Source organism: Salvelinus fontinalis, chromosome 4 (assembly GCF_029448725.1).
Source record: "Salvelinus fontinalis isolate EN_2023a chromosome 4, ASM2944872v1, whole genome shotgun sequence".
NCBI classification, from domain to species: domain Eukaryota; kingdom Metazoa; phylum Chordata; class Actinopteri; order Salmoniformes; family Salmonidae; genus Salvelinus; species Salvelinus fontinalis.
Window position 1 is genome coordinate 17751827 of NC_074668.1, and position 71758 is coordinate 17823584.

Below are 71758 nucleotides of genomic sequence, written 5' to 3' on the forward strand. Positions count from 1 at the left end.
TTTTTTTGCAGTTTTACTTTTGTGCCTTATTGCAAATAGGTTGTTTTGGAATATTTTTAGTCTGTACAGGCTTCCTTCTTTGCACTCTGTCATTTAGTAACTACAATGTTGTTGAGTTTTCTCCTATCACATCTATTAAACTGTTTTAAAGTCACCATTGGCCTCATGTTGAAAGCCCTGAGCGGTTTCCTGCCTCTCCGGCAACTGAGTTAGGAAGGACGCCTGCATCTTTGTAGTGACTGGGTGTATTGATACACCATCCAAAGTGTAATTAATAACTTTACCATGCTCAAAGGGATATTCCAATGTCTGTTTGTTTTATTTTTACCCATCTACCAATTGGTGCCCTACTTTGCGAGTAACACAACAAAATGTGGAAAAAGTCAAGGGGTGTGAATACTTTCTAAAGTCACTGTAAATGGGTTTCCGTTGCATTTTAAACTCTACTGATAAATGTTCTAAATATGGCATTATGTAGTGAATGTGCCAACTGGTATTGGCATGTGCGCTCTAGCCAACAGCTTGCAGAAACAGTGTCGGTATGGCCTACATGATGAGATTAGGTCAGGGTTTCCCAAACTCGGTCACGGGGACCCCAATGGGTGCACGTTTTGTTTTTTTCCATAGCACTACACAAATAATCAACGCTTGATGATGAGTTCCTTATGTTCCCACCATGTAGAGCATATTTAGTTTTGTCGACATTTGGAAAGTTTACCAACAAATTAGCTGTTTCAATCAGGCCTGTCTTGACATGTTTTATCCAACATGTAAACATGTAGACTACTTTACACACATAAATATGGAAACCTAGTTATAGTTTCACAAATAGGGAAAACAACATTTTACGCACTGGGCTGGGCTTATTTTAGCTTAAAAGGCTACATGAAAATCCCTTGTGATTGCTGGGTTTTTGTTTTCGTAGCAGTTGCCCGGAGTAACTCCATAGCAAGCCAGGGACAGCGCCAGAGAGGAAGAAGCGAATCGAGAGGTTTCACTCTCGCCAGAATCTGTCCAAAATAAGCCCAAAGTATTTCTACAGTCTTATTTTGGATCTAAGCTTGTCGCTTGCCTTCCCGCCTTTGGGACAACGACTCACATTGTTAGTGCGGAGACATGAGTATCCAATCATTATATACGCTACATATCCCAGACTGCACACACAGCAAAAACTCTATTCCGCCTCGAACACAAGTAGCGAATCAGCATAATTTCTTTAATTGCGTCCAATTTCTCAGTGAATGGACACCACTGTCAAATCTAACAACAAGCAGGGGACAATAATATCTCACGGTCCTCCAAAATGAGATGAAAGAAACCAAAACACCCTGTGACTGCAAGCATTCAGCACAAGGACAGGCTTGTAATTTAAAGCATTGAGAGGAGGAAAAACAGGCAATGATTTGAGAATGAAATCAACTACCCAGCTTATGAGCAAGCGAGCCCTCCATTCACTGTGCGACCTCACTGCTGGGGGGCTAAATCCCGTGTGACAGCCCCCATATTTGGGAGTGAACCAAGTGAACCCCCACAAAACGTCTTTGTCGAAAGCATCTGAAAGAGCAGTAACGAGTGGCAACAAACATCAGCATTCCTGCGTACATTCCTGCTCGAGTTCATTGAAATATTAGAGATCGAGCTTAGACATCCGCCGCCACTATTAGCCTATTTTGAGCCATTGTGTAACACGAGCTGGATAGAAACATCAAGTATGAGGCAACAGACTTATAACAGCCTATAACATAAATATATTATCTGCACATTAGGGGGGCTTTAGTGGGGCCCTATTATGGGGTTTTCCCTGTAGTGAAAAGGCCTCAGTTTTATCCACCTGTATGTGGAAAATATTGACGATATGGTGGAAGATAAAAGTGCCCCCTCAAAAATAAATAGGTGGGTGACGCCTCTGGCGAGGGCCAATCATATAAAGTAGCTAGCTATACAGGGACTATCTATGGCATAACACATAACACACTAGTCCTCCTACTACAGCAGCATACAGGGCCAGATAGATTCATTCCTGAGAAGCAGTAGCCTGCTATGACCATCCTGATCTTGCGAGCTTCGATTCTATTTTGCTCCACAGATTCAGTGACTGATTGATATGTTTAAAAAAAGAGTGCAGTAGTAAGGATGGTCTTGGACAGTGTTTGTGGAGTAGTGAACTACATGTAGTTCAACTAGTAATTCAATTACATTTGGTAGTTGAACTGAATTCAAATCTAGGTAGTGTTTTCAGTAGTTAACACCTTTTTTTGCCATGTAGTGGTGTAGCTAACTATGGGAACTACACAAATTCTTTCGCAAAATATATATTTTTTAAATATGGGGGGAAATAGGCAATTTCATTTTTTTTTTTATAATCAGACCTGCCTAATTCTCATTTGAAACCTTGTTTTTGTGTTTAGTAGGCTAAATTACAGTTAACACCTGACTCCAGAGTGATCTGTTCTTACAATATGTAGTCTGTGACATTTCAGATATGATCATTTTTCCAGAAGTACAGTAGCTCGGATGTGCAGTAGTGAACAAATTTTTCAAAGTAGCTTTAGTTAAATAAACAATATTACTCTTAAGGGTAGCTTTAGTGTAGCTTAACTTCTTCCAGTGTAAAGTAATGGGTAAACCAAGATTTCAGAGTAGCTTCCACAACACTGGTTGTGGATCAGGCTAGAGAAGGAGAACCCTGCTGGAAACCAAAAGCATGAGTTAATTTACAAGTGGCCAAGGTTATACTAATTCATAATGATCGAGACAAATCAGGGATGGCGATAACCAGTCGTGGATTTTTAAGGACTATTCAAACTGTCCTTCTCACGTTAAAACTCTCTCTAGCCAGACCTTTGTTTTTCATTTCCTATGGCTTTCACCCCCTTCCCCACTCTCTCCCTGGGTGGCCTTTCCAGAGAGGGAGATTTGACCTGATCAACTTCACTTTGACCTTTGACCCAAGTGCTGTGTAGACTTCTGCAGTTGAGCACAATGGACCAAGCCACTCACCCTCCTTGTCCAGTCTCATTTGGTTGGAATACAGAGCTCTATTCTGTGGGCCACAATATTTTTTTATGTAGGCGTCACAAAAAAAAAAAAAATTGGGGTATACGGTAAGACAGTTATATACATTTAATAAGGCATTATTAAGTTATATTCAATGGATATATCCAACAGCCGCCAATCTTACATGGCTTGAATGTTACCTCCAAAGGTGTAATGATATCATATAAAAGCTCCGCTTTTCCCTTTGAATCATTAAAAAAAGATTAGCAGTAGCATTAGAATTTAGAATAAGCAATTTTAAGTTGAGTATAGTGCATATCAGGTGTAAACTCCCTCTAGTCTTACCAATCTAAATGCTTAATGACTAGTGTTCAAGAGCATATTTTATAGAACGCAAGCCTAGGACAGGAAGTCCTAACTCCAGGACTGCTTACGCCCTCCAGTGGTGAATAACATAACGGCGAGGGTATATGTTGCTGTGAGTTTTGGGTAGGATTCTGCTGTTAAAGCCTATGCAGTGCACCACCTGTGTATTCCCATCATGAGTGGTGCTCAATAGCCTTGTGTGCGTTGCTCTCATGCTGAGTTGCTCTCATGCTGAGTTGCCATATGTCATGGGAACAAACCACTAGGCAGAAACTAGTGAGTCTGCAACAGCAGGAGAATATATAGGCATATGCTTACACAATTTATAACAGCCTACAATCCAATGTATTATGAATGTTCTACAATGTTACTGGCTTTGTGTATTATATACATACTGAACAAAAATATAAGACACAACATGCAACAATTTCTAAGATTTTACTGGGTCACAGTTCATATAAGGAAATCAATCAATTTAAATGAATTCATTAGACCCTAATCTATGGAAGTCACATGAGGGCAGGGGTACAGCCATGGGTGGGCCTTGGAGGGCATAGGCCCAGCCAATCAGAATGACTTTATCCCCACAAGAGGGCTTTATTAGACATACTCAACATCCCAACGATCCTGCAAGTGAAGCCAGATATGGTTATGGATGGTCTGCAGTTTGAGGCCGGTTGGGACGCAGCTTATGGTAGAGAAATTAATATTAAATTCTCTGGCAATAGCTTTGGTGGACATTCCTGCAGTCAGCATGCCAATTGTACGCTCCCTCAACTTGAGACATCCATGGCATTCTGTTGTGACAAAACTGCACATTTCAAGTGGCCTTTTGTCCCAAGCACAAAGTGCACCTGAGTAATGATCATGCTGTTTAATCATCTTCTTGATATGCCACACCTGTCAGGTGAATGAATTGTCTTGGCAAAGGAGAAACGCTCACTAACATGGATGTAAACAAATTTGTGCACAATTTTAGAAATAAGCTTTAAGTGAACAATTTCTGGGACTCCCCCCCCCAGCTCATTTAACATGGGACCAACACTTCACATGATGCATTTATATTTTTGTTCAGTTACATTCGTTAAGATTAAGGCTGCTTATAGTTTTGGCCAATCTTTCAATAGGAATTTGAGATATAGCTGAAACTGGTACAACTTTAGCATTTCCAGAGATTTTGCTAGGGTTTCTGATGAGTATTGTGAATGAATAACCAATGGCAAATTAAAATTGCTGGCCAAGTTAGCCATTGTGCAATAGAAAGAAAGCCTCTCACTCTAGGAGCTCAGATGGAATAATTTAATAATCAACGATTCGACAGACATGCCGTCTTAATCTGTCGAAGCGTTTATTCAATTATTGCATCTGAGCTCCTAGAGTTTGAGGATATCCTTTTATTTTTCAAGTGTTCTACTCCGCTAGCCAGAACCTAACCTAAACAAGTGGCCGTTTCTTTCGCCTCCAGATTAGCCATTGTGGATGGCGCTCAAGTACGAAGGAGTTGTTGTGCGGTAGCCCTGGTCAGTTCAGGGTCAACAACAAATTTAATAATAATAATAATTTTTATAATAATTTAACATTCAATCACAACATTAAGTCCAGTCTGCCCTCACAATCAGTACCTCACAAACTAAATGACGAGAAAGAACTTGGGCAAGATGATTACTGCTCAGAACTTTTATTCAGATGGAAACGGTTAAAATGAAATTAAAATATACAATTTTAATGGGCAGGTCTTTGAGGCGTATCGATGCGGCGGAAGGCACAGAGGCAGCCCCCCCTGCCAGAGCCACCCACGGCTGAAGTTTTTAAAAGGTGAAAATGAAGGGGATAAGCAGGATAACTCAAGAGTTGTGTATAAAAAAAAGGAGACAAATGTAGTTTGTTAATGTGGAAACCCCCCATCTGAGATGTCCTCATTTTGCTCAGTGCTAAAGCTCTCTCCTTTTCCATTTTCCTCTATAGGAGTTCTCAGATGTATTTTTGTGATGTCTTCCTGCAGTTTTGAAAAAGTAAACAAAAACGTCTTTCAAAAATAAAATGCAGCAACCACATTTCATGTTCTACTATTACATATACAGTATATATATATATAAATACATACATAAATATCTTACATGTACAAACAATTTTGAAAAAGGAAAAGAGAAAGAAAAATGAATGGGGGAGTTGGAGAAGGGACACACAGCCTTTAGGATGGGGGGCCAGGACAGACTCCCCAGGTGTACCCTTCAGTTGGCCCAGTAAGGGCTTCCATAACTGGACTTGTTGCCCTGGCTCTTCTGCTGCATGCTGCTGGACTGGTTGCGCTGACCCGGACCACCCTACAGGGGGAGACAGAATGCACACACACCCCACAGTCAATTATTGGCTATTGGGTCAAACTAGGGAGAGGGGTATTTACTAGAGGCTAGAAAAGTTATTTGAGCAAGATGGGAATACACAGAATCGGCACTTCCACGTCAAAACTCATTGGAACCCATCCCAGAACCCCATCTCCACTTTTTATTTATATACTCAGGGGCTCCTGAGTGGCGCAACGGTCTAAGGCACTGCATCTCAGTGCAAGAGGCGTCACTACAGTCCCAGGTTCGAATGACTGTAGTGTTTATCAGCTGAATCACATCCGGCCGTGATTGGAAGTCCCATAAGGCGGCGCACAATTGGCCCTGCATCGTCCGGGTTTGGCCGGGGTAGGCCGCCATTGCAAATAAGAATTCGTTCTTAACTGACTTGCCTAGTTGAAGGTGAAAAAAAATATATATATATCTTCATGATATGTTAACCGTAACAGTCTTACGCCCTATCTTGACAGACCATTAAAACCTTTGCGATCTGTCGGAAGTTCAGCAGTTCAGCTCCGACACCAAGTCCATGTATGCCTATGGTGTTGATCAACAACAGGAGGAGAATGTTAAGTGTATGGTGTTTATCAACAACAGGTTGAAGGGATGTTACCTGTCCGTCTTGGGTGAGGTGGTGGTGTAGCAGCTGGGAGTGTGGCTGCTGGTGGGCAGGCAGAATGTGGAGGAAGGGTGGCGGGGCGTAACCGGGGGCACCGCCGGGGTTCAGAGGGCCCGTGCCCCCCAGCGCAGACGGCAGGCTGAAAGGAGGGGGCGTTCCCGTGTGGAAACCCTGCTTATCAAAAGACTGGGGTTGGGGGCAGTGAACAGAGTGTGGAGAAGCCTATTATATTATGTAATATCTGAGCATAAGAGGTATGATCCTGAATTTATCCTCATTCATATTTCAATCCTGTGGAACTGAGGAGGTCTGCTCCTTAAGATCAATTAATCCAACCAGCCGTATCAATTAAAGCCGCTTATTCTCAGACATGTCTCAAACCAATGATTTGTATACACATCATTGGCTGAAACTCTAAAACTATACAGCAACTAGTGATGTCACGACACACCGATTCCATTTTGTGTGGCAAAAAATAATACATGAAACAGACTAAACTATGTTCTCTTAAAACCTACTTTTATAAAATATTGTGTGCTATAGCTTGGAAATGAAACGTGACTCTGGGTGACAACATATGGCAGTTTTTCCCCCAAAATTAGGATCGTTTTCCCTCAAGAAATGAAATCTGATACATGTTTTGTTTCCCTTGCTTCCTGGTATCGCGACAAAACTAACAGCAACAACTATAAACCAGGTGTTGACTGACTTCAGCATAGGTCACAGTACACAGAATGTTACTGAGCTCACCTGTGTCTTGCTGTACATTGAAGCGCCAATATCGGGCACCCCTCCACTGCTGCCTGAGCTGGACAAACCTGGAGCTGTGAGCGAGAGGCCACAAACATGTCAGTTTGCCCTCGCGAGGCGGCACGGTGTCAATAGGCAATTTTCAACATTTCAAGAGTTAGTAGTGACTGAGGGAGTATTTCTTAGTAGTGAGGGGGGTGTTTCAGAACAGTAGTGTGTATATATATCACAGCTGATAACAAGTGAAGGGGGCGGGGAGGAGAAAGGGGCGGGGAAGGGGGGGGGGGGTGCGTCCTGGGGCAGCTGAGTTCAGTGAGTGTACCTTTCCCTGGGCCGCTGCCAGCTGATTTGGCCTGAGACTGGGCAGAGCCTCCGTACCCTCCCTTACTGTACTCCCCCGCGTGGCCCTGAGACAGGTCGTCAAAAGCTGAGAGGAGGAATGGAAGAGGACCAGGAGGAACGAGTAAAGTGGATGGGGAGAGTAAAAAGGACAGCAGAGGAAGGGGATGGGTAAGGGGGAGAAGAAGAACCGAGAGAGAAGCAATAAGGCAAATGGCTAGAATAGCATGTGAACAGCGACTATATCCGGCAGGTGGGTGGGGCCATGCTCGCTAAGCAAGAACTCTCCTTCTCAGCCACACACAGTCTGATTTCAGTTCGCTCTCTCTCTCTCTCTCTCTCTCTCACTCACTGACTGACTGACACACACACCTGTTCCATACGCGTGATGGCCGTAGCTAGGCTGATGCTGTTGGTGGTACTGGCTGGAGGGGTTCCCCAAGCCCATGTTTGGCTGCTTGGCCGAGGCCGGAGGCACAAAAACGGTGGGGCCGTACTGGAAGGCGCTGGGCACCCCGGGCATGCCGGCGTAGTAAGGAAGGCCGGTGTAGCCGTAGCCTGGGGGCAGAGGTGGATTGAGGAAGGCCTGATTCTGCTGGCCCTGGCTCTGTCCCAGACCTTGGCTCTGAGCCTGGGGGGGCTGCTGGGGCTGAGCGGAGGGGCCTTGCGACAGGCTGGTGGGGGGAGCTGGGGAAGACGAGTCCCCTCTGCCAAACTTGGTCGCTTCACCTAAAAGAGAGGGGAGATAGTGATCAATATGGGCCTGATTCATACTTTATTAATGTTTTTCCTACCCACTTCAGTAGTTGCTATTCAGACTTGCCTTATGAAGGTGCGTAACGGGCTTTGCAGGTGTGGTTCCCCTGCACTGCTGAATACATATAATTCAATTGCTGAAAACCTGTTAGCCAGCAAGTGAGAGTTTTCTTGTCGAGTTCACTCAATAGGGTTTTGTACATTTATCTAAATCCATCCCTTTAAATTAGGTGTACCTTTAATTAGAATTCAGACTCTATAGAATATATGGAGTTCAGAATATTAGGCAAAAAATATTAAGGATCAATAACAGAAGGCCATGTACATACAGCCATGTTACTTTCTGCACCAATTTGTAAATAAAAACTGATATTGTATATTATTTATGGTTAGGAAAGTATTTATGAATAATAAAACAGGTTTGGAGATCCTTTATGCACCAAATACATTGGTAAATCAAAAATAGTAGTTTAATTCATCCTGAAAGTTGCCATAGTCAATTGTTCAATCCATGAAATGTTGGGAAGGGGAGGAGTGTACAAAAGGCGTTGAACAATAGTCCTAAAAATCTTCACAAATAATTATTAATGGAACTGATGACAACGGTCCAGTAGTCATGTGCCATGTTTAAACTGCTACGCAGTCTGGGGGTCCATAATAATTCAAAATAGGCTACATGTCCCAAATTATTGCATAACTTGTAATACGTTTGACTAATATGATCTACTATTGCTAGCAATCCTCAGGAACAACCAAACGAACGTGAGAGGAAAGAAAAGGTAAACTAACACTAACGTCAGTAACAGTTAAATGTGGGTATAACTGACGGTGGCTACTAATAGTGGTTCATATTTAAAACAAAACAAATTATTTAAAAAAGTGAGAAGTCTGGGCATGTATAGTGAACAAAAACAAATGCAACATGTTGGTTCCATGTTTCATGAGCGGAAATAAAAGACGCACAAAAAGCGTATCTCTAAAATTGTGACCAATTTATTTACATCCCTGTTAGTGAGCATTTCTCTTTTGCCAAGATAATACATCCACCTGACAAGTGTGGCATATCAAGAAGCTGATTAAACAGTATGATCATTACACAGGTGCACTTTGTGCTGGGGACAATAAAAGGCCACTAAAAATTTGCAATTGTCACAACATAATGCCACAGACGTCTCAAGTTGGGGGAAGCTCATCTGCATGCTCATCGTCCTCACCAGGGTCTTGACCTGACTGCAGTTTGCAGACCTGCCAACCCTGTCCAACTTTTTAAGAATACCAGAAGCGCACAGCAAATTGGAGATAACTAATGTTTTTCTTAGCACATGCCCCCAAGTTTAGTCTCTATGGTAGAGGAACGCTTGTCACCTCTCAAACAGGGCCAATCACTAGGGCCAGCTCAATCATTAGGGACAGCTCACAAGTATTGGCTTTTAGACATGGTTCCTAATCAACACTAAAAGCTAAATAATTTGGAAAACATAAAAACAAAACAAATGATCGCGTCGACACAGACCGCAAACTGGCTACACAAAGCTTAAGTAGGCTAATGCAAAGAGAATCTGCCAGCTGTTCGCTAGAAGAGTCAGGTGTTTAAAGCCGATGTAAAGGTGCCTATTGGATTTCTTTGCAGCGCATACATCATTTCAGATTTTCAAAATTGATAGAATCTCAAATCTAGTGCCAAGGCATTTTAGAAGCATTACCTCTATAGCTAACACCGGACACCCATTCATTCTTCATCAGTCTTCTAAACTCCATTTAATCCCAAGATGTTTATTGTTTCAATATGCTTTGTGTTGTAGTCACGACAGACAAAGATATATAGTAAAGCAAACTTTACTAGGCATGTTGTCAACCAGCACATTAATAAAAGTAACAACTGGTTTCCGTTTCCTGTGTAACATCAATATTGCTACATGTCCTCTTTAATTTTTTTAAACAACAAAAGGCAGACTCCACCTAACTTTGGCTTGTAGTCCATGTCTGCAATAAACTGGAATGTGAACTGAATGTTTGTTTACTGTCTGACTGTGCTTTATTTATTATTATTTTTTACCTTCACACAAATTCTTTCAGGTGAATAGGTCTTCGGATGGCCCTACCAGACCTTGTGTGGAGTGTGTTGATTACATCAGGAGGTGCTTAACCTGAGATGTTTGGATCTTCGTGTTGAGGTGCATCGTTCACCTCTAGGTTGTGTTCTGCACTCTGCTGGGCGTCAGCTGGTGCTCTGTTCACTGGCTCTGTGCCAGGCTCCTCAACAGTGGGGAAATCCTCTATTTCTCAGCTCTTCCTCAGGTGTCACCTGTTCCTCCTGAAGACTTGTCCCTGTTTTGTCTTCACCTCGTAGGACCTTTGCTCCACAGGTCTGACTACTGTGGCCCTCTGCCACCACCGTTTCTGTTCTGTGAGTGGCTGAACTCACCCGGTCATCTCGTTGCAGCACTGTGAGATCCTTAGCAGAGGTGTCGTAGTACTTTGCCTGTTTCTGTTGTCTCATTGTACTTCTCCAGCTGACAGTTTGCCATCCCCGGTCTCAGAAGATTTTCACTCATTATAAGTAGTGTCTTTGTACGTCTTCCCATGAGCACCATTGCAGGGCTGCTGTCTGTTCCTTGTGACGGGGTATTTCTGTGATCCAACATGGCCAGGTATGGGTCAGCACCTGCTCCCTTTGCTTTTGCCATCAGTCTTTTGGCTGTTTTCACTGCCGATTCCACTTTCCCATTACTTTGCAGGTATCCTGGAGACGATGTTTTGTGTGTAAAGTCCCAAGCCTTGCTGAAACTTCAGAACTCGTCTGAAGAGTACTGGGGACCATTGTCTGAGTAAAGGATGTCAGGTATGCCATAGCGTGAAAAGTGTGTCTTCAGTTTTCAAATTACTGTTTTCAACTGTGTGTTCTCCAAATGGTCCACTTCCCAGAAGTTGGAGAGAATCAACTGTGACCATGCAGTCTGTCAATGAACTGGAACAGGTCAGTCCCTATATTTTCCCAGGGACGCTTTGGTGCTTCGTGTGGCCTCAACGTTTCTTTCTGCTGCTTCATACCTCATGCAGTGCAGGTGCTATATTGTGCCATGTATGTTCTCAGCTGTGCATTCATGCCTGACCAGTAGACACTCGCAAGCTCTTCTCAGACATCCCTCTTTTCCTATGTTTGAGGAATGGATTCTCTGCATTATCTCTGACCTGAGGGTAGTAGGCACAACGACTTGCTCACCTCTGAAGATAATTCCATTTTGCACACTCAGCTCATCTCTGTTGTGAAAATACATGGCTACTTCCAAGGGTACATGTCCTTTCACTTCAGGCCACCCCTGCAGGATCACATTTTTCAGTGTCTGGAGCTCCCGGTCCAGCTCAATGGCTCTCTGGATGTGCTTTAGTCTCTCGCTTGACACAGGGAGGTAGTGTATCATATTGATTGATTCCACTTTGACCTCCACAGGGCCTCTGTTGTCTTGTTCTGTGAGGTATGCCCTGCTCAGGGTGTCGGCCAGCACCACATGTTTTCCCGGAATGTATCGGAGACTGACCTCGTAGTTTTGGAGTCTCATGAGCATGCGTTGTAGTCTTTTTGGTGCACTGAGGAGAGGCTTTGTCATGATGCTCTCTAGAGGCTTGTGATCTGACTGCACACACAACCTCTCCATGCCAAACACCACTGCAAGCAGCTCCTTCTCCATCTGTGCATATCCTTTTTCAGTCTGTCAGGGATCTGCTGGCGTATGCTATTGGTATGCTCCCTGCATCAAGGCTGCTCCTAACCCACTCTCTGAAGCATCACACTGTAGTACAAGCTGCTCTGTTGAGTTGTAGTATTTCAGCACAGGGGTCTGTGGTATCCCTGATTTTATTGAAAGCCTGCTCATGTCTCTCTGACCACTCCCAAAGTGAGTCCTTGTGTGTTAGCTGTCGCAGTGGCTCGCAGAGCTCCGTGGTGTGGCTGCAGAACTTGGCTAGGTAGTTGACCATGCCCAGGAAGCGCTGCATCCCCTGCACATCTGCAGGCCTAGGCATCTGTTTGATGGCTGTCACTTTTCCTGGGTCCACTTTCAACCCCTCTGATGTTAGCAGGCGGCCAATGTAGGGCACTTCAGCCGGAGCTGCAGCTTCTCCGGATTCAGCTTGATATTGAGCTTCCTGCATCTGTCCAGGCGCATTTTCAGGTTTTTGTCATGGTCCAGAGTCACCGCTTCATCATTGTCTCCTCCTCCCACAATCAGGATGTCATCTGCAATGATTTTGGCTCATGGAAGTCCTTCCATTGCCTGGTTCAACTTCCTCTGAAAGATCTCTGGGGCTGGACTGATTCCCATTGGCATGCGCAGCCACCTGTAGCGTCCCATGGGTGTAGAGAACGCGATAGCTGGATTCCTCCTCCAGTTCCACATGCCAAAATCCATTTTTTACATCACAAACAGAGAACATGCGTGCTCTATTCAGATCTGGCAGCACGTCTTCAATAGTGGGAAGTGGGTAATGGCTCCTCTTGAGTGCCTTGTTGAGAGGTTTCGGATCAATGCACACTTAGTTTCCCAGACGGTTTCTTCACTACGATCAGGCTGCTAATCCAATCTGTGCCTTTTTCAACTGCTTTTATCATCCTTTTCTCTAGAACACTGAGCTCCTCTTTGATTGGTTTATATAGTGCTACTGGCACTCTTCTCTTTGGCAGCTGGACAGGCGCCACTCGCTCATCCACTTCCAGCTTGCCAGGTAAGCATCCATCTCCCTGGAATACATCAGAGTACTCCTTGTTTAATCTGCTCTTTAGTCCAGGATCCTGTTTTCTTGATGGCCAGGATGTTGTGATGCTGCACAGTAATTAACTCCATTGCCTAGACAGTCTTACTGCCTAGAATGAGCCTGTGCACATTCTCGTTGACTACAATGAACTCAACTCGGTAGGTTTTATTATTGCGTGGATTGATCACTTTAAGTGTGCACTTCCCCAGTGGCGTCAGAGTACTCATGTTATACATCACCCATACCTGACTGCAGGGCTCTAGGTGACCGGCTTTTGAGGTTTGCAGGGATAACATTACAACTAGCACCACAATCTAGCTGAAATCTGACTGACTTTTTGTTGACCAGCATGGTTGCAAAGAGTGTTGCAATTGGGGTCTGTGGTTTTCTCCTGCACCACGTTGATGCTCTGACTTTGGCCCTAGTGTGATGCACAGAACATCCTCACCACTGAGTCAGCTGACGCATTTTCCATTGCCAGGACTGTTTCTCTTGCTGGTCCCTGCACTTTTGCAAACCATAGAGAAGTAATAGTTTTTTTCCACAGGATTTACATTTTTGTCCATATGCAGGGCATTTTTCCTTTTTTTCCTCTCATGTGTCCGTCCACAGTATCTGCTTTGTATAATGCTCTGTCCCTCTAGGGTCTCCTCTCCCTCTCGGCCTCTCTTTCTGTGTTACTGCATGCACTGCTACAGGGCCCTGCACATTTATGACTTTAGCTCTCTGTCTGGACAGTTCTGCAGCTCGTCCAATCTGTATGGATTTCTCTAAACTGAGATCAGTCTCTCTGAGTAAGTGCTCTCTTAAGTGTGGGTCACACGTGCCACACACAATCCTGTCCCTGATGAGAGTGATTACTCCAAAGTTGCAGGTGGCCACGAGTCCTCAATTCAGTGAGATATTTGTCTAAACTCTCATCTTGGCCCTGACTTGACATGAAAAAATGATATCTCTCAATTGATTAATTTCTCTTGGGATCACAAAATTCAACCAATGCTGCAATTACGTCCTCAGGGAGATTGTCTTTTATACTGCCCACACATAGGGTCTCACAAATCTCTGCCTTTTACTCCAATGAGATAATACAGTAGCTTCACTTTGTAGTCCTCAGGTTTTTCTCTCATTGTAAGAGCCATGTACAAATTTAATTCCTCTTTCCATCTTTTCCAGGTCAGTGCTAAATTACAATCAAAGTAAATTTTTCCCTGGAGGTTTCAGTGCATTTTCCATGGCGATTTAGTTGTAGAATGGAACGTTAGCTACTAACGAAACTGCTTGTATCCAATAGCCAGTTAGCATAGTCACTCACGATAGCCAGCAAACTTAAGACGTTCCGCGCGATGACTAGGCTGTAAACGCGGCACTTTTTCAAACTGCCGCATGGGATGTATTCTTCATTTACATCGATGAGATCCAGGTTCTTTTGAGTACCGCTGCCACCATGTTTCAATATGCTTTGTGTTGTAGTCACGACAGACAAAGATGTATAGTAAAGCACACTTCATGTTGTCAACCAGCACATTAATAAAGTAACTGGTTTCCGTTTCCTGTGTAACATCAATATTGCCACATTTATATACAATTTTTATTATACTTTTGTAATGCTTTTTGTGACGTGGATCATAATTACAGTTAGTCTACCAGGTTGCGTGATCCTCGTAATGTTACGTGGAAAATACAACTAATTAAATGTATATCACACTCGCACAAATGCGACCAGTTAGTTTTCGTATTTGCATTTAATTTCTTTCACTAGCAAATGCGAGTGAACTGCTGGCACTATAGAGGCCACTGAATGTGGATTCACTGAGTAAAGAAAATCAGGCACTATTCATTTCTGCGTACGTTTAACTCGGATCTCGTACCTGCGGACAGAGAGAGAATTGGCACGTCTGATTTGACATCATAACCGACTTCGGTGGTCAAATGCTCACCTTCAATGGCACGCTGGAAAAGTGAGCGCTTCACGGATGAATCCCGGTTTCAACTGTACCGGGCAGATGGCGTGTATGGCTTTGTGTCGGTGAGCAGTTTGTTGATGTCAATGTTGTGAACAGAGTGCCCCATGGTGGCGGTGGGGTTATGTTATAGGCAGGCATAACCTACTGGACAACTAGGGTTGCCAACTGTCCCGTATTAGCCGGGATGTCCCTTATATTGTTCCATATGGGACCTCCCTTGTCCCGTATATTCATCCAATCACAGTATAGTGTAAACACGCCAATTCCTGCAAAGTCATTTCTGTTATTGTTCGATCGGTTTGGCATATCAAGAAAAGATGGATAAACATGCAAAAAAAGACTGTGCAGCTACAACAAACAATGTGAAGCAAAAAAGACGTGGGATAAGCCCGTCAGTGGTGACTCGGCGAAAGCTTTCTGTACTTTATGAGTTGGGAATTCTCAATTGGCCATGAAGGGGAGAATGACCTAACTCAGCATGCATCCACAGAAATGCACAAGGCCACGCTAGCTAAAGGTGCTAGCAATATCGGTGCATTCTTCGTGACGTCGAATGCGGAAACTGACATAATTGGAAAACACCTCTCCGTTTACCAGTTATTGAGCAGTGCCAACAATCGCATTCTGAAAGCTAATTGCCCAGCTCTCATAGCTCATAACGCCTGCAAGCACACCTGCGATCAGTGGATATTGAGACAATTGTTTTACAGATCTACAGCCACTTATCAGTATCTGCTTCCCGAAGAGAGGAACTGCGCGCATTTTTTTTGCCTTTGTTCACAGTGCTGTGAAATTCTGCGACATGTTTGCACATGGCTCTCTTTTCATCCAGCTGTCGATCGTCTCCAGCAAAGCTGGCCAGCTCTTACATCATACTTCAGGTCCCTTAGGGAGATAGGGAGACCTGTCCTGTGGCACTGAATAGTATTTTTGAGTATGAAGAATAAACAGAAGCTGCTGAGATTAATCTGTGCTTTTTCCACAAAGTGGGTGTGTATTTGACCAACTCGTAAAAAAGCTGGAGGAAACAACACTCTGCATCACAGATGTTTACGAGGAAGTCCAAAAGTTCAACATTTAAGATGCTTCAGCTGAAACAGGACAGTTTTTTTCTGAGTAGACCAAGCACCTGATGGACAAACAATTGTCAACACAAAAGGTCCAAGCAGCAATAGGACTTTCAAGTTCTATGACACTGTCATTACATACATTGACAAGTGGTTTGATTTCTCACCAGAAAATGTAATGGTGAAACTGATTGGCCTCTGAGGAGCTCTCCTTCACTGACCTGGAGCAGGTGGTGGTTGCCCTCAAAATGACAGAGACAGTCAGTATGGACCAACTCTATGAAGAGTTTTGTGCTAGCCGGGAAGAAATACAGAAAGCCAGACAGGATACCACAAAATCTACCATTTAGAAGTAGGTGGCAGTTTTCCAAAAACCTAGGGAAAGCCAACTTGATCAACATGTTCAGGATTGTCTCATTTGTCCTCAGTGTGCCAGACTCAAATGCCTTTGTAGAGAGGATTTTCTGTCTGATGACCATTAAATGGTCAGACTCAAGAAACCGATGTAGCACAGAGCTGATCAAAAATGAGCTTCAAATATCTGGGAACTGTGATTTGTCATGTAATGACATCTCTCTGGCTATGCAAGAGAAAGGACTGCTTGAATCAGTCAAGAGCAGCAAAAAATATGTAGACTTGGTGAGTGACTCATGCCCCTCTTTTCCTCTTTTGCATTTGGAAAGTTTTTTTTGCTGTAAAGGTCCAAATTGTGATTTCTTTGATCATTTATTTTGCGGTTAATTCACATAAGTTTACATAATGATAAAGTTTTAGTAAAGCTATAGGCTAAATGGAATATACAAATGTTTTGCCTTTCCAATTGAATAAGAATATACACTGTATATTCATTCATTCACACAACACCATACCCATACCACCGTGGCACGTGACCTCTTGTCCCTTATTTGGTAGTGAAAAAGTTGGCAACCCTATGGACAACTAACACAATTGCATTTTATTTAGGACAATTTGAATGCACAGAGATGCCATGAGATCCTGAGGCCCAGTCGTGCCATTCATCCACAGCCATCACCTCATGTCACAGCATGATAATGCATGGCCCCATGTAGCAAGGATATGTACACAATTCCTGGAAGCTGAAAATGCCCCAGTTACACCATGGCCTGCATACTAACCAGCCATGTCATCACCTATTGAGCATGTTTGGGATTCTCTGGATCGACATTTTTTAAAAAGGGTACACTACATGGCCAAAAGTATGGACACCTGCTCTATGAACATCTCATTCCAAAATCATGACCATTAATATGGAGTTGGTCCCCCTTTGCTGCTATATCAGCCTCCACTCTCCTGGGAAGGCTTTCCACTTATGTTAGAACTTTGCTGTGGGAACTTGCTTCCATTCAGCCACAAGATAATTAGTGAGGTCGGGCACTGATGTTAGGCGATTAGACCTGGCTCGCAGTCGGCGTTCCAATTCATCCCAAAGGTGTTTGATGGGGTTGAGGTCAGGGCTCTGTGCAGGCCAGTCAAGTTCTTCCACACCGACCTCAATAAACCATTTCTGTATGGACCTTGCTTTGTACACAGGGGCATTGTCATGTTGAAACAGGAAAGAGCCTTCCCCGTACTGTTGCCAGAAAGTTGGAAGCACAGAATTGTCTAGATCATCATTGTATGCTGTTACCTTAAGATTTCCCTTTACTGGAACTGAGGGGCCTAGCCCAAACCATGAAAAACAGCCCCAGACCATTATTACTCCTGGGGCAGGTAGCGTTCTCCTGGCATCCGATTTTATACATGTCAGCAACGGGTGTGGCTGAAATAGCCAAATCCACTAATTTGAAGGCGACATGCATCTGTGACCAACAGACGCACATCTATACTCCCAGTCATGTGAAACCCATAGTTTTCTAATTTATTTATTTTAATTGACTGATTTCCTTATATGTAAATCAGTAAAATCTTTGAAGTTGTTGCATTCATATTTTTTTGTTCAGTGTAATAAAAACATTATAGAAATCAAATCAAAATAATTTGACTGTAGGTTTGCCTTTACACTTATTTGCGCATGGCTACAGAAGCCTATAGTTTGGACCTCAATTTTATCCCAAGTTACAAGGCCAGCACTTCAACTTCACTGTGGAAAAGGTGATATGTTGGATTGCTTAAGTTTGCTGCCATATGACTGGTTTCACAGTCTCCAGTAGAGGTCGACCGATTAATCGGAATGGCCCATTAATTAGGGCCGATTTCAAGTTTTCATAACAATCGGTAATCGGCATTTTTGGACACCGATTGTGGCCTTTTTTTTTTTTTTTACCTTGGCAAGTCAGTTAAGAACACATTCTTATTTTCAATGACGGCCTAGGAACGGTGGGTTAACTGCCTTGTTCAGGGGCAGAACGACAGATTTTTACCGTGTCAGCTCGGGGACTCGATATTGCAACCTTCCGGTTACTAGTCCAACGCTCTAACCAAATGCCATACATTGCACTCCACGAGGAGCCTGCATGGCAGGCTGACTACCTGTTACGCGACTGCAGCAAGAAGCCAAGGTAAGTTGCTAGCTAGCATTAAACGTATCTCATAATAAACAACCAACCTTAACATAATCACTAGTTAACTACACATGGTTGATGATATTACTAGTTTATCTAGCGTGTCCTGCGTTGCATTTAATCGATGCGGTGCCTGTTAATTTATCATCGAATCACAGCCTACTTCTCCAAACGGGTGATGATTTAACAAGCACATTCGAAAAAAAGCACGGTCGTTGCACCAATGTGTACCTAAACATAAACATCAATGACTTTCTTAATATCAATACACAAGTATATATTTTTAAACCTGCATATTTAGTTAATATTGCCTACTAACATGACTTTCTTTTAACTAGGGAAATTGTGTCACTTCTCTTGCGTTCCGTGCAAGCAGAATCAGGGTATATGCAGCAGTTTGGGCCGCCTGGCTCGTTGCGAACTATGTGAAGACCATTTCCTCCTAACAAAGACCGTAATTAATTGAAGGTTGTGCAATGTAACAGCAATGTTTAGACTTAGGGACGCCACCCGTTAGATAAAATACGGAACGGTTCCATATTTCACTGAAAGAATAAACGTTTTGTTTCCCGGATTTGACCATATTAATGACCTAAGGCTCGTATTTCTGTGTTTTATTATGTTATAATTAAGTCTATGATTTGATATTTGATAGAGCAGTCTGACTGAGTGGTGGTAGGCAGCAGCAGGCTCATAAGCATTCATTCAAACTGCACTTCCGTGCGTTTGCCAGCAGCTCTTTGTTGCGCTTCAAGCATTGAGCTGTTTATTACTTCAAGCCTATCAACTCCCGAGATTAGGCTGGTTGTAACCAATGTGAAATGGCTAGCTAGTTAGCGGGGTACGCGCTAATAGCGTTTCAATCGGTGACGTCACTCGCTCTGAGACCTTGAAGTTGTTCCCCTTGCTGTGCAATGGAGCAATGGCTAACGATGTTTCGAGGGTGGCTGTTTTTGATGTGACCCTGGTTCGAGCCCAGGTAGGGGCGAGGAGAGGAACTATAATGCCTATAAGAACATCCAATAGTCAAAGGTATATGAAATACAAATGGTATAGAGAGAAATAGTCCTATAATAACTACAACCTAAAACTTCTTACCTGGGAATATTGAAGACTCATGTTAAAAGGAACCACCAGCTTTCATATGTTCTCATATTCTGAGCAAGGAACTTAAACATTAGCTTTCTTACATGGCACATATTGCACTTTTACTTGCTTCAACACTTTGTTTTTGCATTATTTAAACCAAATTGAACATGTTTCATTATTTATTTGAGGCTAAATTGATTTTATTGATGTATTATATTAAGTTTCAATAAGTATTGTTGTAATTGTCATTATAAAAAAAAAAAAATATTGACCAATTAATCGGTATTGAAAAATCATAATCAGTCGGCCTCTAGTCTCCAGCGATCATATGGTCAAATAAATCTAAAACTGTCATTAATATTTACAATCCCCATATCCAAACAGATTACTCATTTACCTAGCTTTTATCAATTTGTAAATTACAGTGCATGGAGAATGGTGTTATGCAGGAAATAATTAAGTAGATGTACCACTTGGAACCGACAGGTTGCTCGACCTTAATCATTTCATTGTGCTTAAAGGTGGTGGAATTGAGGGAATTAACAAGGTCCAAAGACAGCGTATCTGTAGACACCTCCGCCACACATTCATTTCTTTCATCTCCACCCCCAACGAATAGCATGCTATTCTTATGCTTAAATTGAAAGTCAGAATATGGGTAGAGAAGTACATAAAAAGGGAATTACGTTCAATTTACGCGTGCTTAACCTGGGTCGGAATTCCCCTCTGAGAACAGGCAAATGAATAAGAGGGAATGAGAGAGAGTATTTATACCTCTTGACTTACTCCACATTTTGTGTTCCAACTTGAACTCAAAACAAATCAAATATGTTTCTCTCCTCCACACACACACACCCCATAATGACAGTGAAAACATGTCTTTAGAAATGTTTGCAAATGTATTAAATTAAATACAGAAATCTAACTTCAATAAGTACTCACACCCCTTTGCTATGACACTCCAAATTTAGGCATATCTGGGGAAGGGTATAAAACCATTTCTAGTGTTGAAAGATTCCAAGAGCCCAGTGATCTCCAACATTGGGAAATTGGAAAGAATATTGAAGTACTCTGCCTGGAGCTGGTCGTCCGTCCAAACTGAGCAACCGGGCAAAAAGGACCGTGATCAGGGAGGTGACCAAGAACCCAATGACCACTGTCAGAACTAAACAGTTCCTTGGCTGAGATGAGAAACTACCGGAAGTCTTTATGGGCGAATGGCCAGAAGGACGCCACTCCTGAGAAAAAGCACATGACCAACTGGCGTTTGCAAAAACACACGTGAAAGACTGATCATAAGGCAAAAGTTTGTAGTCTGATGAAACAAATAGTGCTTTGCATTCAGGTCAAAGAGTTATGTCTAGAGAAAACCAGGCTCAGCTAATCACCCGTCTAACACCATCCCTACCGTGAAGCATGGTGGCAGCAGCATCATGCTATGGGGATGCTTTTCAGCAGCAGGGACTGGGAGACTGATAAGGATAGAGGGAAAAATGAATGGAGCCAAATACAAGCAAATCTTGGATGAGAACCTGCATTAGAGTGCAAACGACCTTAGACTGGGGGCGAAGATTTGCGTTCCAACAGGCGAATGACCAAAAGCAATGCTGGAATGGCTTCAGAACAAGAATATGAAAGTCCTTGAGTGACCCAGCCAAAGCTCAGGCTTGAATCGCATTGAAAATCTGTGGAAAGACTTGATTGCTCTTCACCACCACTCCCCATCTAACTTAACTTCTTTGGGGTAGGGGGCAGTATTTTCACGTCCGGATGAAAAGCATGCCCAGAGTAAACGGCCTGCTACAAAGCCATAAAAGCTTGAATATGCATATTATTAGTAGATTTGGATAGAAAACACTCTGAAGCTTCTAAAACTGTTTGAATGATGTCTGTGTATAACAGAACTCAAATGGCAGGCAAAAACCTGAGAAAAAATCCAACCAGAAAGTGGGAAATCTGAGGTTGATCGATTTTCAACTCAGCTCCTATTGAAGATAGTGGGATATTGGTAATGTTGCACTTCGTAAGGCTTCCACTAGATGTCAACAGTCTTTAGAACCTTGTCTGATGCTTCTACTGTGAAGTGGGGCCGAAGGAGAGGGGAATGAGTCAGAGGTCTGCCAGCAGCCACGAGCTGACCATGCGCTTTCACATGAGGTAGCTCCTGTTCCATTTGCTTTTCTGAAGAGAAAGGAATTCTCCGGTTGGAACATTATTGAAGAATTATGTTAAAAACATCCTAAAGATTGATTAAATAATTAGTCTGTCATGTTTTTACGGACTGTAATAACTAACTTTTCGGCTGAGACTTTCCCGCGCGTCGTGAGTTTGGAAAGTGCATTAAACGCTAGAACAACGAGGAATTTGGACATAAATGATGGACATTATCGAACAAAAACATTTGTGGAAATGGGATTCCTGAGAGTGCATTCTGATGAAGATCATCAAAGGTAAGTGAATGTTTATAATGTTATTTCTGACTTCTGTTGACTGCAAAATATGGCGGATATATTTGTGTCTCGATTGGGCTCTGAGCGCCGACTCAGATTATTGCGTGGTTTGCTTTTTCCGTAAAGCTTTTTTGAAATCTGACACGGAGGTTGCATTAAGGAGAAAGAATTGCATCTAAAATTCCATGCATAACAGTTGTATCTTTTAGCAATGTTTATTATGAGTATTCCTGTAAATTGATGTGGCTCTCTGCAAAATCAAAGGATGTTTTGGAACTTCTGAACGTAAGGCGCCAATGTAAACTCAGTTTTTGGATATAAATATGAACTTTACCAAACAAAACATACATGTATTGTGTAACATGAAGTCCTATGAGTGTCATCTGATGAAGTGTAAAGGTTAGTGATTAATTTTATCTATATATCTGCTTTTTGTAAATCCTCTCTTTGGCTGGAAAAATGGCTGTGTTATTCTGTGAATAGGCACTCACCTAACAATCGTTTGGTTTGCTTTCGTCGTAAAGCCTTTTTGAAATCGTAAACTGTGGCTGGATTTACAACAAGTGGATCTTTAAAATGGTATAAAATACATGTATGTTTGAGGAATTTTAATTACTGGCTGTTGAAGAGGTGGGACGCTACCGTCTCACGTACCCTAGCGAGGTTTTAACAGACCCTGAGAAAATCTGCAAGAAAGAATGGGAGAAAAATCCCCAAATCCAGGTGTGCAAGGCTGATCGACATACCCAAGACAACTCAAAGCTATAATCGCCGTCCAAGGTGCTTCGACAAACTATTGACTCAGGGGTGTGAATACTTATTTCAATAATATATTGCTGCATTTAATTTTCTATTAATTAGCAAAACGTGTTTTCACTGTCATCACGGGGTGTTTCGTGTAGATGGATTATCAATAAACTTAATCCATTTTGTATTCAGGCTGTAAAAACAAAATGTGGAATAAGCCAAAGTGTATGAACACTTTCTGAAGGCACTATGTGAGAGTATGAGTAGTTGGGATGAGCTGAATTAGCTAGTTCTGTTCAATTCAAACAACTCCGCCCCACCCCAGAAGAAAATCAAGCTTTAATTATACTTTTAGTCAGAGGAGATGGAGATTGTCATTGAGGTAGTCCACAAATTAAGATTCAGCTATGTGCTTGTAAACATCATTATCTCCATATTATGGTGTGCACCCAAGATCTGGTTCTGGCCACCGAAAAGAGTGCATTTGTAAATGAGTGTGGAACAAGCATTACCTGAGTATGGATTGTTGGCTAGCCCATCTCTGCCAGGCATTGTTGCGGTTGTACCAGGGAATGCAACTCCATAGTAGTCCTACAGAGAAATAGACACCAGGAGAAACCAAACATCAGATTCAACAGTCATCGAGGAAGTCCACATATTACGATTCAGCCATGTGCTTGTAACCATCTCCATATTATGACAGGGACACAGATATGCAATATTAATCATTAACATTTATTTTTGTTTGGGTCATCTAAACCAGAGACCGTGCTAGAGTCCGTCTGGGCAACCAGAAATGTGTGCTGCATTGCTCTTCATCGACGTAGTAAGTGATGATCCATGTGTGAAAAGTTACTCACCATAGGCAGACGAGACTGCAGCATCTGTAGGTCCTCATATCCATAGATCTGCTTTAGAGCGGGACAATGACCAAATGAAACAGGTCAACCGAAAGAATCCACATATTCAACCAAGAACCAAAAGGTATGAAAGGGAAGAGAGCGCGAGAGAAAGGGTGCGATGGCAGACCAGTGAGAGAAAGACTTGGGGAAAACGAAACTGGTAAAGAGAAATGGATGGGAATTCATGGAAACAAAGAAGGAGAGCATGCAAGAGAAAAGAGGGTTAGCGTAGTTACCGGGTATGCAGGGAGCAGGCCTCCAGGGCCCATAATGTACTGATTAGCCAGCAGAGGGGGCACTCCTTGGGCCAAGTTAGGGGGGGCTTTGCCTGTGGAACAAGAATGAGAGACAGAGGGGAGTCACACGGGTCTACAGTCAAATAATACAGACAGCGAGTAGGACCGTTAAGTGACAAAAAAACCCTGTGTGTGACAGTATGGTTCTCCTGAGCTCACCAGAGGTGGTGTTCAGCAGGGGTTGGGCAGTGCTTCCGGCAGCTGAGAGGGCGGTGTTGCCACTGGCGGATAGACCAGGTGCTCCGGGGACATGCATCATGCCATTGGAGCTGCTAACCGCAGCATTGATGGAAGGGCCAGATGAGGAAGAGAAGGCATGGAGACTACTGCTCTCCTCACTGGTCATCTGTAGGGCGGAGGGAGGGAGAGAGTTGGACTGACAGCAGTTTAGTTTTTTGGTAGCATTTTTCCTCTTCACATTTTCAGTGCTTATTTTAGATCCGTTTCGGACGTGATTTACATTAACCCCAAAAGACGCCGCCGTGCTGACCGTAAGGGAGGAGCTAGTGGAGAGGGCAGATCCTGATGAGTATGTACTGGTCACATGACTGGGGAAACCGTGGCAGAGAAAACAGGTAACGTTACCAAATCATCCGATGAGTCTTAAAAAGTTTGAACCAACTCATTACAACAAGGACTTTATTATTTTGTCAGTCAATAGAGGAGATGGGAGATTCAGTCATTGAGGTAGTCCACATATTAAGATTCAGCTATGTGCTTGTAACCATCATCATCTCCATTATGAGAATTACTGGGGGGAGGGGAGTGATGGGCTTACCTGCTGACAGATTGCAGAGGGGCAGAGTGGGAAGGTGTGGGGGCTGGGGAGGGAACATGGTGGACGGGGCCACTGTCACTGCTCATGGGAGGTGATTCGGGCTTAGGGGTTCGAGAAGCCAACGACATCGCTGAAAGAGAAGAAACAGATAAGCAAGCATGCTGGACTTAACCATGAAATAACACTTTCGGCAATCACAAATTCTCCTGAGTACTTACAGTCCTGTGGGCCCTGAGTCCTCACACCACCATAGCCATTCTGTGAAAGACATTGACATTCTCAGTCGGCCATCTTGATTTCACTATACAGTGCTGATATAGTAAAGCTCCAGTAATCTTAAATAATGCCTGAGGGTCTTAAATGTCCATTGACCATAGGAGATTCAGTCATTGAGGTATTCCACATAGTAAGAGTCAGATATGTGCTTGTAACCATCATTATCTCCATATTTATGAGACAGGAGTAGTCAATCGAGAGTCTGACCACACCTGACAAGTGCAGTGTGGGTGACTCACAGCAAGTGGGGCGGCGGGGGCGTCTTTGCTCTGGGGGTAGCCTAGGTGGGGGGGCATGCCCTGCGTGGGGCCGTTGTCCACTCTGCTAGCTGAGGGGGTGGAGGGTGGGGCGGCGCAGGGGAGACCCGGGGAGGGGGATGGCGTGGCACTGGGCAAACCCAGAGAGGGGAAACTGGGGTCTGATATTGACGGAGGCACAGACAACAAGCTGCCAAGGGGCTCACTGCAACAACAACGTAAAGGGACGAGTTAGTGTAAAGCAAGTTCACCGTGGCCTCTACCCCTATACAACACAGTGATACTAATTAAGCTAAAGAAAATGCAATAAACACCTGACTGGTCCAGGTTTGGAAAACAAGCTGCTTTGGGGCTGGGGTACAGCTGTGGGGGCCGGCTCCCTGGCAGGCTCAGCCTGGTGGCCCATGTCAATCACACTGGGCTCCGAGTCAAAGTCCAGGGCCCCAAACTGCACGTTGAGGCCAGACACATCTGCTGAGCCTGGCATCTCCACCGCAGATGAGGGGATCTGAGAAGACCGAGCAAGAGGGATTAGGAAAGAGGATGAGAGGGACATTAACACATGAAATCCCACCGCAGCACATAAACTATTCACAAAGTTTGATACATAAAACGCACTCAGTCACACGCTCTAAGACATTTCAGACTGAATGTGTGACCGTGTGCAAAGTTGCACTTACCTACAGTACTTTTAGATATGTTTACAAATGGTTAAAAAACAAACACTCATTGTTATGTACCCTCTGAGTGAGCAGGCAGTCTCTACTTCCACACGTTTCCTGACCTTTGAGGGAGGAGGTACTCTGCGTCTCTGGGTCTTGATCTGCCTCTGTGGGGGTTCAGCCATAGGAGCCTGATGGTCCAGGGAGGGTCCGTCTCTGGGAGGCGGGGGCCCGGCGTCGTAGTGGCCTGGGGGAGTAGGGACCTGGGGGGGAAGAGACAGAGGCTCTGCCTGGGGCAGGGAGCTATGCTGGGCCTGCTGCTGCTGCCGCTGGGCCAGCTGGCTGAGGACAGCGGACGGCTCCGGCTGCATCTTTAGATCCACTGGAGAAGACCGAGAGAATAGTTAATGGTGGCATTAGCAGTCCAGTAAATAAAGATCTGACTCGTCAAATCTGCATGTACCATGAGTCTGCTCCCCCCACTGTCACCATTAGATCTCCATATATTTGACTTTTGGGGGGGGGGGGGGGGGTAGAATGAGAAGTTGAGCAGAGTGATAATGTATTGGGGAAAGAACGCAATTTGAGGATGGAAGGAGATTCAGTCATTGAGGTAGTCCACACATTAAGATTCAGCTATGTGCTTGTAACCATCATTATCTCCTCCTATTCAACAAGCCGATACAGACAAACAATGACATGTACCCACACCTCACTTGAAACTTTTCCATATGATAGCACCCGTATGAGTATGTGTCTTACAGTGAGAGGTTGGAACAGGGCCCTTCTCCACTCCCGGGGACTTGGTTTCACTGGCAGAAATGGGGGCGGAGCCTTGAACTGCAGGTGGACCGGATTCTTTGGCGACACTGCTGTTGCCCGCGGTGACCAGCTGCTGATGGGTCCGCGGGGTGAGCTGGGGCCCGTTGAGCTGCTCTGGTATCCTAACCTCAGCCGGGGTCGGTTTGGGCCCACTCAGAGCCACAAAACCAGAGCCAAGGACTGAGGACTAACGGACAGAGCAAGAGAGTTGATAGTGTGTCTGTGTGAAAGCCTGTACAGATATGTATAACCATGAAAAGGAAGTGTGTGTGTGGCTGGCTGCCTCACCAGGGCACAGTGGGTGTAGCTAGTGCCAGAGGCGGCGCTGGCATAGCTGTGTGTGGCGGTGCGAGCGCCGTTGTGGTGAGAGTTGGTGAACACCAGGCTCTGGCCCCCCACGCACACAGCAGCAGGGGGCTCCATGCCACCCAGATCCGCCTCCACATCGCCCGTCTTGGGCAGCAGCGAGCCCATGTCCACACTGGAGAGGAAAGAGGACGACCAGTACATTTACAATGGGACACTGAATGGATAGTTTAGTGTTGTACCCTGATACTGCTTCTTTGCCACAATGAAATATCACTTATATTTATTTATAATACCTGCATTTATATATCGCTCTCTCCATGAATAGTTGAGCAGAGTGAATGCAATGGAAAAATAATTCAGTAACCGGACGAAAGGATATTCAGAGATTGAGGTATTGCACAGAAAGGGTTCAGCTATGTGCTTGTAACCATCATCTCCATCATTTGACAAGCCAATACAGGGAAATTATTTCACACACCCACAACTCATATCACTAATATGAAACCTTCGCATTCCAACCCAAAGCCACTTTACTGTTATTTGTGAGAATTCGTGCTGTAAGACTAGGGGAAAGACGACAGAGATATGAGAGTATTTCATGGGGTTCAGTGTGCGTTCCTGTGAGCATTAGATTGGAGCCCATACTTGTGTCCAGATGTGATGTGGTTCGCAGGAGCAGAGGCAGTGAACACTTTGGTTTCAGACAGCTGTTGATAAAAACAGAATATCAGGAAGAGAACCTTTATGTGTGTGCTTGTGTAGCCACTGTAATATAAAGTCGAAAGTGGCAACCATCACTCACATCCTCATTCCAGTCTTCTGCAGCCCAGTCTTCCAAGTTGCCTCTCCATGTTCCTCCTATGATGGTAGGGGACAGTAGGGGTACGTGAGTTAGTCATCATGCCTGGGGGGGGGGGGGGGGGGGGGTACACCTCTGTCCAACAGAGCTCAGTCAGCAGCACAATCAGAGTTGTGTTCATTAGGGGCGCACAGAGTACACACTATAATGTATCACAAAGGAAAACAAAATACTTTCTTATTGGACAAATCCCAGGTAGTCCCTTCCTGTTTTAAAATCGTGTTTCTTCCTTTTCGGTGCCTAATGAACACGGTCGTGGTTGAGGCCAAACCGCACTGCTCCAACTGTGTCCAGGACTATACTACTACAACCATGCTTTAAAGCTCTAAAACCTACACCTCGAAAAGGAGTGGGCTACATTTCAGAACTCAGGCAAACATATTTGACCGTGTAGAATGTCAAGATCAAGCTTATTGGTTACAGCAGAGACATTTAATCCCCATCCAGGATCAAGATCCCTGTTGCCCAAAATGTTTTGAGAGTGTCTTATTTTTAAATAGGACCCCTTGTGTACACATTCAGTAATACCCCGGAGTTGTACAGAAACGGTATGAAAATCCAGATACCGCCCAACCCTACTCACCTATACCATCTCCACCTTCGTTCCCCTCTGCTTCCCAGGTTTCCTGGCGAGACCCGCTAGAGTTAGCGTTGTAGTCGGCGGGGTTGAAGATCCTTAGGTGGGGAGAGGGTTAGGGGTTCATCTATGTGCATGTAATCATTATTAAGCAACGCTATGATACAGTGAAACAGCCACGTCTACACACACTTGTTAGATATTACTGCACTGTCGGAACTAGAAGCACAAGCATTTCACTACACTCGCATTAACATCTGCTAACCATGTGTATGTGACCAATAAATTTGATACACACACATCTGAATAAACATTAACAGCAGGAGATCTCCAGTGTGGATCTTCAACTCACCCCATGCCCTGAGAGGAGAACCTGCTACCACCAGCTGCTCTTCCCCTTCCGCGACCCCCCAACCCTAAAGACACAGAGACACTACGTCTGACCTCTGCTACAAGACACAAACCAGTCTATTAAATTACACCTAATGCCTGTGTTTTAAAACATATGTTTTCAGCACAAATGTCTGATATGTGTTGCTTCAAAACCAGTTAGAGGGGGGCATGGTACAGTATGTTGGGCATGCTGCTACAAGTCAGTTACACATGTAGACTGGTAGAGAATTTTGAACAGACTGAACACCTGACACTACTTGCTCATCAGAAATCAGGGTTTAGAATTCATGCTGACAGCATTTGAGAGGTTTTAGATCAGTATACGAGGATTGGCTTAGCCTAGAGAGTTTAGGACATATGATAAATACATTTACAGACAGCAACTGCCATCACTGGCACTCCTGATTCCACTCCCTCACTCTGCATGCCTGTCTGACTTGACCCGAACCAAAACAACCTCCCTGGCTTGTCCACCCCCCCTCCCCGCTCTATAGCAGCTGCAGGACAGTAGTGCATTCAGAAAGTATTCGTACCTCATGACTTAATCCACATTGTTGTGTTACAGCCTGAATAGAAAATGGATTTAATATACATTTCTCACCCATCTACACACAACACCCCATAATGACAAAGTGAAAACCTGTCCATGTTGTAAATGCATTGAAAATAAAATTCTAATTGACATAAATTCAAACCCCTTTGCTATGACACTCTAAATTGAGCTCAGGTGTATCAAACTTATTTCCAATGTCACTACAACTTGGAGTCCACCTGTGGCCAATTCAATTGTTTGGACATGATTTGAAAAGAAACACACGTCTATATAATGGTCCCACAGTTGACAGTGCATGCCAGAGCAGAAACTATATCATAAAGTCCAAGGAACGGTCTCCAGATCTCCGAGATAGAATTGTGATGAGGCAAATATCTGGGGAAGGGTTTAAACAATTTCTATAGTGTTGGAAATGTCCAAGAGCTAAGTGGTCTCCATCCTTGAGAAATTGAAAAAATATGGAGCTACCCAGACTCAGCCTAGAGCTGGCAGTCCAAACAAACTGAGCAACTAGGCAAGAAGCACTCTGACAGAACTAGAGAGTTTCTTGGCTGAGATGGAAGAATCTGCCAGAAGGACAACAGTCTCTACAGTGGCCAGACGGAAGCCACTTCAGAGAAAAAGTTACATTACAGCATGCCTGAAGTTTGCAAAAAGGCATGTGAAAGACATAAGGGGAAAGTTTGTGGTCAGATGAAACAAAAATTTAACTCTTTGGCCTGAACACAAAGTGCTATGTCTGGAGAAAACAAGGCACAGCTCATCCCACGTCTAACACCATCCCTACCGTAAAGCATGGTGGCGGCAGCATCATGCATGGGGATGCTTTTCAGCAGCAGGGACTGGAAGACTGATAAGCATCAAGTGAACAATGAATGGAGCCAAATAGAGTCAAATCCTTGAGAACCTGCTTCAGAGTGCCAACGAGAGACTGAGGCTAAGATCTACATTCCAACAGGAAAATGACCCTAAGCATAAAGCCATGCTGGAATGGCTTCAGAACAAGAATGTAAAAGTCCTTGAGTGACCCAGCCAGTCTGTGGAAAGACTTGCAGATTGCTTTTCACCACCACTCCCCATCTAACTTAACCTGTTGGGGATGGGGGCGCTGTTTAGACTACTTATGCTAATTTGGCAAATTTTTTAAACGGCTTCCCACAAAATCCTTGATCGTACAATATGCATATTATTATTATTATTGGATAGAAAACAGTCTATAGTTTCTATAGGAGTTGAAATTTTGTCTCTAAGTGGAACAGAGCCCATTCTACAGCAATTTCCCTGACATGGAGTCAGATTTGAGAAATGTTGGCCACTGTTCTGAAGTCATTTAAAAGGGCACTGTCGTTGCTATGACTATACGGACACTTCTTACGTCTTCCCCTGGATGCCTTTACGTGATGACGATTCCAACGGGGTCGATTGCGCGTTCACAGGCCCTACAAATGAAAAAACCCTGAAGCTAGTCATTCTTTGGGAGCTGCGTCATGAGCCAAGAGGACACCGGCGCGCACTTGTTCCAAGCGTTAGTTTAGCCTGTTATATTTCTCCGGTCATCTTTTCACTCGTTATAGGAGTTAAAAACATCATAAGGTAGTTAATTTAAAGCGTTTTATAGCAATTTATATCCGTTTAGTGCGATTTTGGGACATTTATTTTTGCAACGATGTGAAAAGTTGGGCACGCTTTTCAGTTCATCCCGAACGCAGTTGACATTTCCACATGGCAAGAGGACAGCTTTCCACCAAAAGACGATTTCTCCCAAGAAAGGATCCTTTGCCCAAGATACTGATGGAAGAACAGCTCAAGGTAGGACATTTTTATTATGATAAATCGTGTTTCTGTCGAAACATTTTAGTGGCTTAGGACGCCATGTTTTTTGACGTAGCTTCGCTTGGCGCAAACTGTATTGAAAAGTAAGGATAAATTAAAAAATGTAATAACGCAATTGTATTAAGAATTAAATTGTCTATCAATCCCTGTCCACCCTGTATTTTTTAGTCACGTTTATGAGTATTTATGTATAAGAGTAGATCACTGTCTAAGTGGCGCAAGGACATTTTCTGACCAACTGAGCTACATTTCACATTGTCTAACCATGATTTTGGGGGCTAAATATAAACATTTTCGATCAAACTGTATATGCATGTTGTAATGTGATGTTACAGGAGTGTCATCGGAAGAATTCTGAGAAGGTTAGTGAAAAAATTAATATCTTTTGGCGATGTTGACTTTTATCGCTCACTTTGGCTAGAATCAATGCTGGGCTGCTAATTGCTATGTGCTAAGCTAATATAACGATTTATTGTGTTTTCGCTGTAAGACACTTAGAAAATCTGAAATATTGTCTGTATTCACAGGATCTGTGTCTTTCGATTCGTGTATGCTGTGTATTTTTACGAAATGTTTGATGATTAGTAGTTAGGTAAACACGTTGCTCATTGTAATTATTCTAGTCCATTTGTGATGGTGGGTGCAATTGTAAACTATGAAGTCTACCTGAAATATGCACTTTTTTCTAACAAAACCTATCCCATACCATAAATATGTTATCAGACTGTCATCTAATGAGTTTTTTTGTTGGTTAGGGGCTATAAATATCTTAGTTTAGCCGAATTGGTGATGGCTACTGGTGTTGGTGGACAAATAAAAGATGGTGGATTATGCTAATGTGTTTTTAGGTAATAGATGTACATCTTTACATATTGTGTCTTCCCTGTAAAACATTTTAAAAATCGGAAATGTTGACTGGATTCACAAGATCTGTGTCTTTCATTAGCTGTATTGGACTTTAATGTGTGAAAGTTAAATATTTTAAAAAAATATTTTTTTTGAATTTCGCGGCACTGGTTTTTCAGTGGGGGGGGGGGGGGGGGTGTGCCGCTAGCGCCACGCTGATCCTAGACAGGTTAACAGCGCTTGAGAAAATCTACAAGCAAGAATGAGAAAATCCCCAAATCCAGATGTCTTTTGTATGTACATCAGCCTTGCACAACTCAATGCTGTTATCACCGCCCAAGGTGCTCATACAAAGTATTGACTCAGGAGTGTGAATACTTAAGTAAAATAGATATTTATGCATTTCATTTTCAATAAATTACCTAACATCTCTAAAAACATATTTTCACTGTTATTATGGGGTATTGTGTGTAGATGGGTGAGAAATTAGATATTTTAAATTCAAGCTGTAACAAAATGTGGAATAAGTCAAAGGGTATGAATACTTTGAAGACTGTATTTTTCACACGTAATGGCACTTACAACAATTGCTGGGCGACACAAATGGACACATCGCAAACTAAAACCCCCCATCAACTAGATACCCAAATACTCACTTTATATGCCATATCGGGAGGATTATTGTAGAGGCAGTTGTATAGCATGGCAAAGTGGAATCTTGTGTGGCAAGGTACAACAAGGCTCAGTGGGACATTAGTTCAGGTTGGCCAGTACCAGTAACATAGTATAATGAGCAAAAAAACAACTGATTTGACAAGGTGCAGGTAGACAGAACAGAGCACTTACATATTTTTTTCTATCTGCAGACTGTAGCGCTCTCGATGCAATGGATTTATCAAATAACCAACATTTAATAATATCAGAGCTATAGAATTCAGATACACTACATGGCCAAAAGTATGTGTACACACCCTTCAAATGAGTGGATTCGGCTATTTCAGCCATACACGTTGCAGACAGGTGTATAAAATCGAAGCACACAGCCATGCCATCTCCACAGACAAATGGCAGTAGAATGGCCCGGCACCGTCATAGGATGCCACCTTTCCAAGTCGGTTTGTTAAATTTATGCCCTGCTAGTGCTGCCCCGGTCAACTGTAAGTGCTGTTATTGCAACGTGGAAATATCTAGGAGAAACAGCTCATCTGCAAAATAATAGGTCCCACAAGCTCAAAGGAACAGGACCGCCGAGTGCCGAAGCGCGTAAACATCACGTCCTTAGTTGCAACACTCACTACCGAGTTACAAACTGCCTCTGGAAGCAACGTCAGCACAAGAACCGTTCGTCGGGAGCTTCATGAATTAGGTTTCCATGGCCAAGCAGCCGTACACAACCTTACGATCACCACGCACAACGCCAGGCGTTTGGCTGGATTGGTGTAAAGCTCGTCACCATTGGACTCTGGAGCAATGGAAAAGCATTCTGTGGAGTGATGAATCACACTTCACCATCGCGCAGTCCAACGGGCGAATTTGGGTTTAGCGGATGCCAGGTGAAAGCTACCTGCCCGAATGCATAGTGCCAACTATAAAGTTTGGTGGAGGATGAATAATGGTCTGGGGCTGTTTTTCATGGTTCGGGCTAGGCCACCTAGTTCTAGTGAAGGGAAATCTTAATGCTACAGCATACAATGACATTCTAGATGATTCTGTGCTTCAACTTTGTGGCAACAGTTCGGGGAATGCCCTTTCCTGTTTCAGCATGACAATGCCCCCATGGACAAAGAAAGGTGCATACAGAAATGGTTTGAGATCAGTGTGGAAGAACTTGACTGGCCTGCACAGAGCCCTGATCTCAACCCCATCAAACACCTTGGGAGGAATTGGAACTCCGACAGAGCCAGGCCTAATCGCCCAACATCAGTGTACAAGCTCACTAATACTCTCATGGCTGAATGAAAGCAAGTCCCCGCAGGAATGTTCCAACATCTAGTGGAAAGCCTTCCCAGAAGAGTGGAGGCTGTTATAGCAGCAGAGAGACCAACTCCATATCAACTTCTCTAGGGTAGGGGGCAGCATTTGGAATTTTGGATGAAATGCATGCCCAAATTAAACTGCCTGCTTATGGGGCCCAGAAGATATGATATGCATATAACTGGTAGATTTGGATAGAAAACACTCTAAAGTTTCCAAAGCTGTTAAAATAGTGTCTGTGAGTATAACAACTGATTTGGCAGGCGAAAACCTGAGAAAAATCCATTCAGGAAGTCGTTTTGGGGGATTTTGTAGTTTTCTATTCAATGCCACTACAGTATCCATTGACTTAGGATTCAAATTGCAGTTTCTATGCCTTCCACTAGATGCCAACAGTCTTTAGAAATTGTTTCAGGCTTGTATTCTGAAAAAATAGGAAGTAAGAGCAGTCTGAATGAGTGGACCCTAAAGTGTCACAGAGCTTTTTCATGTGCGAGACCGAGAGGTCCTTTCTTGTTTACCTTTTAAATTGACAACGTTATTGTCTGGTTGAAATATTATCGATTATTTAAGCTAAAAACAACCTGAGGATTAAATATAATCATCGTTTGACATGTTTCTATGAACTTTAAGGATACAATTTGTATTTTTTTGTCTTACTGTTTTGACTGCGTTTGAGCCTGTGGATTACTGAAGAAAACACGCGAACAAAACTGAGGTTTTTGGATATAAAGAGACTTTATCGAACGAAAGGAACATTTATTGAGTAAATTAATGTCTGCTGAGTGCAACCATATGAAGATCATTAAAGGTAAGGGATTAATTTTATCTCTATTTCTGACTTGTGTAACTGTTCTACTTGGCTGGTTACTGTTTGTAATGATTTGTCTAGTGGGATATGTTCTCAAATAATTGTACGGTATGCTTTCGCCGTAAAGCATTATTTATTTTTTTAAATCTGACACCGTGGTTGGATTCACAAAAATCCAATGTTTTCTGAGGTTTTAGAATGAACATTTCTGTATTTGAATTTGGCGCCCAGCAGGTTCACTGGCTGTTGAAGAGGTGGGACGCTAACGTCCCACCTCTTGGCTAAGATATTGGAATGAGATGTTTGACGAGCAGGTGTCCACCTACTTTTGCCTATGTAGTGTACATCATTTTCTTAGTATCATTCACCTCTGCCAGCAACGCCCCTCCCCCTGCGACCACGGTCTGCCACTTTATCCCCAGAACACATTTCAAATCCATTCTCTTCTGGCCGCACTAAAAAGGAGGCAAAGGGAGAAACAATTACATATAAGTCAACACACGAGCAAAAACAAAGAGATAGGAAGTGTGTTACATAAATCCTATCATATCTCCCCCTTGGGTGTGTTCCCCTCACCCTCTCTGCTGCGGTTGGTTCCACGGCCCCTCCTGTTGGGGACCCCGCGGCTCCGGCTTGCCTCGCGATCACCTCTCTTCTCTCGGTTGTCCTTCATCTCCGAGGGACCTCCCTCCTTCCCTCGCGCCTTTTTCCCAACTGTCTCCCAGGTGGTCTGACAGACAAAGATACCTTATTGCAAACCCGAAGACACTCAACACTAAATAAGCAAACTTGGAAAATGGGTACTAGATTTGGTTATGAGAATATATTGATGGCAAACTTGGTACTGACTAGTCAAGTGGTTGGAGGGGCTATCTGCAATTGGTCCATCAATTAATTTTCTTTAAATTGATGTATACTCATGGATTCTTAAAGAATATAATTGAAAATGCCACATTAGCTGGCATCCCACCAGAAGCCAAAATACAACCGCGTTTGACACCTTTGTTTGTGTAAAAATGTAAACAAACACTATAGCCACAAAACATGGTTAAAAAACAAAGATTTTTTATTTCATGGATGGTCAGTCCATAAGTCAGACTATGAATTTGAGAGTGGCTACATTTCTTCAGCCTTATCACTCAGCTGTTTACCAAAACAGTAGCTAGGAGGCCGCTTTGTTGTTGTTGGAACTACAGACTACCCCTTTAATGAGAGTTAGTGACACTGGATGTGTCAGAGCATGGGTGAAGGTGAGCGCCTTTCGGGGACCCTCACTGTGTCAGAGGTGCTTTCCAGCAGGAAATTGATGGCTCTGTTGACATCCTCATTGCAGTCATGGAGGGCCACCATGCACTCATCTTGGGTCTTCCCAGTCACCTCAATCAGCTGTGGGAACACAATCAGCACGTAAACAACTTAGCTTTACTGACACAAGCACACCCACACAGATAGATGTGGGGCTAGTGTGCATTGGTACTGAACTTAATCATACACATACTAGGCCACATAAATATTCAAAATTTTTACAACTTGTTTCACACTGTACTCACCTGTTTGACCTTATCCTCAAAGTCTGCATCATTTTTGTCATAGATCATCTGGGCAAGCCGAATCTGTTCTGCTGTGGCCTGCATTCAAAGAGGGCAGTTATACACATGGCAACTATTGTTGGTTTGTGTAATGAGACTAATAGGTGAGATACGTTTTTTTACTGTAATGGCAGGAGAACCAAAGGTACACTGTGTACATCATGTTGCTAATCTTAAAGTGTGTATGAAACTCACTTTTATCTGTTTCTGTGGTTGTGTGGTTTGTGTGGTAGTGGGCAGCGCTCTGTCCCGAGTTCCTCGAGCTGGATTGCTGACCACTGAAGTCATCATATACAGTATATACAAAACAATGTATGTACAAAATAGAAAAATCTGAAACAGATTAAGAGGGCGGAAATCATCAATCATTTCAACCTGCTAGACAAGCCTTGGATCTCTGTAGTGTACACAGTACGTAGTCTTGCTTTTGTTAACTTTTCCATGTAAGACTAACCCCATCCATTTCCCCTCATGTTTAAATTTAGACATCGAGACCAGGGGGAGGCTGTTCTGGTGTCAGCTTACATCTCTCATGCACAGTCAAAAACAGTTTCACAAACATAGCTAGATGTACAGGTCAAGCAAGCGTCACACATACATCTGACTAAGGTTAGAACATCCTAACCTCAAGTTTATTAAATGGCACATTTGAGTATTGACTACTTATAAAGCAATTATGTTGCTCTGTATTGAAATGGCCAAGTAGTTTGGTATGGCTGTGAATATGAAGCTAAGCTAGCTAATGTAGCTTAGTCAACTATTTTGAAAGTTATAACGAGGGCCTTGTGCAACAACAGCGCCTAGTCCAAATCATGGGCAGCCATTTGGGATTGCAAAAAACGAATTTGCGACGTGCCAGGGGTTCATGTGCCCGTGAAGTTAATAAAAACATTAACGTTAGTTAGCTAAATTAGGCATCACTACCGGACTGGCAAGCGGCTATAGTAGATTGCCTAGGTAGTTAGCTGAAAAATCAACTGATTAATGTAATAATGATAGTGCGTAACTGGCTTGTTACCACTCGTCTCGCTAACATTAAACAGATGCCATTATTAGTTATTGTGACAGCTGCATTCTCTAATCCGGGTGGGAACACATGAACAAACTAGTTGATTATATTAACTACTATTAAATTAGCTAGTAAATTAGGCTAAGGTAGTTAGCTAGCCAATTTAGACGAGCGTCCTCGTTATTGAACGAAAATAAGTCTTACAAAAATATTTCTGAGCAGGATTAACGTTACGTTATTTCCAACAATCAGTGCGGCCCAAAAGTATAGCTTCAGAGTTTGTTTATTTCGATGATTCACGTGTCAAGAGGATGACCAACGTTGACTTGCTAACGTTAGTTAGCTAAAACATTGCCAAGAAAAAGTAACAGTATTTGTTTAAAAGTACAAATTGAGCCTGGACAAAGGCCAAATGTACTAATTGCCTCAACGTTAAATATCCAGATGTTTTAGGTATTAACCCCATAACGCCACATAGATAAGCATGCTTACGACGTTATAGCAGATCACTTTCGACAAAAATAAACAATGTTGAGGACGGAACTCTTTGTGTAACCGGCTAAGTAGCTAGTTAAGCTACTGGTCGCTCCCATTGGACCAGAAAAATTAGTTACCCAACACAGGTCCTCTTATGTTAAATTAGCTAATAAAATGTAGTAACGTTAGCTATGTACAACTTGTAAAGTACTATGATGTAACACGAAACGATTTGCTAGCAAGAAGCGTGTGAACATGGCTAGCTAGTCAGTAGTTAGCTACTTGACCCGTGGGTTAGCTGATAGCATGCTAGCAAATCTTTCTAGCATTTGAAAACGTTCGCACAATGCAATTGCTACGGCAGAGCTAGAATCTCCTAGCTCCATCCGCACCTCGTCGTCGCTTAAGTGGCTAACTGGTAACGTCAAATGATGGCCCGGTCTGTCTCTTCGCGAATAGTTTTACTGAAGTGAATCAAACGCATACAACAACTGCACGGACTGTATTTTTCGTTTATGTTATCATAACGAACCTTTTTATTTCTTTACCTGCTAACACGCTTCGCTCAGCCAGCAGCAGATGCCGTCACGTGACCCACTGCACAGTTGTTCAACCCTAAATAACTGAACCAGCCACTCACAACTGGCCTAGCAGATCAGATGGTTTTACGCACTCTGCTCTTGTGTACGTGCTTGCTCCCTCTCCCCCGGAACGCGCAGTCAGATAGAAAGAACCCCATACAGAATCAGTCGATATAATCGAGAACAATCATCAGAAATCACGCGATATGAATCAGACAGTGAGTGGGGCGCCGCCTGACCCACTAGTTTGTCAGAAGGTTCAAATCAGTCAGTTTCATATCTAAATTTGGCTCCCGAGTGGCGCAGCGGTCTAAAGCACTGTATCTCAGTGCTTAACATACACCCGTGTTCGATTACAGGCGGTACCACAACCGGCAGTGATTGGGAGTCTCATAGAGCGGCACATCATTGTAAATAATAATTTGTTCTTAACTGACTTGCCTAGTTAAATAAAGGTTCATTTAAAAAATGTAAGTATTACGATGGTGGCGGTAATGATCATTTTTATTGCGCTATAACTAAAATCTTCTTCTGACGTCCTTTCCCTTGGTCAAAGGTACATAATCGCATACATTTTTAAAACTGATTTACAAAGCCAATGTAATGGATTTTAAAAAGTGTTTTTACCCCGCGATAGCCCTCTATTATGACCCATAGTAGCGAAGAACAGTTCTTGCTTGCAATTCGATCTGAATATATAAAACATTTAAAAGGATTTGCAATTTTGCATTAGCAGTTCATTCGGCTTAAATTTCCCGGGAACCATGGCATGGTGTCATTTCCTGTTTTCGGTGCTATGCTGCGTCTCCTGTCTCTGTCTTTAATAATCTCCCTATTTTTCCAGAAGTGTGCACTAGTACACTTTCTCACATGGATTTAAACTCTCTCAAGCCAATGCTTACATATCCAAAGTGGGTACTTAGAAAGACTAATTTCATATGATATGCCTACATTTAAAATGTATATAAGGGGGTACTTTTGGGGCACTATGGGCAGAGCACGATGTGATTGGGCCTTCAATAACCAAAAAAGGTTGAGAACCACTGGACTAGGCAAGTATCAGATGGTACATTATAACAATTCCAGCAATAATCATCCATTAGCCAAGATGCCCAAAATATTCCTGTCCCGTGCTTGTTGAAGCCGAAAGATGTGTCATCATCGGTCTCAGGAGGCATTTCAGACTACTTAATGTCCATACGAAGCACAACTTCCTACCCATAACTGTCTATAGATTCCCTATAAGAAAATAATTGAGTGTAAGCAAAGTAACTCCACTAGTCATGCATTATGATACAGTAGATAATTATGTGTCCTATGTATCAGATAGTTTAAATGTAATTAATATTATATCTTCATTTAGGATAAATCAAACTTAGTTGTTATTGTCTTGTTTTTCTTTTCGAAGAAAAAGAGCCACGCTGGTTTACAAAGACCTGACTAGAGGCGTGAAGAAAAAGAGCCACGCTGGTTTACAGAGACCGGACTAGAGGCGTGAAGAAAAAGAGCCACGCTGGTTTACAGAGACCTGACTAGAGGCGTGACAGCACACCCCTGCCATCAACTTGGATCGGTGAGAAAGATGCTCTGTTCAGTTCTGTTTAACTTAATTTAACCAGGATAATCCACACAGTAACAATTGTCACTAATCTCTAGGTCTAGGGAGTACTTGGAGAACAGAAACGGTTCCCTCTGCAGCAGAAGTTGTGCCCAGCTGCAGTGATGCACCTCCTCCACCAGCATAAAAAAAAGAAAGGCAGAGGATGTTGAGGCCTGGAAGAGGTTGAGGGAGCTACTCCACACTACAAATCAGCCGGGCTAGACAATCTAGACCCTCTCTTTCTAAAATTATTAGCCGAAAGTGTTGCAACCCCTATTACTAGCCTGTTCAACCTCTCTTTCTTATCGTCTGAGATCCCCAAAGATTAGAACGGTGCCGCGGTCATCGCCCTCTTCAAAGGGGGAGACACTCTAGACCCAAACTGCTACAGACCTATATCTATCCTACCCTGCCTTTCTAAGGTCTTTGAAAGCAAAGTTAACAAACAGATCACCGACAAATTTCAAATCCCACCGCTACAATCTGGTTTCCGAGCTGGTCATGGATGCACCTCAGCCACGCTCAAGGTCCTGAAAGTTATCATAACCGCCATCGATAAGAGACATTACTGTGCAGGTGTATTCATCAACCTGGCCAAGGCTTTTGACTCTGTCAATCACCACATTCTTATCGGCAGACTCAACAGTCTTGGTTTCTCTAATGACTGCCTCGCCTGGTTCACCAACTACTTCTCAGACAGAGTTCAGTGTGTCAAATCGGAGGGCCTGTTGTCCGGACCTCTGGCAGTCTCTATGGGGGTGCCACAGGGTTCAATTCTCGGGCCGACTCTCTTCTCTGTATAGATCAATGATGTCGCTCTTGCTGCTGGTGATTCTCTGATCCACCTCTACGCAGACAACACCATTTTGTATACTTCTAGCCCTTCTTTGGACACTGTGTTAACTAACCTCCAGACGAGCTTCAATGCCATACAACTTTCTTTCTGTGGCCTCCAACTGCTCTTAAATGCAAGTAAATCTAAATGCATGCTCTTCAACCGATCGCTGCCCACACCTGCGCGCCCGTCCAGCATCACCACTCTGGACGGTTCTGACTTAGAATATGTGGACAACAACAAATACCTAGGTGTATGGTTAGACTGTAAACTTTCCTTCCAGACTCACATTAAGCATCTCCAATCCAAAATTAAATCTAGAATCGGCTTCCTATTTCGCAATAAAGCATCCTTCACTCATGCTGCCAAACATACCCTCGTAAAACTGATTATCCTACCGATCCTTGACCTCGGCGATGTAATTTACAAAATAGCCTCCAACACTCTACTCAGCAAATTGGATGCAGTCTATCACAGTGCCATCCGTTTTGTCACCAAAGCCTCATATACTACCCACCACTGCGACCTGTATGCTCTCGTTGGCTGGCCCTCACTTCTTATTCGTCGCCAAACCCACTGGCTCCAGGTCATCTATAAGTCTTTGCTAGGTAAAGCCCTGCCTTATCTCAGCTCACTGGTCACCATAGCAGCACCCACCCGTAGCACGCGCTCCAGCAGGTATATTTCACTGGTCACTCCTGTCACGTTCTGACCATAGTTCTTGTGTGTTTTACTTGTTTTAGTGTTGGTCAGGACGTGAGCTGGGTGGGCATTCTATGTTGTGTGTCTAGTTTGTCTGTTTCTATGTTTGGCCTAATATGGTTCTCAATCAGAGGCAGGTGTTTTGTGTTGTCTCTGATTGGGAATCATATTTAGGTGGCTTGTTTTGTGTTGGGATTTGGTGGGTGATTCTGTCACGTCTGTCTTCCTCTTCTTCCTCTGAAGAAGTGTAACAAGGATCGGACCAATACGCAGCGTGATAGGTATCCATGTTTTAATATAGAATACTGAACTATGAACACCAATACAAAACAATAAACGGGAACAAACCGTAACAGTCCCGTGTGGCACAAACACTGACACAGGAAACAATCACCCACAAAATACCCAAAGAACATGGCTGCCTAAATATGGTTCCCAATCAGAGACAACAATAAACACCTGCCTCTAATTGAGAACCAATCTAGGCAACCATAGACTTACATAAACACCTATAATGAACACAACCCCATAACTCTACAAAAAAAACCTAGACAGTACAAACACCCTAGACGAGACAAAAACAAACAAACCACCCTCGTCACACCCTGACCTAACCAAAATAATAAAGAGAACAAAGATAACTAAGGCCAGGGCGTGACAACTCCCAAAGCCAATTCCTCCTTTGGCCGCCTCTCCTTCCAGTTCTCTGCTGCCAATGACTGGAACGAATTGCAAAAATCACTGAAGCTGGAGACTCATATCTCCCTCACTAACTTTAAGCACCAGCTGGCAGAGCAGCTCACAGATCACTGCACCTGTACATAACCCATCTGTAAATAGCCCATCCAACTACCTCATTCTCCATACTGTTATTTATTTTACTTATTTTACTCCTTTGCACCCCAGTACCCCAGTATCTCTACTTGCACACTGATCTTCTGCACATCTATCACTCCAGTGTTTAATTGCTATATTGTAATTATTTCACCACTATGGCCTATTTATTGCCTTACCTCCCTTATCCTACCTCATTTTCACACACTGTATATAGACTTTTTCTATTGTGTTATTGACTGCATGTTTGTTTATTCTATGTGTAACTCTGTGTTGTTGTTTGTGTCACACTGCTTTGCTTTATCTTGGCCAGGTCGCAGTTGTAAATGAGAACTTGTTCTCAACTAGCCTATCTGGTTAAATAAAGGTGAAATAAAAAATAAAAAAACATGCCTGCAGTGGAGCTGGAATGTCCTCCACCCAATGCCATCTGCAGTGTGTGTAGAGTTTTGGAGGAGGCTGAGCTTTGGCGCTGTGGGGATTGTGGCTCAGATAAATATTCCTGTGCCTCCTGTGCTGTGTGAACACACAGCACTCCAAACATTGTACACCAGTTGGAGTTATGGAAGGTAATGTATTTTATGTTATGTCAACAAACCTGTCAACTTATGGCTTAAAAAATTGCTTCCCAGTCCAAAATGTTGATCCTGTACATACAGTTCAGTTTCTATAAAAGTTATAGTTCCCTGCAGCGATAAGGTAAATGTGGCTAAATCTGTCATGCCAAGCACAGAGTTGATTTGGAGTTTTCTAACAACTTGTGTAATGAAATATCCCCCTGATGGTGTAGTTTCAAATCTGCAGCTACTGTAGTCTGTTCTTCAACAAGTTTGTGTCTGTCTGTCTTAGTCAGGGCAGTTCGTCCCATGTGTCCCGGTGGGCCTACAATGGGAGTGGAAGAGACAAGGTGACCATGACTGTCAAAGCCAGTACAACCGTCTTTTGACAGTTGTTGACGTTAGAGGTAGGCCTTACACCAAAATTGGAAACTATGACATCTGGCTCTTTTACCATCTTGCAGATTGTATCAGAGAATCAATTGTAGCAGAGACAGTTTCTTCCTCCAAGCCATAAGACTGTTGAGGAAAACTGAACTGACTCTTTGCTTCTATGGCAACTACTGTACTGTACTTATTAATATACTGCATTTATTTACTTATTTCATTGTATTGTGCACACTATGCTGTATTCCTGGACAAATAACAACTTTGACTTTGATTTAATTGTATCTAGTTTACCATAACCCTGTTCACTCAGTTGTTATGATAAAAATATGGAGTCATTTCGAAAGTTCTTAAGAGGAATGCATCTCACCAACATCGTAAGTAATGTTTAGTAATGCAATCTAAGAAACGGAATGTCCTCATTTCAGGACGAGCTCATGACGTCTGGCTAAGGCTGTGAGCTGGAACCTGTCACCCTGATCTGCCACAGACTCTACCTTTCCACCCCCCGAGAGACTGTCAGGAAGTTGGTGCCACTGACCTCGGACAGAACAAAGTGTCCTCTCTGTCCACAGGTATGTCAATGATAACAATTAAGGAACAACTATAATGTCCCAGTAAGCTAGGATTCTTATTTACATTCAGTGTTGTTCATAATTTATAATAGGAAATATATCCAACCTCAGTCATCTTTCTTATATATATTCTATCATTGCCTTGCCAAACAGTAGTAATGTTACGCGGCAATACCATTGCAAGCCTCTCAAAAACCCAATACTTCGTCCAAGTCGTGGGAGGCGGAAACAGGTCAAGTACGGGATTGCCAGACAGGGCAAAGTTTTGTGGGTGGCCGCTACGGTTGCCATGAAGGCCTGTCTGGATCCACAACACGCTGGATAACGGGGCTCTGGCAAAGCTAGGTGGACCAATCATCTGCTTAGTGTATACTACCGATTGCAGATACATTCACGAAGAAACGAAGAAACTAATAACCCCACCTAAATTAAGGGGCATCACCAGGATAAGGGGCAGCACCGGAATGAGGGGCAACACCGGAATGAGGGGCAACACCGGAATGAGGGGCAACACCGGAATGAGGGGCAACACCAGAATGAGGGGCAACACCAGAATGACTGGCGGATCCTGGCTGGCTGGCTCTGGCGGATCCTGGCTGGCTGGCTCTGGCGGATCCTGGCTGGCTGGCTCTGGCGGATCCTGGCTGGCTGGCTCTGGCGGATCCTGGCTGGCTGGCTCTGGCTGGTCATGGCTGGATGACGGCTCTGGCTGGTCATGGCTGGATGACGGCTCTGGCTGGTCATGGCTGGATGACGGCTCTGGCTGGTCATGGCTGGATGACGGCTCTGGCTGGTCATGGCTGGATGACGGCTCTGGCTGGTCATGGCTGGATGACGGCTCTGGCTGGTCATGGCTGGATGACGGCTCTGGCTGGTCATGGCTGGATGACGGCTCTGGCTGGTCATGGCTGGATGACGGCTCTGGCTGGTCATGGCTGGCTGACGGCTCTGGCTGGTCATGGCTGGCTGACGGCTCTGGCTGGTCATGGCTCGCTGACGGCTCTGGCTGGTCATGGCTCGCTGACGGCTCTGGCTGATCCTGTCTGGCGGAAGGCTCTGGCTGATCTTGTCTGGCGGAAGGCTTTGGCTGCTCCTGTCTGGCGGAAGGCTCTGGCGGCTCCTGTCTGGCGGAAGGCTCTGGCGGCTCCTGTCTGGCGGAAGGCTCTGGCGGCTCCTGTCTGGCGGACGGCTCTGTAGGCTCATGGCAGACGGGCGGCTTTGAAGGCTCAGTACCAACGGGCGGCTTTGAAGGCTCAATACAGACGGGCAGTTCATGCGGCGCTTGGCAGACGGACAGTTCAGACGGCGTTGGGCAGACGGACAGTTCAGGCGCCGTTGGGCAGACGGGCAGTTCAGGCGCCGCTGGGCAGACGGCAGACTCTGGCCGGCTGAGACGCACTGTAGGCCTGGTGCGTGGTACCGGAACTGGAGGTACCGGGCTAAAGACACGCACCTTCAGGCTAGTGCGGGGAACAACAACAGGGCACACTGGACTCTCAAGGCGTACGATAGGCCTGGTGCGTGGTACCGGCACTGGTGGTACCGGGCTGAGGGCACGCACATCAGGGCGAGTACGGGGAGAAGGAACAGTGCGTACAGGGCTCTGGAGACGCACAGGAGGCTTGATGCGTGGTGCCGGGACTGGAGGCACTGGGCTGGAGACACGCACCACAGGGAGAGTGCGTGGAGGAGGAACAGGGCTCTGGAGACGCACTGGAAACGTGGTGCGTGGTGTAGGCACTGGTGGTACTGGCCTGGAGCGGGGAGGTGGCGCCGGAAATACTGGACCGGGCAGGCGTACTGGCTCCCTTGAGCAGTGAGCCTGCCCAACCTTACCTGGTTGTATGCTCCCCGTCGCCCGACCAGTGCGGGGAGGTGGAATAACCCGCACCGGGCTATGTAGGCGAACCGGGGACACCATGCGTAAGGCTGGTGCCATGTAAGCCGGCCCGAGGAGACGTACTGGTGGCCAGATATGTAGGGCCGGCTTCATGACATCCGGCTCAATACTCAATCTGGCCCGGCCGATACGAGGAGCTGGTATGTACCGCACCGGGCTGTGCACACGTACAGGAGACACCATGCGCTCTACTGCGTAACACGGTGTCTGCCCGTACTCTCACTCTCCACGGTAAGTACAGGGAGTGGGCGCAGGTCTCCTACCTGACTTCGCCACTCTCCCTCTTAGTCCCCCCCCCCCAAGAAATTTTGGGGGTTTACTCACAGGCTTCCTACCTTGTCGTCGTGCTGCCTCCATTCGCCGGTATCCCTCCTCGCACTGCGCCAGAGAATCCCAGGCGGGCTCCGGCACTCGCCCTGGGTTGATCGCCCACCTGTCGATCTCCTCCCATGTAGTGTAGCCCAGATCCTTCTCCTGCTTCCGAGCTAGCTCCTCGAAATGCCGACTCTCTGTTTTTGCTGCCTCCAGCTCAGCTTTGGGGCGGCGATATTCTCCTGGTTTAGCCCAGGGTCCTTCTCCATTCAATACTTCCTCCCAAGTCCACGAGTCCTGGTTCTTTGGCCGCTGCTGCTGGTTCCTCTCACGCTGCTTGCTCCGTGGTTGGTGGGTGGTTCTGTAACGGCTGTCCTCCTCCTTTTCAGACGAAGTGGAGGAGTAGGGATTGGACCAAAGTGCAGCGTGATATTTGGACATAACTAAGTTTATTAAAGTACAAACGAAAACCGAACACACTTCAACAAACTACAAAATAAGAAAACGAACGATGTAGACAGACCTGAACATGGAACTTACATAAAGACACGAAGAACTCGCGAACAGGAACAGACTACATAAAACGAACGAACAAACCGAAACAGTCCCGTGTGGTGCAACATACACAGACACAGAAGACAATCACCCACAAACAAACAGTGTGAACAGCCAACCTATATTTGTTTCTCAATCAGAGGAAAACGTCAAACACCTGTCCCTGATTGAGAACCATATAAGGCTAATTACAAGTGACCTAAACATAGAAACACAAAACATAGAATGCCCACCCCAACTCACGCCCTGACCAACTAAACACATACAAAAATAACATAAAACAGGTCAGGAACGTGACACTTTGCAAATGTCCATTCCCTGTATCCCTAATACTTTTGTATAATTCATTATTTGCATTATTGTTTTAACGGAAAACAGTCATCAAATTATTGCAGCTGATGCCCTATTTGGGCTTCCCAGAAAAATATTGTCTGGGACCTGCATTGAGGGTCCCAAACATGCTGAGTGGTTCTTTTGTGACCAAGACAAAGTTGACTGCTTTGTAGGAGGTGCATCAGACACACCAACTGAGGTATACTGGATTTTGAAGAATGGGATGTATCTCACAATCAGTTTAGATTCACTAGCCCTCTTCTGTGTGACTTGTGTTTGTGTGTATAACCAACAGCTGGGCTAATTTTGAAAAAGTTAAAAGGTTTGATATAAATCAGGAGAAGCCATTTATCCTTGGTGATGTGACTCTAGCATTGGAATATTCTGTCCTTACAAATATTTTTTAAGTTTAACAGATTAGATGAAACATGAACTGCTTAGTGAATGTGACTTTTTTCACTCATGCTTATTCACTTCATTTTACAGGGGTGGGTGGGGATGCGCTGTGATCCAAACCCAAAACCCAGAAACTGGACATAACTGGTGTGTTTAGGATGGCGTGCAGGCACGAGGATCCGCTGAAGTTCCTGAACCTGAAGAGAGGAGAGAAGTATGTTGATTGATGCGTGTGGGTGGGTGGATGGATGGATGCTTCAGATGTGTAGCTGGTGTAGTTTAGTTATATATAACATTGGCTACAATGACTGATGTTGAACAGTCATTTCCGGCTTGCAAATGCACTATTTTAAGGCTTGTGTAAATATCCTGTTTAATATAATGTTTGTGTCATCATCACATATCAACTGCCTTATAGTTAAAAAAACATTTCAACTTCAAAATGTCTCTTTTGGCTAGCTTTTGCTACAGCCTATGTCAATGAGCGTTAGCATTCTAGCTAACAAATGTTGCATCCAAAATAGTTATTTTTCAAAGATCACAACCAAATACAATCTTAGCGACTGTTGAAGCAAGAATCAAAACATTGTAAATGTATGAGAATCCCCAAAAATTATTTTGTTTAGAAGTAATACAAAGTTAAATCTAGGCTATGTTGAATGGGCGCAGATGGCAATGGCTTTCTTACTGCAGCCAAGAGTCACACGCATTTGTGCGTGATGCCAGTGTGTCCGGTACTGGAAAGGGGTCTATACTGGATGTACAGAATACATCCAGCATCCAGATCAGAGTTACAGTCCCATACGGAACCATTCCATGTACACACAGCACCGCACTCACATGGTTGATGACTGAGCTCCTTTCGTTTTATCTGCTGTTCTTTGTGCAATAATTATGAATGCTATCATATGTAGCTTGTTAGCTGGTGTGCCAAAGGCTATAGATGTCAGTTACCTTGTTTTTTTGTGGTAAAGCCAAAGTTGATTTCAAAGACATCTAAAAAGTACCCTTTTGCCGTGACATTGTGTATCTTAATGCTATGACCCGGTGTCGAACCAGGGATGCTGCAGCCACAACGCAGAGTGCTAACTACTATACGATCACAGCGAGCTACCGGGGCTTGAACGTCAGGGGGAAATAATGGGCTTGAATTTTGCAAGTGAAATCAATGGGAAATCATTTTGACATTGCAAAAATGTGCATTTTACATTAAATTCAAGAAGTGAAATCATTTTGATATGTAACAATATACTGAATTCAATGATTTTATATTGGAATGTTCAGAGGGATTTTTAAAAAATGTTATTGCTACCCCTTTTTGTAGTGTGTGTGTGTTTGCCCTTTAACTGCAGAATCCCAGGTTCAAGCTCCACAACTATTTCCTTTCAATCGCTAGTGCATTGGTGGCAACAGTGGGATAATCCCCACGGTTTCTCAGGCCTGTGTTGTAAGTGATCCTCTATATCTAGAGAGTCTAGATCAGGGGTGTCAAACTCATTCCACTAAGGGCCGACTGTCTGCAAGTTTTAGGTTTTTCCTTTCAATTAAGACCTATACAAACAGGTGTTCCATACAAATTAGTGATCTTAATTCCTCAATCAATTCCAAGAGTGGAGTAATTTACATACAGCTGCAACATCGAGAGCATCCTGACTGGTTGCATCACTGCCTGGTACGGTAATTGCTCGGCCTCTGACCGCAAGGCACTTCAGAGGGTAGTGCGTACGGCCCAGTACATCACTGGGGCTAAGCTGCCTGCCATCACGGACATCTAAACCAGGCAATGTCAAAGGAAGGCCCTACAAATTGTCAAAGACCCCAGCCACCCCAGTCATAGACTGTTTTCTCTACTACCGCATGGCAAGCGGTACCAGAGTGCCAAGTCTAGGACAAAAAGGCTTCTCAACAGTTTTTACCCCCAAGCCATAAGACTCCTGAACAGGTAATCAAATGGCTACCCGGACTATTTGCATTGTGTGCCCCCCCCCCCCCAACCCCTCTTTTATGCTGCTGCTACTCTCTGTCTATCATACATGCATAGTCACTTTAACTATACATTCATGTACATATGTACATACTACCTCAATTGGCCCGACCAACCAGTCCTCCCGCACATTGGCTAACCAGGCTATCTGCATTGTGTCCCGCCACCCACCACCCGCCAACCCCTCTTTACGCTACCTCTTTACGCTACTCTCTGTTCATCATATATGAATAGTCACTTTAACCATATCTACATGTACATACTACCTCAATTAGCCTGACTAACTGATGTCTGTATGTAGCCTCGCTAATTTTATAGCCTCGCTACTGTTTTCACTGCTGTTGCTTTTATTTCTTTACTTACCTATTGTTCATCTAATACCTTTTTTGCACTATTGGTTAGAGCTTGTAAGTAAGCATTTCACTGTAAGGTCTACACCTGTTGTATTCAGCGCACGTGACAAATTAACTTTGATTTGATTTGAAAACCCACAGACACTCGTCCCTCTGTGGAATGAGTTTGACACATGGTCTAGATAGAGGGGGGAAAGTTTAGCCTCCTTGTATGTGATTAATAACACTAGCCTACTAAACTCACTTTGCTGTAACCACTAGGTATACAATTATGAATCAAAAGACATCCATTGGTTTGGATTGAGCTTATCGGGTCACTGTGTTATTGGTCACAACACAAGGTGTGTGTATACACCAAGTCATCCCACAATCTACTTATGTTTTACAACTGGTCTATTTATTGTAGCCCTGCAAAGCTGCCTGATGCCACGTGTTTACATTAAACGCTGCACAGATTTAATGTAAGCTTGCGGGATCAGGTGGCTTTGTGAGGCTATATATTTTGAACAGCCCATGTATGAATTTCTTGAAAAAACAAATGTACTACTGGATCCAATGGTACAGTCAAGCCCCACCCTTCTATCACTATATTGGTTGGCAGCAAAGGGATAATCCTCACAGTCTTTCAGAGGGATATACCACAAAGCAGGATCACTGAGTTAGCCAGCTAACATGCCTAAATATTCTGAAATAACGTTTTATTTTCTAGAAAGATAAGCTTGAAATGGGCAATTGAGTATTACAAAATGTTTTACTTTTTTCAACTTGTAAGTACAAGATGTTGCCTGAAGCAAAGCAAAGTGATCAACGAAAGAGAGAAAATGAATGAAGCTCCTACACAAATATGGATTAATTTATAACAGTATAATTATTTTAAAGACATTTTGCTGGTCATAGGAGGGCTTTAAAACTAATCATAAACATTGATAGAGTTTGAGACTCGGAGTGAGCACTAGCAGCACCCCTTACAAAAAAAAGATTGCACTTTTGAAACTGTAGTAAAAGTGCAGTAACTGCAGTCGACTGCTGTATTTTGGACGCAGTAATTGTAGAATAACTGCAGTGTACTGTAGTTGAACTGCAGTTATACTACACTGTAACTGCAGTTACACTGCAAAATTACTGCAGTAAAAACATTTTATTTTGGATGCAGTATTTGCAGCATACTGCAGTTATAATGCACTCTAACTACAGTTATACATTTGGTGGTTCGAGCCCTGAATGCTGATTTGCTGAAAGCCGTGGTATATCAGACCTTATGTATACCATGGGTATGACAAAATATTTATTTTTACTGCTCTAATTACGTTGGTAACCAGTTCAAATCAAATCAAATGCATTGGTCACATACACATGGTTAGCAGATGTTATTGCGAGTGTAGCGAAATGTTTGTGCTTCTAGTTCCGACAGTGCAGCAATATCTAACAAGTAATATCTAACAATTCCACAACAAATACCTAACACAAATCTAAGTAAAGTGATGGAATAAGAATATATAAATATATGGATGAGCAATGTCAGCGCGCATAGGCCAAGATGCGATAGTATAGAATACAGAATATACATGAGATGAACAAGATATGTAAACATTATTAAAGTGGCATTATTAAAGTGACTAGTGTTCCATTTATTAAAGTGGCCAATGATTTCAAGTCTGTGTGTAGGCAGTAGCCTCTGTGCTAGTGATGGCTGTTTAACAGTCTGATGGCCTTGAGATAGAAGCTGTTTTTCAGTCTCTTGGTCCGAGCTTTGATGCACCTGTATGGACCTCGCCTTCTGGGTGGTGATAGCATTATAATAGAATAAGGCTTGTGATATATGGCCAATATACCAGACTAAGGGCTGTGTACTACCACTCTGCGTTGGGTCGTGCTTAAGAACATCCCTTAGCCGTGGTATATCTTCCATACCACACCCCTCGGGCCTTATTGCTTAATTATACTGCACTCAGCGATTTTGTTTCGTAAGGGTCGTGGGATACAGAGAAAAGCTATCCTCCCGAATACAAACAAGAGGCTGAGAACAACCCGTTGGACCTGCAAAGAGTCTAGACAGATCTACAGAGAACGGACGAATGACACAGGATAAACAGTATAAACACCGTTTATCATCTAATTCTACCTTTCATTATAACATTATGAAACAAGTTAAAATGGTAGGATACCAAAGACGCTAGCTATATTTCTTACGTAGTTTTTCACGTAAAACGTAAGCGCAAGGTGTTGCCTACGCTACGACGTAAGTGCGCGAGGCAGCAAGCGCAGTGAAATCTCCAGGAAGCAAAGGATGGAATTTGAGAGAGAAGGAAGTTCCTACACAAATGTGGATTAATTTACAACGCCGTAGTTATTTTAGAGATATTGCTGGTCATATGATAAAAAATAAAAAAACGAATCATGAACGTTGGTAGAGTTTAAGACTCGTGGAGCAGCTAGCGAGCTCTCAAACAAACAAATGTCAAAACAACCCGCTGGATCTGCCGAGTCTAGACAGATCGACAGAGAACGAACGACACAGGAAAAACAGAAACACCGTTTGTCATCTAATTATACTTTTCATAACATTATGAAACAAGTTATAAATGTTTGGATATCAAAGAATCATAGATATATTTTGAACGTGGGGACAGAAGATCATTTGTAAACGGCACCACCTGACCACCCCCAGAATAAAACAATAACAGATGCACAGATCGAGGAATATGCAGCGATAAAACATTTGGCGTGTCATAAAACTGTGTATAAATATTTTAGTCTCTACCAAAAGTAGCTTCTTCATTATCCAAAGAACTGTCAACACTGCCAGCAGAAGTTTTGTCGCTAGTAAATGCTCCCGACTTGTTTAGAGCAGGGCACCGTTAGATGGATAGCTAGTGCTAGCCACCTACCAACAAGACGTGGTTGTTAATGCTTGCATACATTTATATGACTACCAGCTGTTACTTGTTGGAACGAGCAATTTGAATTGGTACTGTTTTATTTGACTGGCTGTCGAGAAAGCTGCCAAAGAGCGAGAGCAAACGGATCGTCCGGTTTTGACACTTCATTACTCTTGGGTCACCATGGCGCAGCAGCAGATGCCAAGCTCTCACAAGGCACTGATGCTTGAACTGAAGTCTCTCCAAGAGGAACCAGTGGAGGGTTTCCGCATCACCCCAGTAGAAGAGTCAGACTTGTACAACTGGGAGGTGGCCATATTTGGACCCCCCAACACACTTTACGAGGGAGGATACTTCAAGGTGAGGGATAATTTAGTCTCCACTGGTTTTGCCTCAGGACCCAAATTGAACCAGGTTGTCTCAGTCGCGACCCAATATTTGCATCACGAAAAAGAATTGCCAAAATACAATCACCAAAACTATTTTTAATGCTGTATTGATATTAAATGTTTCAATTATATGACAAGGGAACAACATTCCCACCTCTTTCATTGTCAATAATTGTATTTTGCAAGAATGTTGCAAGAATGTTTATAAACTCACTGGTTTGAGACCACAAAATCAGACAAAATAGCAGTGCAAATAGCTCTATATTGAAAATACTGTGATTGAAGAAAAATTGTTCAGAGATTAAATTATTTTAAAAATGTACATTCATTATCATTTATACACACTTTCTACCTGGTTTATGTTAAATTCAGACTGGAGTATTTTTTTCACGTCAAATTTTTTATAAAAAAATATTTATAATGAATTTTTACTCAGACACCTATGACCCATTCAAAACCTCCCGCGACCGAAATTTGGGTCACAACCCACCAGTTGAGAATCGCTGATTTAGTCTGTCTTGTCTGTGGGCAGTACACCTGATCCGGGCCTGTAGCTAACTCTAGTCTTTTATAGTATAGACATAAAACAACAATAATCCAAACAGTGCTTTTAGCATAGCCTAACACAACACACTGTTGTTGTTATATTTATATGTAGACAATCAGTGTTTGACTGGCCACCGTGAGTGCTAGCCCTTAATCATGACTCTAACCTATACATTACATATAAGAGTCCGTGAAGGAAGGTTCCTTCTGTAGGGGGGAGTTTTGTTAAGAGCTGCGACGCTCGCTTGCAGTACAGAAACATAAGGACCTTGTATTTCATATCGGCGAGAAATACACTGAACAAAAATATAAATGCAACATGCAACAATTTAAAAGATTTGACTGAATTAGTCAATGGAAATAAATTCATTAGGCCCTCCTAATCTATGGATTTCACATGAATCGGAATATTGATATGCATCTGTTGGTCACAGATACTGTACCTTAAATAAAATTAGGGGTGTGGATCAGACAACCAGTCAGTATCTGGTGTGGCCACCATTTGCCTAATGCAGTGCAACACATCTGTTGTCCCACTCCTCTTCAATGGCTGTACGAAGTTGATGGATATTGGTGGCAACTGGAACACGCATGCTCAATGGGTCATGACATGTCTGGTGAGTTTGCAGGCCATGGAAGAAGTAGGACATTTTCAGCTTCCAGGAATTGTGTACAGCCTTGCAACATGGGGCCATGCATTGTCATGCTAAAACATGAGGTGATGACGGCGGATGAATGGCACGACAATGGAGCCTCAGGATCTCGTCACAGTATCTCTGTGCATTCAAATTGCCATCGATAAAATGTAATTGTGTTCGTTGTCCATAGCTTATGCCTGCTCATACCATAACCCCACCGCCACCATGGGCCACTGTACACAACGTGAAACCGCTCGCCCACACAATGCCATACACACTGTCTACCATCTGAAACTGGGATTAATCTCTGAAGAGCACACTTCTCCAGCGTGCCGGTGGCCATCAAAGGTGAGCATTTGCCCACTGAAGTCAGTTACGACCGCGAACTGCAGTCAGGTTAAGACCCTGGTGAGGACGATGAGCATGCAAATGAGCTTCCCTGAGACGGTTTCTGACAGTTTGTGAAATTATTCGGTTGAGCAAACCCGCAGTGTCATCAGCTGTCCGGGTGACTGGTCTCAGACGATCCCGCAGGTGACGAAGCCAGATATGGAGGTCCTGGGCTGGCGTGGTTACACATGGTCTGCGGTGGGGCCTGTTGGACGTTCTGCCAAATTCTCTAAAATGAAGTTGGAGGTGGCTCATGGTAGAGAAATCAATATTCAATTATCTGGCAACAACACTGGTGGACATTCCTGCAGTCAGCATGACAATTTCACGCTCCCTCAAAACTTGAGACATCTGTGGCATTATGATGTATGACGACAACTGCACATTTTTAGAGTGGCCTTTTATTGTCCCCAGCACAAGGTGCACCTGTGTAATGATCATGCTGTTTAATCAGGTTCTTGATATGCCACACCTGTCAGGTGGATGGATTGTCTTGGCAAAGGAGAAATGCTCACTTACAGGGATGTAAACAAATTTGTGCACAACATTTGAGAGTTGAATAAGCTTTTTGTGCGTATTGAACATTTCTGGGATCTTTTATTTCAGTTCATGAAACATTTCTATAAATGCTGGAACAGCTTCAAGTTTGATTTCCCAATAAATAATTGACCATCTACAGTGTCTTCTAATGACAACAATTGAGGGCAGAACTGGACGTGCTTGAGTGCAATGTTTTTTTATAAGTACATTATTATATTTATATTTTTTTCAGTATAATTTTCTAAAAACATAAGGTTAAATTGATTCACAACTTTTATAGGGTTAGGGTTCTCACACGGCCATATTTCCATGTTACAGTGCTTGTTTACGGAAGACAGAGTGAACTACCTGTGCTAATTAGCTATCTGTGTCACTGAACACCTTTGTGTAAACCACAATTTATGGTGTAAACGGAAGACAGACGCCATAAATGTGTTGCCACTGAAAAATACCATCGGCTGCAACTGTGTTAAAACAATTTAAAGTAAGTGTGTGATTTGCATTTGTGGATTTTTTTAATGGGATCTGAAAGTAGAGGGATTTATGTTTCTAGAACCGTACCGCACTGCAATTGAGAATCGATTCACATTTAGGTGGAGTAGTTGGTTGTTTTGGCTTCCAGAGCCAATTCGCCCTTTAAACATAACATGTAAGGTCCTTGGACTAAGGAGTAACGTTAGGCACCTCTACTCCATTATTGAGCTACGTGAGTGCATACCCCGGCCTAGAGAGCAATGTTTGACAACCTTGGCGTACCACTTTAACGACCATCGAAAAATACTCATTTGTTATGTTACAACTGAGTTATGTCACCCAGGCCAAAATCCACCAGTGGGTTTCAACACACTTTCTGCAATGTCAAAGTTTTCCTGCCCTCACACATCACTGATTTTCTCTCATTTCCAGGCACACATTAAGTTTCCAGTTGACTACCCTTACTGTCCACCTACTTTCCGTTTCCTCACAAAGATGTGGCACCCCAACATATATGAGGTGAGGTGTACCACATTGTATGTTTGTGTAAGAGTTAAGGACGGACCGTAAGCTCATTCCGCAGCTAGCTTGGTACCTTTTGGGTGGCTCAGCCCGTTGGAACGTAGGGCGTTAACGTGTGTTTTGCGAAACAGAGGATCACTTGTTCGAGCCCAGTATGGGGCAGTCGGACAGTGGAGGAAGCTAAGCTGTTAGCAGCACACTGACCCCCGCTGTGTTTGTGTGTCTTGCTTTTGTGTGATTATATGATTTATTGCTGTGGAGTGTAACATGTTGCTTGTCTACAGAATGGCGACGTGTGTATCTCCATCCTTCACCCCCCTGTTGACGACCCGCGGAGCGGAGAGCTGCCCTCTGAGAGATGGAATCCCACCCAGAATGTCAGGTAAAACACCTGGGCTGCGTTCAGGATGAAGTAAACCTAGCAAACATTTAAGTGAACAGACAGGGTACTGTTCTGAACAACCTGTTGAGGAACATTGTAATGATGGTGGCTCAGTGGGCGGTTGTGCGGTGTGATGCTGGACATCTCTTACTATTTCATCAAATACACCACCCGTTTCTTTGGGTCACTCAAAGGTCAGAGGTTTCATCCACAAAACTATAGCAGTTATATACCTCAATGTAAAAAAAAAAAAATGGTGTGCAACGTTTCGGGAGAATGTGTCTTTAAGTACGTATTGTTGTAAAATGTTGCAAAATGTTTCATCAACTGAACACACCCCCAACTCTCTGCACATTTGTATTGTATGTTCAGGACCATCCTACTGAGTGTGATCTCTCTGTTGAATGAGCCCAACACCTTCTCCCCGGCCAATGTCGATGCCTCTGTTATGTTCCGCAAGTGGAGAGACAGCAAGGGCAAGGACAAAGAGTATGCCGAGATCATCAGGTTCTTAGAATTCACTTTCTCTTAAACACAAAATGACAAACAACAACATGCTCGTTTATACACATACAACTAAACGTGAAAATTTGGTGCAATCATTCACTTCATTTTTATATCTGGAACCTTTCATTCTTCTGTCTGTCTCACATTGTATTTACTGTCGGTTGTGCTCTCTTCCTCTCTTTATTTCTCTCTCGCTGTCTATCTCTCTCAGGAAGCAGGTCGTGTCCACTAAAGTGGAGGCGGAGCGGGACGGCGTGAAGGTGCCTACTACGCTGGCAGAGTACTGCATCCAGACCAAAGTGCCTTCCCACGACAGCAGCTCGGACCTGCTCTACGATGACCTCTACGATGATGACATCGAGGAGGAGGATGACGATGAGGATGATGCAGAGGCAGTGGGCCAGATGGCAGGAGAGGGTGGCTTCAATGACGAGGAAGACTCGGGCAACGAAGAGTCATGACCTTCCTTCTCCTCTCGTTGTTTATCTTGCTCCTTCCCACACCCTTCCTACCGAGGACTCCGCTGCAGCCTCGTCCTGTTCTGTCCTTACTTTCTGATTCCTTCCCACGTGCGCGCACACACACTCTTGCTGGCTCCATCCCTTCTTGAAGGCGTCTCCTTGGCACTTACTTTACCTTGAGATTTGTTTTAATCTCTGTCAAACATGCTCAAATGCATAATTTTAACAGCTGTATGGGGATCAGATTTATTTAAATGTTTTATTATGGCATTTTTGTTTTCCTAATTGATCTCCCTCATTGATGTTCATGAGGCATAATCAGTGGGTTAGTTTATGCAGCTTTACTTGTGGTCAATTATATCACAAAGTGATATAAACCAAAATGGTTGTTTCTCTTTCAACTATTTAATGGGTCCGTATTAAACAATTAAACAGAATTGCATGCTTTTTGATGACACCAATTTGGCATGTATGCTGACTACCAGTGTTGCAAAAAACATTTTGTGAGAATTGCAATTGGCTGCTTGATTTGTCGCAAGATTACATTTTGCAGTTGCGGCCACAACATCACGGCTCCAATTTGCATTGTAGCGGTCCCTGACATTCGCCCCTTTTCCTGCCGCACACCCCTTCCCCTTGTGCTTCTCTGTCTGTGTGTGCACCTGCTGTGACTTCTGTTGCATAGGCAGCTTTTCCCACTCTTGTTTGTGGGAAAAGTAGCTAAATGGTATCAAAACTCCCCAAAGGCAGCCTGAAAAGTAGTTTGACGCTAGGTTCTTTGAAAAAAGTCGCTGTGGGGGTCTGAGCTCGCTAAATATAGCGACTTCAAGTTGGCAACACTGGTCTCTATCCCTCCCAGGGTTCACATACACATTCGTCTTACAAACAAATTCAATTCCTTTTAAACTATATAGTGTAAAACCAAATCCTATTCAGATGTAAAACCAATTTAAATTAACTCAAATTTGTTCTTAAGCTGTGTAACAGAGTGGTAAGATGCACTCAATGAACATACCCCTCTCTTACTCTGTCTCACACAGTCAACAAGATGAAGACCCTTTAATAAAAATAAACACATTTTCTGTATTGCCCTGACAGGGATCTGAACACAAAAAGGACACTTATTTTGCCATTTCTGGTAGGTTCCCCATTTTTCTCTGAGTAATCTACTCAATCAAAGATCGCTAACAGAAAGGAAGGGTTGGGCACTCACTACCAACAAGCATCTCTTTGAGTGGATGCATCACAGCATGCATCTCTCCAACCAGAGACAGCAGAGAAGCAATCTCTGCTCCAAACTCTCCAAGGTTAAATGTACCTGGAACTGATGAAGGGATGCAGAGACAGGATGCTAAGACATACGCCTGATGTCATTTGAGCTCTTGTCCTCTCAAACAGAAGATGCTTCCGAGTATTGGTACCGTACCAGCGCTGGATAATTTCCATGGAGACTGGACTGGTGATAGTTGTTTCTGTGGAAACTGATTTGTAACTACCCTATCTTTCTTTGGGGGACTTGAACAGCAGGGATAAATGGGACAAGCGGACAACCCCCCCCCCCCCCCCCCCCCCCACACAGAGCGCTGGAGCCATGAGAATGCTCTGCACAGAAAACAGCAGGAACCCTACAGAGAGGGATCACTGCTGTTTCAATACCATTTGATCTGTTTGTTTGTATTTGCTGTAGTCAATAATCTCCCATTCAAGGTTTGATGAAAACATCTCACTTTATTCAGATACACAGGCAATGAATGCTGGATCACCATAGGAAGTGTTGGCTATTCCATAACACTTTGTTACAGCTTTAATTTGGGGTGTCTGTGTCACCTACCTCTACTTGTGTATTGCAACAGGCCTAGGTTCCCATACTATGTGAAATCATTTCAAATGTCACAAAAGTGCAAACCTCACCTACCGGACATCCCAGACTGACGAAAGCTAACTAATTGAAGATTTCAAATAGTATTTTAACACAGGTCTGATGACCAAGAGATTTTGAGGGAAACGTGAACAATGTCACTTAAAGGCTTGGATTTTTTAAATGTTGAGTCTGATAGTCCATAAGATCTTCAAGAGACAATGACATTCATGATGTTTTGTTGAGAAAGAGATCCTCTCCCCCGTCCCAGTTCTAGTCACAGGCCCCTTGACCCCAGATAGGTAATCAATAAATAGAAAAGCATTCCGTTTGGCAACAAGTGGAGTGCTACATAACCATTAATGCTAATTTATTAGATAATTAATTCCAAGGATAGTGTAGAGACTTGGGGCTCGATTCAACTAAACCCACTGGGCAGTATTCACGCAAGAGCATGTAGGCCTAAACATACTAGGTAAACAAATATATTGCCAGGTTGGCTTGGATACGGCCATTGGTGTCTTTCAGCTATTACGTGTTCAAGTATAACATTCCCATTGTTTTTGTTTTCCTTGGTCTAACTTAACATGTGTCATGAATGTTTTCTTGTAATGGATGTTCACCAAAGATAAGAGGCTTTCTTTTGTGAATGTAAGGCTTTATCTTTGGGTTGTTTGTTGCACAAATAAATAGAGGGCACTGGAAATGTTGTCAAAGCTATTGCAAAGTGAGGTTACTTTTGACCATTAATAATCCACTTGTTTGATATGAATTGGGTTTTCAAAGTAAAACAAAATGTATTCAAATGAAATGCCCCTCAAAGTTTACTGATGGTAAAATTGGTGGGTGCAGATGCAACCTAGTCTCAATCACACGTGTCGGCAGCATTGAGAGCCTCCCGCTACTGATCTCCCTGTGTGTTATGGGGTGAGGTGAGGCTCTTAACCTTCTGCCTTACATCCTTTCTTGAAAGCCACATGGGCCTGAAAAGAAAGAAAGATATAAACAGTATCAACTGTATAACAGGGCAACAAGGTATAAGCATTATACTTACAGGCTTCTTATTTTTCCCCTCGCATATCTCTTCAGAGTGATGAGAAGTAGCCCTTCCTTTTACACTCTGCTTGGCTGCAGATGCGATTCTAAAGCGATCACTGGTAGAGGACACGTCTGTAGAGGGCTTCAGGCTGATAGCATCAACTCCATGGAGCATGGCCTTGCTACTTTGGTTAAAACATCACCCACAAGGACCTGAAGTTGGTTGAAGGCTTTTGAGATTGAATTTGCAGCTACATCCATGATCTTGGACTTGCCCTGTGGGTCGTCCATGTCTGTGGCATGTTCCACTATGGGATGACTGCTGACTAGCTTCAGGTAGATGGAAATTACCTGTCTTGACTAGGTTAGCGGCATTGGTGGACACACCATAGAAATAGAATGAATAGAAAGGGTGTGTCCATTCAAGTCAGTGGTAGCACAATGGGTGGACTGGCAATCTATTTTTATGGGCCATACAGCCATCCAGGCTTGCACACTTTCAGCTGCTTTGAAGGTGGCTACAATTCATCGCTCCCAACACTTGGGCGATGACGAATGGAGGTGTTGAGCAGCAGCTCCCACTCATTGGGAAAGATGTAGGGGATTATAGTGATATTATTTATCAAGGTGCAGCTGCTACTACTCTTCAACCTTTGGATGCCATCTACCATAGTGCCCTTCGTTTTGTTACAGATGAGTTTTCATAGCCGAGAGCTGTCATAAGCATTTGCATAGAGGTACTTCCCGCCAAGTAACTCTGCAAAGCTCTGAGCAAATGTACTGTATATACATACAGTACATTCTAAGAAAATTAATGGTACAGATTCAACATTTTATCTGTGTGGATGGTTAAAGCTTCCATTCAAGCACAGCTGGTTCCATTTCAACAGTGGGACTTTCATTAGAAAGTTTTGTTATCTCGTTACTTGGGCGGGTTAGGGTTCATTGACAGGTTAGGGATGCCACAGGTTTCAAACCAAAGTCCCAATATTTAAATAAAACAGACTGTTTGAATGAAATATTATATATATTTTTTGATTTAATGACCTAACACTCCAATTACATTAAGAGAGGTGTCTATTTTATTCAACTATTGGGCTTTTCATGATTTGAATCGTGGTCATATGATGATACTTTTATTTGTTTGATTGAAAGCTGACCATTTGTTCATTTAAGAGACTATAGATTGGACTGTGTGGTTTGAGTTCCACCCCTCAGACTAGTTCCTGTATATAATACTGATAAAATATATTTTGTTACACAATTAAAACATTGATGCAATGAGTTATAAAGAGATACAGTGCATTCGGAAAGTATTCAGACCTCTTGACTTTTTCCACATTTTGTTACGTTACAGCCTTATTCTAAAATTGATTAAATAGTTTTTTCCCCCCTCATCTACACACAATTCCCCATAATGACAAAGCAAATACTTGTCCCGAAGCCACTCCTGCGTTGTCTTGGCTGTGTGCTTAGGGTTGTTGTTCTGTTGGAAGGTGAATCTTTGCCCCAGTCTGAGGTCCTAAGCGCTCTGGAGCAGGTTTTCATCAAGGATCTCTCTCTAATTTGCTCCGTTCATCTTTCCCTCGATCCTGACTAGTCTCCCAGTCCCTGCCGCTGAAAAACCTCCCCACAGCATGATGCTGCCACCACCATTCTTCACCGTAGGGATGGTGCCAGGTTTCCTCCAGATGTGATGCTTGGCATTCAGGCCAAAGAGTTCAATCTTGGTTACATCAGACCAGATAATCTTGTTTCTCATGGTCTGAGAGTCTAGGTGGCTTTTGTCAAACTCCAAGCGGGCTGTCATGTGCCTTTTGCTGAGTGGCTTCCGTCTGGCCACTCTACCATAAAGGCCTGATTGGTGGAGTGCTGCAGTGACGGTTGTCCTTCTGGAAGAGTCTCCCATCTCTATAGAGGAACTCTGAAGCTCTGTCAGAGTGACCATCGGGTTCTTGGTCACCTCCCTGACCAAGGCCCTTCTCCCCCGATTGCTCAGTTTGGCCGGGCGAACAGCTCTATGAAGAGCCTTGGTGGTTCCAAACTTCTTCCATTTAAGAATGATGAGGCCAGTGTGTTTTTGGGGTCCTTCAATGCTGAAGAAATGTTTTGGTATCCTTCCCCAGATCTGTGCCTCAACACAATCCTGTCTCGGAGCTCTACGGACAAGTCCTTCAACCTCATGGCTTGGTTTTTGCTCTGACATGCACAGATCTGGGGAAGGGTACCAAACATTTCAACACAATCCTGTCTCAGAGCTCTACGGACATTTCCTTCAACCTCATGGCTTGGTTTTTGCTCTGACATGCACTGTCAACTGTGGGACCTTGTATAGACAGGTGTGTGCTTTTCCAAATCATGTCCAATCATATTTACCACAGGTGGACTCCAATCAAGTTGTAGAATCATCTCAAGGATGATCAATGGAAACAGGATTCACCTGAGCTCAATTTCGAGTCTCATAGCAAAGGGTCTGAATACTTATGTAAATAAGGTATTTGTTATTCATTTTGAGAAATTAGCAAACATTTCTAAAAACCTGTTTTCGCATTGTCATTATTGGGTATAGATTGATGAGGAACAAACATTTATTTAATCAATTTTAGAATAACGCTGTAACATAACAAAATGTGGAAAAAGTCAAGGGGTCTGAATACTTTCCGAATGCACTGTCATGCTTTAGCTTGTTCTAATTTACAGCATCAGTCTAGATGGCTGTGAATGATAAGAAAATAAACATTGTTATCTATAGTTTGACAACTGAAAGTTTTTAGCAGTGGCAGAGCTGATCCCATTCAAATAAGCAAAACAAAACCGACATCTGAGACTGAAACATATTCAAATCACCTGATGATCGGTTGCCTAACACCTGTGTGTGATGTCTTTTTTTAGTTTTTGTCTTTACATAAAACATTTAAGAAAAAGAAAGCTCATTCCAAAATAAAACAAGTGTTATTGTAAAATCATATCAGATATAAACATTCCTTACAGAGGAAGATCATTCAAGTGACAAATGATGGTGTTTGTATATTAGTTTGTGAAAGTAAAGCGTTTGAAATGGGCTTCAGCAAAGACAAAAAGAGGACAAATAAATATGGGACAATCACATTCCTCCAAAAACGACCAACAAGCATGTGGGCAGAAAGCGCTACTGCACACAGATCATAAAAAATACATTGTGATGTTAGACATGACTAGGACCAGATGGAATCTGAGGTGCCATTTTCTTACCAATTGGTGACAAACATCAACTCCAACAGAATTCAAACTATTTTTGTCTCTTTCCAATTTGCACCCTCCCTTGAGGCATGCCTGCATTAGAAAGTAAATTAGTCAGTCTTAGTGGATTTACATTTTGTGGTTGTTGGTATACACCGAGTGTGCAAAACATTAAGAACACCAGCACTTTCCATGACATGAGTCAGTAGGCAGCTGCCTACACTGTCAGCTGCAATGTCAAACAAGCCCTGAGGCTTTAGCATCCTGTTTGCCCTGACCCCAGGACGCCTGTTTTCTAAATGTCCATGTAGTGCTCTGCGCATGTGCTATACAAAACCTTTACAGGGCCAGGTTGCTAAGCCACTGATGCACAGAATATAATTCCCTAGGTCAGTGTTTCCCAACTCCAGTACACCCAACAGCACTAATTTGTGTTGTAGCCTCGGACAAACACACCTGATTTAACTAATCATCAAGCCCTCAATGAGTTGAATCAGGTGAGTTTGTCAGACGCTACAACAAGAATGTTTGCTGTTGGGGGTACTCGAGGACTGGATTTGGGAAACACTGCCCTAGGCATAGGGTTTTAAAGGCAATGCAGTTTCCCGACCTTGTGTAAGAAAAGAAGAGGTTGAACAGCAGAACTGGGGGAAAAAAACAGGAAGGTCACTACGAGAGCTATGCACCCATTGTCATAGGGGATCACATCCTTCACCACCGACACAATAAGAGACGACCCGAAACTGACCACCAGCGTCGCCAAGATGACCATCATGGTTCTGAAAGCCCTCATCTTCAATTGTTCCCTCTGCTTCTTGTCCCCGCCCCCTTCCCCCGGCCCTGGACGAATCAGAACCCTCAGAATGGCCAGGCTACAGAAACACATGAATATTAAAGGGGGTAGGAACAAGCCAAAAAGCGGTTTGGTGGGATAGAATGGAAAACACCATACCATCACCCCCACCCAGCCCAGGGAGACCAGCCAGACGACCCCAGACAGGGCCCACCTGTACCGGGGGGCTCTGAGCCTCAGGTAGGCCACAGGGTGGACCACGGCCAGGTAACGCTCCAAGCAGGTACAGCAATGGAACAGAGGTCTACCACACGTGACAAGGCTATCACTCATTATGGAGATGATTATCAATGCATCCACATTCAGGTAGTAGCTAATCGAGAAGCAGGTGATTATGAAGCTGTGGCCTATCTCCATTGCAGCCAGGTTACAGGTGAAGATCTCGATTGTTTTCGTTGTTGTTGGTGTTGTCATGGGAACTCCCGGCCTGGTTCCGAGCCACATGACCCAGGTGTTGAGAGGGACCATGAGGAGGAAGTTGATCAGGGAGATCACGGAAAAGAGCACCATTGCAGTTCTTGAATCTAAACACTCGAAGATGGGCTGGAAGGGGAGAGAGGTATTGGTGGTGTTGGGGAGAGAGATGTTGGGAGGGAGATTGAAGAAATACCCCTTCTTGAAGAGGGCCTCCATGGATGTCTGTGGACGAGAGAGGAGGTGAATGGGGGTGTGTGTTTGTTCTCTACTGAAGCAATAGCAGAGGTGCTTAAAGATGGCGGTCTCAACTCAGAGCAAGGTTGAGGGAATTCTATTTGAGTCAGAAAAGGATACTCATATCATTGGTAAGATATACAAAGCCTTGCAGGAGGCCTATCCAACAGAATATCTTAGAAAGAAATATAAACTTTGGAACCAAGACCTAAAAAAGAACTAATATTGGAACAAGCTGGAGGGAGTGTTGGAACATAACTAACGAAATTACAGTTAATCCAGTACAACCTGGATTTTACAACAAAGGCAGAGTCATGTCTTAAGTGTAAAACTAACAGTGACTCAATGATTAATGCCTTTTGGGAGTGCTATAAAGTACAAAAGTTATAGGCGGAGTTATAAAGTTGGCTGTCAGGAAAATGTACTTCTTTTCCGTCTATCTGCATATTACTTTTATCGTCAACCATTTTGAAAAATTATTTTGCTTAAAAAATGTAAATGCATTATTATTTGAATACTGAAAGGGTGGGGGTGACATAAGGTCATGTGGAATAGAATCTTACAGGAGCTAGAGATGGAGGGAACGTGGGTCTGGGCAGGGGTGATGTCATTTATGTTTGTGTGCGTCTGTCTGATGTCTTTTGTCTGTGTATGTTTATATTGTTTGGAAAAACAAAATAGTACAAAAAAAATGTATGCTAAAAAAAATTCTCTTATTTATTAAGTCCGCCGTATTGTACATTGTTCTCCGTGGCTCTTTTTTTAAAGTTATTAGCAGAGGATACATGTTCCCAATTTTATCTTTTGGGAACTTTTTGGCAATTGATATAACAAAAAAAGTAGATTGTGATGATTTATTGGCACATTGAACCATATCATACACGGTAGGTAGTTCAACTCAGTGGCTAGTGCTAAAACAATGACATCATATCTGAATTCTGCCATCTTTCATGGCATGCACGTTCGCAATTAATTTCAATTCTGAGCCAAATATGAAACTGCATGCCTCATTCAATAAAGAACGTAATGGCATAACAATACAATTAATTATCATAAAACAATACATTAGATACAGTTGAGCAGTTACTATTCACATATTGAATCAATATTAAAATATGAGCAATATCCTAATAGAACTGCAAAGTTTGGTATGTCAACATTAGAAATAACTTTACATCTGAATTGAATATATTTGGAAAAAAACTTACACATGGATTGTGTCTATCTCCCGGAAGTGTGTCTCAAATCGTTCCCTGTACGTCTCAAATCGTTCCCTGTACGTCTCAAATCGTTTCCTGTATGTCTCAAATTGTTCCCTGTATGTGAGTGGAGTAACCTAGCTAAACAGATATACTGCTAATAGCGCATATGCACACACACAAATCAGAAATGCCATCAATTTAATGATCATCAGGTGATTTGCATATGTTTCAGTCTCAGATGTCGGTTTTGTTTTGCTTATTTGAATGGGATCATCTCTGCCACTGCTAAAAACGTTCAGTTGTCTAACTATAGATAAATCTTTATTTTCTTATCATTCACAGCCATCTAGTGACAGATGCTGTAAATTAGACCAAGCGAAAGCATGTCAGTGCAATGTATCTCTTTATAACTCATTGTGTCAATGTTTTAATTCTATCTGTCCCTATAACAAAATACATTTTATCATTATTATATACAGGAACTAGCTTATGATGGTTGGAAAGATTTGAATGAAACAAGCAAGATTTAAATCAAACTACAGTCTATATATAGTCTCTTAAAATAACAAATTGTCAGCTTTCAATCAAACAAATAAAAGTAAAATCATATGACCATGATTCAAATGTGGATATCTTAACAGCTGAATGAAATGCACACCCATCTTAATGTAATTGGAGTGTAAATTATTAAATAAAAATAACATTACAATGAATGACCCTTTTTTGCATAGAGTAATAGATGTGAAAATAAAACAATAACCTAATAGCACACTGATTGAAAGTGTGCGTTCAAAAAGGACTGGCAGGCATATCAGTCATACTTTGACAAGGTGGATGTTCATGTAAATATAAAAATGATTTAAAATAGTTTGGATTACGATTAGTCATAGGGATTGGGAATTAGATATAATTAATTATAAAATGGGTGGGTTGAGCCCTGAATGCTGATTGGCTGACAGCCGTGGTATATCAGACCGTATACCACAGGAATGACAAAATGACTTTTTACTGTTCTAATTACGTCAGTAACCAGTTTATAATAGCAATAAGGCACCTTGGGGGTTTGTGATATATGGCAAATATACCATGGCTAAGGGCTGTATACAGGCACTTCACATTGCGTCGTGCATAAGAAGAGACCTTAGCCGTGGTATATTGGCCATATACCACACCCCTCTGGCCTTATTGCTCAAATATACAGTTGAAGTCAGAAGTTTACATACACTTTAGCCAAATACATTTAAACTCAGTTTTTCACAATTCCTGACATTTAATCCTAGGAAAAATTCCCTGTCTTAGGTCAGTTAGGATCACTGCTTTATTTTAAGAATAATAAATGTCAGAATAATAGTAGAGAGAATGATTTATTTCAGCTTTAATTTCTTTCATCACATTCTCAGTGGGTCAGAAGTTTACATACACTCAATTAGTATTTGGTAACATTGCCTTTAAATTGTTTAACTTGGGTCAAACGTATCAGGTAGCCTTCCACAAGCTTCCCACAATAAGTTGGGTGAATTTTGGCCCATTCCTCCTGACAGAGCTGGTGTAACTGAGTCAGGTTTGTAGGCCTCCTTGCTTGCACAAGCTTTTTCAGTTCTGCCCACAAACTTTCTATTGGATTGAGGTCAGGGCTTGTGATGGCCACTCCAATACCTTGACTTTGTTGCCCTTAAGCCATTTGCCACAACTTTGGAAGTATGCTTGGGGTCATTGTCCATTTGGAAGACCCATTTGCGACCAAGCTTTAACTTCCTGACTGATGTCTGGAGATGATGCTTCAATATATCCACATAATTTTCTTGCCTCATGATGCAATCTATTTTGTGAAGTGCATCAGTCCCTCCTGCAGCAAAGCACCCCCACAACATGATGCTGCCACCCTCGTGCTTCACGGTTGGGATGGTGTTCTTCGGCTTGCAAGCCTCCCCCTTTTTCCTCCAAACATAACGATGGTCATTATGGCCAAACAGTTCTATTTTTGTTTCATCAGACCAGAGGACATTTCTCCAAAAAGTACGATCTTTGTCCTCATGGGCAGTTGCAAACCGTAGTCTGGCTTTTTTACGGCGTTTTTGGAGCAGTGGCTTCTTCCTTGCTGAGCAGCCTTTCAGGTTATGTCGATACAGGACTTATTTTACTGTGGAAATATATACTTTTGTACCCGTTTCCTCCAGCATCTTCAAAGGGTCCTTTGCTGTTGTTCTGGGATTGATTTGCACTAAAGTACATTCATCTCTAGGAGAAAGAACACGTCTCCTTCCTGAGCGGTATGACAGCTGCATGGTCCCATGGTGTTTATACTTGCGTACTATTGTTTGTACAGATGAACGTGGTACCTTCAGGCGTTTGGAAATTGCTTCCAAGGATGAACCAGACTTGTGGAGGTCTCAAAAAAAAATCTGAGGTCTTGGCTGACTTCTTTTGATTTTCCCATGATGTCAAGCAAAGAGTCACTGAGTTTGAAGGTAGGCCTTGAAATACATCCACAGGTACACCTCCAATTGACTCAAATTATGTCAATTAGCCTATCAGAAGCTTCTAAAGCCATGACATCATTTTCTGGAATTTTCCAAGCTGTTTAAAGGCACAGTCATCTTAGTGTATGTAAACTTCTGACCCACTGGAATTGTGATACAGTGAATTATAAGTGAAATAATCTGTCTGTAAACAATTGTTGGAAAAATTACTTGTGTCATGCACAAACTATAGTTTGTGGAGTGGTTGAAAAACGAGTTTTAATGACTCCAACCTAAGTATATGTAAACTTCCGTCTTCAAATGTAGCTATTGGCTGTAATCACTGCCAAAGGGGCTTCAGCAAATTACTGAGTAAAGGGTGTGAATACTTATGTAAATGTGATATTTCTGTTGTTTAAAAAAAAAAATTTTTGCAAAAATGTCTAAAAACCTGTTTCATTATGTTGTATTGCGTGTAGATTGATGGCGGAAAAAAACATGAATCTATTTTCAAATAAGGCGTAACAAAATTTAACATAACAAAATGTGGCAAAAGTGAAGGGGGCCGAATACTTTCCAAATGCACTGTATCTGGCTATAATGGCAAAATCACTACATATCCCGTCAAGCCAAGCGGGAGAAGCTGCCCATTGTCACAGTTCCATTACCAGTCAGAAATGTCCAGCTAAACCTACGCCAATGATGCTGGTGGATCTTAAAACTGAACTTGGATCCTCGTTAAGTAACAATGATATCCTTCGCCACTGTCGTCTTACGACAGATATCAAACTAGTAATTACTATTCAACGAAACAATACATACTTTTCATGTTTATATTGAAGTTTAGGGTGCAATATTCATGAAGTTTGGCAATGAGGATGAAAACTAGCATAGTTCAGCTAGCTAGCTAGTTTAGCCTGTGCTATTCGAGATCCTCGGGACGTCTCTACCCGAAACCCTAACCCCTACCATAACCTTAACCATTTGAAATGTGAACTTCAATGGAGTAGGGACATCCCAAATGTCCATAGGGGGAGCAGGGAGGGGGGATTGTCTATAGCGGGAGCAGGTAGCTGACTAGTGGTGGCTATTCAGCAGCCTGATGGTCTGGGGGTAGAAGCTATTTCTTTTGCTGACGTTGAGGGAGAAGTTACTGTATATACCTGGTACCATGCCGTCAGTGTGTCTACCTTCCCGCTGTAGGCCTTCTCGTCGTTGTTGGCAATCAGGCCTACTACTGTCGTCAGTGAACGTGATGATGGAGTTGGAACTGTGTGAGGCCATGCAGTCGTGGGTATACAGGGAGTACAGAAGGGAACTGAAAACACACCCTGTGGGCCCCCCCCCCCATGTTGAGGATCAGTGTGGAGGAGGTAGTGTTGCCTATCTTCACCACTTGGGGGCGGCCCGTCAGGAAGTACAGAACCCAGATGCATTGGGAGGAGTTCAGTCCCAGGGCTGTGAGCTTTGTGGTGAGATTGAAAAATGTCCAAAAACACAACAGCTAGCTGGTCTGCACATGCTCTGAGGTCTAGGGATGCCATTTGGGCCGGAAGCCTTGCGAGAGTTAACACGTTTGAATGACTTGCATACATCTCTGTGGAGACCTTAAGTATGCAGCCCTCGTTGTCCTCAGGGAATCTCCATGGAAACTCAGAGTTGTCCTTATGCTCGAAGCGTGAGAAAAAGGTGTTTAGCTTGTGCGGTAGGGCAGCGTTGGTGTCTGAAACGTGACTGGCTTTCTTTTTGTAATTTACGATTGTTAGAAGCCCTTGGAGTTGGAACTGTGTTGGAACTGTGTGAGGCCATGCAAAATCAAGCACACAGCCATGTGCGTACCGACTGGACGCATGGGGAGAGAGTAGCTCCATTTTGTTATGACAAAACTGTGGATATTGAAGAAACCAAACAACATAGTTTACATTAAGCCTTTAAAATCAATAGATAAATATACCCTACATATACAAAAGTATGTAGACACCACTTCAAATTAGTGGCTTCAGCTATTTCAGCCACACCCATTGCCGACAGGTGTATAAAATCAAGCACACAGCCATGCAATCTCCACAGACAAACATTGGCAGTAGAATGACTTCCAAGTTTGTTCGTCAAATTTCTGTCGTGTAAGAGCTGCCCTGGTCAACTGTAAGTGCTGTTATTATGAAGTGGAAATGCCTATGAGCATCTAGGAACTGGTCAGCCGTGAAGTGGTAGGCCACAAGCTCACAGAACAGGACCGCTGAAGCGTATAAAAATCGTCTGTCCTCGGTAGCAACACTCACTACTTAGTTCCAAACTGCCTCTGGAAGCAACGTCAGCACAAGAACTGTTCGTCGGGAGCTTCATGAAATAGGTTTCCATGGCCGAGCAGCCATACACAAGCCAAAGATTACCATGCGCAATGCCAAGCGTTGGCTGGAGTGATGTAAAGCTTGCCACTATTGGACTCTGGAGCAGTGGAAACGCGTTCTCTGGAGTGATGAATCACGCTTCACCATCTGGCAGTCCGGTGGACAAATCTGGGTTTGGCGGATGCCAGGAGAACGCTACCTGCCCGAATGTATAGTTCCAACTGTAAAGTTTGGTGGAGGAGGAATAATGGTCTGGGGCTGTTTTTCATGGTTCTGGCTAGGCCTCTTAGTTCCAGTGAAGGGAAATCTTAACGCTACAGCATACAATTACATTCTAAACGATTGTGTGCTTCCAACTTTTTGGCAACAGTTTGAGGAAGGCCCTTTCCTGTTTCAGCATGACAATGCCAACATGCACAAAGCGAGGTCCATACAGAAATGGTTTGTCAAGATTGGTGTGGAAAAACTTGACTGGCCTGCACAGAGCCCTGAACTCAACCCCATCGAAC

General features: G+C 43.3%; 2 protein-coding genes, 1 long non-coding RNA gene and 2 other non-coding genes across 16 annotated transcripts; 2 read left to right on the forward strand and 3 right to left on the reverse strand.

The window, feature by feature from the left end:
• Positions 1-5025: 5025 nt before the first annotated feature.
• On the reverse strand, positions 5026-38945 carry LOC129853218 (ubiquitin-associated protein 2-like). Of its 10 annotated transcripts, none has more exons than XM_055919016.1 (27): positions 38535-38924; positions 36696-36833; positions 36462-36539; positions 36187-36297; positions 35488-35641; positions 35280-35366; positions 28854-28917; positions 28508-28599; positions 27868-27923; positions 27711-27772; positions 27045-27237; positions 26697-26943; positions 26057-26316; positions 25587-25780; positions 25228-25477; positions 24958-24997; positions 24740-24869; positions 24452-24509; positions 24121-24307; positions 23902-23993; positions 23624-23674; positions 23276-23354; positions 7789-8145; positions 7400-7504; positions 7078-7151; positions 6322-6513; positions 5026-5687 (listed from the first exon to the last, which is right to left on the reverse strand). In XM_055919016.1, exons 2-27 carry the CDS (start codon positions 36789-36791, stop codon positions 5595-5597), a joined length of 3402 nt encoding a protein of 1133 aa, XP_055774991.1. In that variant the 5' UTR covers positions 36792-36833; positions 38535-38924; the 3' UTR covers positions 5026-5594. The 10 variants fall into 10 exon arrangements, with proteins under 10 accessions (XP_055774991.1, XP_055774990.1, XP_055774992.1 ...); XM_055919015.1 differs by having other exon boundaries at positions 24422-24509; XM_055919017.1 differs by having other exon boundaries at positions 25255-25477; positions 38535-38923.
• LOC129854662 (small nucleolar RNA SNORD121A) lies at positions 25111-25188 on the reverse strand. Its single transcript, XR_008759367.1, has one exon. It is a non-coding gene; the product is annotated as a small nucleolar RNA SNORD121A (small nucleolar RNA).
• LOC129854661 (small nucleolar RNA SNORD121A) lies at positions 26525-26603 on the reverse strand. The gene has a single exon (XR_008759366.1). It is a non-coding gene; the product is annotated as a small nucleolar RNA SNORD121A (small nucleolar RNA).
• Positions 38946-39944: 999 nt separating the features above from the next.
• Positions 39945-47767, forward strand: LOC129853220 (uncharacterized). Of its 2 annotated transcripts, XR_008759105.1 has the most exons (5): positions 39945-40140; positions 40224-43107; positions 43388-43502; positions 43911-44057; positions 47644-47767. It is a non-coding gene; the product is annotated as an uncharacterized LOC129853220 (long non-coding RNA). The 2 variants fall into 2 exon arrangements; XR_008759104.1 differs by lacking the exon at positions 39945-40140 and having other exon boundaries at positions 40147-43502.
• Positions 47768-52113: 4346 nt separating this feature from the next.
• LOC129853219 (ubiquitin-conjugating enzyme E2 R2-like) lies at positions 52114-60196 on the forward strand. 2 transcript variants are annotated; one of them, XM_055919019.1, is made up of 5 exons: positions 52118-53129; positions 56179-56265; positions 56553-56650; positions 57023-57157; positions 57369-60196. In XM_055919019.1, the coding sequence occupies exons 1-5, from the start codon at positions 52953-52955 to the stop codon at positions 57616-57618; spliced, it is 747 nt and encodes a 248-aa protein (XP_055774994.1). In that variant the 5' UTR covers positions 52118-52952; the 3' UTR covers positions 57619-60196. The 2 variants fall into 2 exon arrangements, with proteins under 2 accessions (XP_055774995.1, XP_055774994.1); XM_055919020.1 differs by lacking the exon at positions 56179-56265 and having other exon boundaries at positions 52114-53129.
• Positions 60197-71758: the final 11562 nt, after the last annotated feature.

What these genes read in the sequence shown, in the direction of transcription:
- LOC129853218 (XM_055919009.1), bottom strand. Translation starts at nt 36,791, where the DNA reads ATGATGACTTCAGTGGTCAGCAATCCAGCTCGAGGAACTCGGGACAGA. An exon ending in TTCTCCTCTCAGGGCATGGG is followed by an intron (nt 28,600 to 28,853) that starts GTGAGTTGAAGA and finishes TCCCCACCTAAG; the next exon opens with GATCTTCAACCCCGCCGACT. An exon ending in GAGTACCTCCTCCCTCAAAG is followed by an intron (nt 25,781 to 26,056) that starts GTCAGGAAACGT and finishes CGGTCTTCTCAG; the next exon opens with ATCCCCTCATCTGCGGTGGA.
- LOC129853219 (XM_055919019.1), top strand. Translation starts at nt 52,953, where the DNA reads ATGGCGCAGCAGCAGATGCCAAGCTCTCACAAGGCACTGATGCTTGAA. An exon ending in GGCACCCCAACATATATGAG is followed by an intron (nt 56,266 to 56,552) that starts GTGAGGTGTACC and finishes GCTTGTCTACAG; the next exon opens with AATGGCGACGTGTGTATCTC. An exon ending in GAGTATGCCGAGATCATCAG is followed by an intron (nt 57,158 to 57,368) that starts GTTCTTAGAATT and finishes TATCTCTCTCAG; the next exon opens with GAAGCAGGTCGTGTCCACTA.